We start from the raw sequence: 53,531 nt of genomic DNA on the forward strand, positions 1-53,531 counted from the left end.
TGGGAGGGAGACGATGATACTGGTGGCAATATGGCAGGGGTTTTATACGCCCACTGTGCTATTGTTCCGAATAACATGATATGACTCCCAATATCACGGGGGGGGGTTCATCCTCCTGTGTTAATGTTCCTTATATTCAGGGGGAGAGGATGATATTAATCCCAGTATTGCAGGGGTTGTACACACCTCCTGCGATATTGTTCCTAATATCCCGAAGGGGAGAGCATAATATTACTCTCAATATCTCAGCCGGTGTACACCTCCTTTGTAATATTTTTCTTTATATCCAAGATGGGAGAGGATGATAAGACTCTCAATATGGCAAGAAGTGTACAGCTGCCCGGGATGTAGTTCCTAACATCCAGGTGGGGAGAGGATGATATTACTGCCCATATCGCACGAGTTGTAAAACCCCTTCGATATTTTGCCTACAATCCTGAGGGGAGAGGATGATATTACTCCCAATATCGAAGAAAGTGTACACCCCCCTGGGACACGACCCCCAATATCCACGTTGGGAGACGATGACTATATGCCCAATATCGCAAGGGATGTACGCAAACCCTGGGATATTTTTTCTTATATCGAGAGTGAGAGAAGACGCTATTACTCCCAATAATGCAGGGGCTGTGGTTGTACACACACTTTGTGATGTTGTTCCTAGTATCCAAAGGTAGAGACGATGACATTACTGGCCATATCACAGGGGGTGTACACCCTTCTATGATATTATTTTTGACATTCAGTGGGGGAGAGGATAACATGAATCTCATTATCACGGAAGGTATACAGACCCCTGTGATGTAGTTCCTAATGTACAGGGGAAAGAGAAGAATATTGCTCTCGATATCGCAGGGGGTGTAACTACCCTGCCCCCTGTATATTGTTCCTAATATGCAGTGGGGTGGAGGCTGATAGTACTCCCAATATCCCAGAAGGTGCACACACACCTGTGATATAGTTCCTAATATCCAGCGGGAAAGAGGCTGATTTCACTTTCGATATCGCAGTGGGTGTACACTGCCCCCAACCCCGCGGTATCGTTCCTAATATCCAGGCGGGAAGAAGATGACATGGCTGACAATATCGAAGGGGGTGGACACCTCTTCAGTGATATGGTTCCTGATATCCAGGGGGTGAATGGATGATATTACTTCCGATAAAGTAGGAACTGTACAGCCACCCTGGGATTTTGTCTTTAATAAACACAGGGGAGTGGTGATATTACTACCAACATTGCAAGGGGTGTACACCCCTCCTGTGATATTGTTTCTTATATCCAGGAAAGGAGAAGATGTTATTACTACCAATATTGAAGAGAGATACAACCCCCATGGGATATTGTTCTAAAGATACAGGTTGAAAGAGGATGAGACTCCATCCAATATAACAAGGGGTGTACACCCCGCCTGTGATATGAATCATAAAACCTAGAAGAAGAGAGAATGACATTGCTTCACAAAAACACACAGGGTGTACACCCACACTGTGATATTGTTCCTGTCATCTAAAGGAAGAGATGATGATACTACTCCCAGTACCGGAGAAGGTACACACCCCCCTGTGATATTGTTCCTCATAACTTGTGGGGGAGAGCATGCTATTACTTCCAACATGACAGTGGCTTGACACCCAGTATGTGATATTGGTTCTGCACACCAACTCTGTGCCCCTCATTTCCCATGCATTCTCTCCACAGTTTTGGAACCTCGGGGGAGGCTTTGTCTTTGGTTACAGATGAAGAGAGGAAGGGTCTGAGAGGTAAAGCAAGTTTGTTACTGGAAAGGGGTTCCGATCCAGACCCTAAGAGAGGTTTCTTGGATCTCACAGAAGAAAGAATTCGGGGCGAGTCCATCAAGTGAAAGCAAGGTTATTAGAAAAGGAATAAAAGAATGGCTACTCTGGCCGGGCGCAGTGGCTCACTCCTGTAATCCTATAACTTTGGGATGCCGAGGCAGGTGGATCACCTGAGGTGAGAAGTTCGAGACCAGCCTGGTCCAACATGGCAAAACCCTGTCTCCACTAAAATACAAAAAAATTAACTTGGCGTGGTGGCAGGTGCCTGTAATCCCAGCTACTAGGAAGGCTGAGGCAGGAGAATCGCTTGAACCCTGGAGATGGAGGTTGTAGTGAACCAAGATCACGCCACTGCATTCCAGTTCTGCCAACAGAGCGAGACTCCATCTCAAAAAAAAAAAAGAAAAAAAAGAATGGCTGCTCCATAGGCACAGTGGCCCCAAAGGCTGCTGGTTGCCCATTTTTATGGTTACTTCTTGATCATACGCTAAACAAGGGTTGGACGATTCATGAGTGTTCCAGGAAAGGGGTGGGCAATTTCCAGAACTGAGAGTTTCTGCCCTCCCTTCTGAGACCATGTAGGGAACCTCCAGATGTTGCCATGGCACCTGTAAACTGTCTTGGCGCTGGCGGGAGTGTCTTGTAGCAGCTGATGCATTATAATTAGCATATAATGAGCCATGAGGACAATCACAGGTCACTCTCGTGGGCCATCTTGGGTTTGGTGGACTTGGCCCGGCTTCTTTACTGCAACCTGCTTTATCAACAAGGTCTTTATGAGCTGTATCTTGTGCCGACCTCCTATCTCATCCTGTGACTAAGAATGCCTAGCCTCCTGGGAATGTGGCCCAGCAGGTCTCAGCCTCCCTTTACCCAGCCCGCATTCAAGATGGAGTCGCTCTGGCTCACGTGCCTCTGACAAGTTGGCCTGGGTTGAGTGTTCCCTAGTGTGTGGTTGTTGGAGCTGTTCCTAGGAGTAAGAGGTATTGTCAGTAGGAAACAGGCCTCTGTTAGCCCTGGGGCTGGCTCTCTGCCCCAGTATGTCGGCCTCATTTTAGTGGTGACAAAACTGGGGCTCAGAGACATCAACTCCCAGACTGTGCGTGGTGGGCTGGGGTTTGAATGTGGGGCTTGAAGACCCATCATCTCCTCTGGTCCCCCAGTCTCTGCTGCCCAAGAGGAACAGGATCCCAGGATCCAGTCCCCTCATGGCACCAGCCAGGGTGGGTGGAGATGGGGAGGCACAGTTCCAAAGTCCCGCGGACTCTGAGGCAGTTCGGGGGCTGAGAGCAATCCAGACCTGCGGACCCCACCCCGAGAAGAGTGGCTGCATGCCCGGCCCAGCGGGCAGGAGATCTGTGTCCTCAGTAAACGTGACGGCGCTTCCCGCTCCTCCAGCCAGGCCGTACTATCTTCACGTTTCCAATCATGCGGGCTCCTCTCCAATTCCCAAGCCCAACCCACAGAGACAGTGATCTGGGGTCCACGTGAGGTTTGTCAGCAGCTCTGACCCGCTGCTTCCCGCCAGCCCCGCAGCCGGTTCTGGAAAGCTCTCTGCTGCCCCCTGGTGGGGAAGCTGGGCTCAGAGCTCTGGCTGCAAGCAAGGGGTCCCAGAACGTCGTGACTCTGTCACCTCTGTTGGGTGGAAAACCAACCCAGGACTGAACCAGTGACACCTGTGGCGCTCCCAGAACCTCCTGGCTCTGTCACCTCTGCTGGGTGGAAAACCAACCCAGGACTGAAGCAGCAGATGGGTGCCTGATTCCTTATTATCAGAGCTCCACCCACTGGCAAGTCTCTCTCTGGGCCTCAATTTCCCCTTCCATTAAACGAGGGGCTTGGGGGATACCAAGGAGGGGTAACAGCTTAGTGAGGATGGCAGGTTTCTTCTGGGGAGATGAATACGTTTTGAAACTAGATGGCGAGAGTGGTTGCACAGGACTGTGAGTGCACAAATGCCACCACATTATTCGCGTTGAAATAGTTAATTGCATTCGATGTGAAAGTCACCTCATTTAAAGTGTTTAAAAGAGGGGCCTGGGAGAGTGCAGTGTATGTGAGAATCACGTGGGACATTCACAGTCTCTGAACCTCGGTTTGCTTGCTGTACACTGGCAAAAAGACCGTGTGAGCTGTGTTCCCTGGGGCCAAGAGATTGTAGGGACTGGGATGAGGGCCGGGGGCCGGAAGGGGAGGGGGCCTGTGGGGACGGCATAGGGGGCAGCCCAGATAAGGCTTTCAATACTGGGTAGCAGCGTCTACACAGGCGGAGATCCCTGCATCTCACTTCCCACAGGGCTGACCAGTGGCCAGAGGTGGGACTGGCCAGACTCAGCCCAACCAAATCTGGGAGCAGAGGACACTGAGTGAGGGATCCCCGGGGCCACCCTCACTGGCCTGTGGCTCTCCTGACATCACAAGAGAGGTCCAGGAGCTGACCTTGGGTCCTGATGGGGGACACCTTCCTGGCAGCAAGCTGGCAGGGTGGTGTGGTGGTCAGTGTACTGGGCTCTGTGTCTCCGCCCCTACGTGCTGTGTGACGGTGGGTGAGACACCTAACCTCTCTGTGCCTCTGTTTCTTCAATGGCGAACGGGGGCACTAGTAGCTCCCACATGCGGGCACAGTGGCCTGAAGGATAAAGGCAAGGGCGGCACGAGACCTACAGCAAAAGCTCTGAGCAGGGAGAGCAGAGAGCTGCCCAGGGAGTTCTACCACCATCTCCCGTCTGGCCGCCAAGGAAACCGAGGCTCATGGTGACCTGGCCCGGGTCTGTTGGACTCAGGGTCCTTCTCATCCTCAAGAACAGAGGGTGGACACCAGGGAAGGAGCTGGCCCCTAGACACCGCCCAGGAAGCACACAGGGAAGGATGCCCTGGGGACTTCAGTATGTTATTGCAAAAAAACATTTATTGCTATTTGAACCCTGCTTTCATGCCTCCATTTCCCAGAAAATGAGCCATGGGAGACACCAGGACAGGCAGGAGACCATTCTCCTTGCACAAAACCCACTCCCTCGGATGCTGTCCTCAGCGAGGGTGGCTGGGGCCAATCAGGGGGCCCACCCGCAGAGTGGCAGAAGAGGCAGGTTGACCCTGCAGACATTGAGCACTGTGGCGAAGGTCCTGGCCTTCTGGTAGAAGAAGAGCGACTTCTCGCGGTCCAGGAGGAAGTTGTGGGAGATGGTGGCCGGCGGCGTGTAGGTCTTCAGCTGTGCCCTTCTTGTTGCCCAGGTCCACGGCGGCTGCCAGTGCCAGCTGGTAGTACCCGGCTGCATCAAACCGTTCCTGAAGGGGACAGGCCATGCTCAGCAAAGGGGGACTCGGAGCCCGTCTTCCCAGAGGCCGTTCCTGTCTCCAGGTCATTCCACAGGTCCAGCCAATGCTGGCTCACCCCATGAGCCCTGAAGCCTATGACACTGCTGTGGTCTCGGCTGCAGGAGTTGGGGACAACCCTGAAACCCCTGGAAGCCTTCCTGACTATCCCTATGCCCCACTCACCCGAAGCCTCCTGTCCCAGTCCCACCCTTTCTGCAGGCAGTGGCTGCTTTCCCCATGGGCTGAGGTCAGGGCAGATCCTGCCTGCTCTGAGCGTTCCATGCAGGACCCGTGGCTCCAAGCCACAGCAGGGGCACAGCATTGAGTGACCCAGGCTCCTCTCTGGCCCCCGTCCATGCTGACCATTTCCAGGCCCTCCACGGGCCAGGCCAGGTACAAAACCATCTCACAGGTGTCCTCCCTGGCAATGTTCCCTGAAATACTGACGGAGTGTGACTCCCCAGATATCCACTCCTATTTTCAATGCATCTTTGGCTCAAACTCACCATCCCTGGGTTGGGATGCTGCCTCCCAGACCTCCACCTTGACCTTCCCATCTCCCCTCCAGCTTCTGCCCAGGCGCCTCCTCCACATGGGGGACACCCAAGGAACCTCTCAAAGACCCAGGCCTGGCCTGTCCCTCTTTACCATCTCAAGATGGCTCCCAGGGCCAAGGACAAAGTCCAAGATGCAGCAGTCCATTCCCTCACTGCCCCGCCCCACACATGGAGCAGGGGCGTGAGAAGACCCCGAGTCACCGCCACTGCACATCCAATGCCCCCCGGCCCAGCCGAACACTGGACTCTGTGCTGGGTGCATGGCTGAGCCTAACATCCTTGCTCCCAGTCTGAGGGACCTGGGACTGAACACTGACCACAAAGGTGGCCCAGGCTGTGGCAGAGGGAAGCCCAGGAGCCTGTGGGGGGCCCAGGAGGCCCCGGACTCAGCTAGGGGTGGGAGGCAAGGGCATCCTGAAGGCGTGGCAGCATCCTAACTAAACAGGAAGGAGCCAGCCAAAGCATGTCTCTGTGTGTGCCTGTGCGTGGTTGTGTACCTGTGTATGTGGTTGTGTGTGTGCCTGTCTGCATTTGCGTGTGCATTTTCCATGTGCCTGTAGTGTGTGCAGCAGCTAGTGAGTGGCAGGCTGAGCCAGGACACACGTAATCCACCCTATTCCAGGGCTCACTCTCACGTGTAGACTAAAGGGGACCGCATTTTAGAGGCAATCGGCAAGGATGCCCATTTACCCCTGCCTCTCTGCCAGCCTTCAGGCGCCATCCAGCCCAGCTTTCTCTCCCACTTCTCTGGGCCCTCGGTCCAGAGCCTCCTATACAAGGAGGAGGGTGTGGCCTTAGAAAGACAGCCGCCCTTGGGGAATTCCGAGGGGGCCTCCCTGTGGGAAGCTGGCCTGGGCTGACAGCACCATCACGATGAGGCCCAGAGGGCTGTGCACGAGAAGGAGGTGAAGGAGGCCTCTGCCCCTCGACCCCAACCATGGACTTTGGCCTCTCAGGTACTACTTGGCCCTTTCAGTCCTCTTGGGCAGGCGGATGTGGGCGGCAGGCTTGACGAAGAGAGAGAAAGGCCCTCTTCTGGGAGGCCCGTCCCCTGGGTCCCAGGCGAGACCCCGAGCAGTGGGCAGCGTCCCTCTGGGCCTGACACCTGGCACCTCCCTGTCTGGCTAGGACTTGGGAGGCCACAGGGACCGCTTCTGACCACCAGGTGTTGCCAGCACTGGGCGGGGCCTCCCGGGCAGCCCCAGGCCTGTGGTGAGGGATACGGGGCGGGGTCTTAGGGCTGCCCCAGCTCCTCATGTTGTTCTAAGGCCCAGATCTCGGTCCCTGGACTGGAGCACCCTGGCCCCTCAGCCCATAAGCAGTACTGTCGTGGTGCCGGTGCGATGCTGAGGCGGGATGGGTGCCTGCTGGGGAGAGGGATGGAGACACCCCAGGTCTGAGTCTGCCAATCCCAGCTCTCCACCCCTGCAGGGCTGGGGGCAGAGGGAGCACAGCACCTTCCCTCAAGACAGACCTGACCCAGCAAGGTCTCAGCCTGGCTGGCTGGGGCCCCGCCCCACTGCACCTGCCGTCAACTGGGGTTCCCCTGTCTGTGAACCCGATGGTAAGACACTGGTCCCACCCCACCCTTCCTGGGTGATGTGAAGATTCCAGGTGTCTCAGGACTCCAGGAAGGAGTTGCTCAGTGCAGGCTGGCACCCTGGGCAGGCTCCCTAGAGGAGGCAGCAGGATTTGGGTTGGATCTTGCAATGTGGATTCAATGTGAGGATGATGCCGTCCTCCAAAATGTCCTTCTCCCGACCCTGTTTTCTTTGTTAAATGCAACTTGACTGTCAAGACTCAGTTTGGTGTCACCTCCTCCAGGAGGGTCCCCCTGACTACAATCCCCCTTCTTTACCCAGAGGCCACCATTGTCCGCTCATGTGTCAGCCTCCTTGGCTGAGACTGAGTTCTTGAGGGTGGGGCCTGGTCAGCTTGGGAGCTGGGTTGTATCTGCAAAACTTGCGGGCTCCTCCAGCCGCGTGCAGAGCTCCAGGGAGGCCACTGGGCCATTCCTAAGGAATGCTGGATCCCAGGCCCCTGGGGTCTGGGTGGAGATCCCACTCCAAGGGGGCTGGAAACACCCCGAGCCCTGCCCCTTCCCACCGACCTTCAGGTCGTATCAGATGTCACTGAGCACCAGGTACAGCCTCACGGAGTAGAGGGTCTCCTAGTAGAACTCCAGCAGCGAGATGCAGAGCTACAGGGCCTTGAGGTAGAAGTGCTCTGCCAGCTTGCCATGGCCCAGCAGGTGGTTCAGGGCGGCCAGTCGGTGGTAGGCCACGTGCTCATTCAGCCGGTCCCCTGGGGTGCAGGCATGCAGACCCTGGGCAGCACCTGGCTTGCCTCCAGGCACCTGTGGTCACTTGGGCAGCTCTGGCCAGTCCCTTCTGGGTTCCCAGACTCACTTTCCCATCTGCAAAGCAGAACTAATAAGACTTGCCCCTGTCTACTGTGAGGCTGTGGCAAAGTCGGACTTGGATGGCCCAGCTCTGTGCCTACACATAGCCACCTGCCTTTGTTCACTGGTTTTAACCAGGGAAGCCCAAAACCTGTGCAGTCCAGGTGCTTCCGGGCACCCCGGCTCCATGCAGCCCACATACTTGACATCCGACTCCTCCTGGGTGTGTCACGATCAGAGCCCCTTACCTTGGGGAGTCACTGCATGCCTGAGCTCCAGGTCCCCCCGACAGATGCACAAACCCACCTAGGCTGTCTCTGATGTCCTCCCATTTTCAGGGCGAGTGCTGTGGAGCCTGCATTCAATACATTCCCACACAGCTGCACACCTACTGTGTACTGGGCCCCAAGGCACAAGGCGTTGGGGCATGCGGCCCGCCCAGGGTTCCCTGTCTCTGGAGGAGGACAGATGACCTGGCACAGCACCAGGGGATGCCCGGCCTTAAGGGGCAGGCTGCTGGAGGGGGAACTGGGATTTCATCAGCCAGAGAGCCGTGTGGTTGATGAGGGTGGGAAGAGCACAAGACAAAGGGAATGTGCCACTCAGCCTGGCACATACAGGGACCGAGATGCCTGCCATGTCTGGAAGGCAGAGGGCGCACTGGGTGGCCCTTGTGGTCAGCAGTGGGAAGAGACAGAGGAAGCAGAGCTCAGCACTGCGTGAGAGACCTCGGGCTGTGCCGCACGGCCGGATGGGGAAGCCAGCTGGGCAGCTCTGCCTGCCTGGACAGGAGACCAGGAAAATCCAGCAGCTGTTTCAGCTCCTGCCCTACAGACCTGGAGGCTGGGTTCTGGGAAAGTGTGGATCCTGGCAGGACGGGGACTCAGGGGACTTATCCAGAGTGATGCTGAGTGCTAGGGCCATGTGGGCAACCTCCAAGCCCTCCTGGGGCTCCTCCAGCATGGCCAGCAGTGCCACCAGCTTTTTGCAGAGCTGCAGCTGCGGCTCCGCCTTGCGGTTGCCCATAGTCACTGCCAGGGGCAGGGCCTGGTCCTACCACACAGGCAGGTGGGGTCAGGTTTTCCATAGCACCCACCTTGCCCAGCGCCCTCCTCCGAGCTCAAACATGTGCTTGGAGCATCCCACACTCCAGTTACCCCTGCACGTCCACAGAGCTCTGTGCTCTGGGATAACGCACGGTTCAGACACCCAAGTTGGAGGCTGAAGAGTCATCTGAGGCCCATCTAGCTACACCTGGCAGCCTCCGACCAGCCTCTCCCGCCTGTGCACCGGGGGTCTGACTTGGAGGGAGCCAGCACTCCTCTCTGCTCTAAAAACAACACATTTATCTGTGCCCAGGGCTGAGCCACACCGTGAGCTCAGAGGGAGAAGCCGTCCCCACTTCGGGGTGCAGGCAGACTTGGGCCCTGGCCCTGGCCCTCCCACTGACATGCTGTGTGTCCTTTGACATGTCCCTGTGCCTCTCTGAGCCTCAGCTTCCTCATCTGGAAGATGGGGACGGGACTTCCTACTCATGGTTGCTTGAGATCATCAGGTGCAAGGGTAGAGCCACTGTCATGTCCAGACCCGAGCGTTTGTGCCGGGCAGGGGCACGGTCAATATCATGCCCGATGAGACAACTAGGCAAGGGTAGAGCCATTGCCACGTCCACAGCTCAGGCGTTTGTCCCGGGCAGGGGCACGGTCAATATCATTCCCGGTGAGACCACTGGGAAACGAAGCATGTGCATGGGTGGCCTTGCCTCCAGGTGGGAGGCCTCTGCCCTGCCACACCTGTGCCTCAGCCCTCCAGGTGCCCCCTTGAGGCCCACCCACAACGGCGCACAGGCCAGCTCACCCGATAGAAGGACATGGCTTTCTCCCGCTCCCAGGCCTCGTTGAAGAAGATGTCTCCAGCTGCCTTAAACGGCTCCAGCCCCCGGTTGGAGTCGCCTGTGTACAGGACCACATTCTGTGCCACCTGAAAGGAGGCAGAAGTTCCCTCAAGACCCACACCTGGCGAGGTGGCCACACCCACCTTCGCCAGCCTCCTTCCTGTCACACACTGCAGGTACACCTGAGCATTTTTCAGACCTGTGCATTAGGGCTGCCCCACCACTGGCATGAGGACAATGAACTGATGGACCTGAGTGCCAGGAGGTGACTGAGCAGCTGCAGCCCAGGAGCCCGACACCTGTGAATCCTACCACCAGGGATAGCCCTAGCCCACCCCCCACACTCAAACAGTCTCCGTGGCCCCCAGATTGCTGGGAGCCCATCACCTGGTTCCTTTCTGCGTTGCCACATCCCTGCCGCAGCTCAGGGCCGCACATCAACAGTGTTTGTGGGTGGGCCTGGTCCCCTCTTGGCCATGAGCTCTTGATCCTTCTCCTCATCTCAAGGAGGTATACAGCAGGTGCTCAATAATGAAAGCTTCACCAGGCTTGTGGGCTTCACAATTTGTTCCAGATCACACTGTGTTTGGGAAAGCCTCTGAAAACAGCCACTATGATAGATTCAGTTTGTAAGGAGATGTGCCACGTGTCGCTTGGAGCACGTTCTTCTGTGTGTTAACTGAGTGGTCACATTCTTTGAGCATGAGCTGTATACCAGCAGGTGCTAGGCACTGTGAGGGGCCACGCCTCTGCCCTCAGGGAGAAGATGGTGGCCACTGGGGGAGGATGTGAGGGAACCAGTTGGAGGGAGGGAAAAGGCACACAACAGGTACTCAGCAGTGGCTTAGGAATGAGTGGATGGATGGATGAATGGATGAGCAGATGTGTAGACACATGGATGGATGGGTGTGTGTATAGATGAATGCTTGAATGGATGGATGGATGGACGGATGGGTGGGTGGGTGGTTGGAATGATGTGTGTATGTCTGTATGTATGGGTGGGTAGAAAACGTATGTACATATGGATGGATAGATGGTGGATAGACCAATGTATGGATAAACAAATGGACAGATAGATGAATGGAGGGATAGATTAATAGGTAGATTGGTGGGTGGATGGATGAATGATGGATGGATATATGGATATATGGATGAATGATGGATGGAAGGAGGAACGGGTGGAGGAACGGGTGAATGGATGGATGAATGGACAGACGGATGGATGATAGATGGATAGATAAGTGGGTGGATGGAGAGATGGACGGACGGATGGATGGAAGGATGAATAGGAGGTCAGTGGATGGATGATGGAAGGATGGATGAATGAGTGGATGGACGGATGAATGATGGATGGATATATGGATATATGGATGAATGATGGATGGAAGGAGGAACGGGTGGAGGAACGGGTGAATGGATGGATGAATGGACAGACGGATGGATGATAGATGGATGGATAAGTGGGTGGATGGAGAGATGGACGGACGGATGGATGGAAGGATGAATAGGAGGTCAGTGGATGGATGATGGAAGGATGGATGAATGAGTGGATGGACGGATGAACAGGTGGATGCATGGTAGCTGAATGGATGCATGATAAAAGAATGGATGAATGATGGATGGATGAATGGAAGGATGCATAGGTGAATGGATGGATGATGGATGGATGGAAGGATGAGGAGGCGAGTGAATGAATGATGGAAGGATGAATGGATGATGGATGCATGGAAGAATAAACAGGTGAATGGATGGATGATGAAAGGATGGATGGAAGAATGGATGGAGGGAAGGATGAACAGGTGAATGGATGGATGGACGGGTGAATGGATGGATGATAAAAGGATGGATGGATGGACAGGTGAATGGATGGATCATGGATGGATGGAAGACGGTTGGATGGATAGAAGGATGAACAGCTGAATGGATGGACAAACAGGTGAATGGATGGATGAAGAGGTGACCAGATGAATGATGCATGGATGGATGGATGGATGATGGATGGATAGAAGGATGAACAGTTGGATGGATGATGGATAGATCGAAGGATGGATGGATGGATGAACAGGTGAATGGATGGATGATAAAAGGATGGATGGATGGGTGGAAAGACGAACAGGTGAATGGATGGATGGATGGATGGATGGATGGAAGGACCCACAGGTGTATGGGAAGATGATGGAAGAATGGATGGATGGATGAATGGATAATGAACGGATGGATGGAAGGATGAACAAGTAAACCGATAGATGATGGAAGGATGAATGGATGGGTGGATGGACAGGTGAATGGATGGATAGACGGGTGAATAGATGGATGATAAAAGGATGGATGAATGATGGATGGATGAAAGGACAGATGGATGGATGATGGATGGATGGATGATGGATAGATGGATGGAAGGATGAACAGGTAAATAGATGATGGAAGGATGAACGGATGGATGCATGGACAGAGAGTGAACAGCACAGGGGCCCTCCTGCATCGCTTGCCACTCACCTGGATGTACAGGTCCACCAGCTCGCTCTGCCGCAGGATGTAGTAGATCTTCCCTGCTTGCAGCCAGGCATGCGCCTCCTCTTTCTTCTGGAGGTCAATGAAAATCCCCAGACTTTGTTTGGTGTAGTCCAGAGTGGATCTGTAGGCCCTGAAATCAGACACAGGTGTCAGAACAAGGGCTCTCATCCTCCTAGAACCAGTCTGCCTCCTCCCGTGGGTCTGGTGACAGATGAATCTGGCATGTGAGGACTGGGAACGGCCCTCTTGTGTGTGCAGTGTTCTGCCCTTCCCAGGCTGCTGGGAGGGCCAGGGTGAACACACACGGCATGGAAAAGATAAAGATCATCCTCCTGAGGGAATCGAGCACCATGCTGCCCTGTGGCAGGAGGAGTGTGCTAGTCCATCTCCCCTGCCTCCCAGACATGGCCTGTGTCTTCTCCAGACGCACCAGGAGCCGTTAGTGTTCAGAGGCTATCTAGGCCGATGGTTCTCAAGGTGTGCAGGCATCACAGTCACTCGGAGGCCTGTCTGTATAGCTTGCCGGCCCTTGCCCCCAAAGCTTCCGGCTCCACAGGCTTGGGGCAGGCCCCAGAACTCTCACTTGCCACAAGCTCCTAGGTGACATGGATGCTGCTCTGCTGGTCCAGGGACTACACTTTGAGAAGCGTGGCTCTAGCACACTGGCCCATTTTCCTTCTGTGAACCTGAAGCCAAGACTGGAGCCAGTCTCCCGGGTCGCCATGGAATCTGGCTCCTTCCCCGCTCTCTCAGTAAGTCCGACACTCGAGGGGCTGTGACTGCAGCAATGTCATCAGGCCCTGTGGGTGGGGTGGCCAGGGCCATGGTTACCCCACCAGGTCAGGATGCTCGGGGGAAGCCGAGTGGGCCACATATGGGACGTGAGACCTTGAAACCCTGCCCCAGGGAAGCAGGTGACACAGTTGGCTCTGTCTTCTGTGGGAGAGAAGCCACAGGTGGCTGCTGTGGTCACATTTAAGGGGACAGATGAAGGCCAGGAGTGAAGACTTGGGGCAGGCAGAGGTCAGATGACAAAAGCCACCATAGTAGGAAGAACAGCCCAGAGTGCACATACTGCCTCTGCTGGGGTTGAGATGACCTTTGACCCAAAAAGCGAGTCACAAAAATACCTAGAGAGATTAGAGTCCAGCAGTGAGTCCTTGGTCCACTGGGGGCAGGGTCCCCGCATCCCCGCCCTCTGTGTCCCTGGTGCAGCTTGCCATGAGTCCTTGAGAATTATGTGCAATGAAAACCCGGGGCCTGGAGCACGTAGGAACTCTGGCACTATGGGGACAGAGAGAACACGCAGGCCCGTGGCCCGACTCTCCTACGAAATCACCCTCCTGTCCTGCTTTGTCGCCCACCTGACAGCATGGTTTGAGGAGACTATGTCAGCTCAGCGATCCCTCAGAGATGTCTTTCCCTTTAGAAAGAATCAAAGCCTTCTAACTGGACCCGTGTGTATGCAGCACTACAACTACAAATGTAACTTCTGTCAGTATATGGGCCCCCGGGGGGGTACAGGAATCCATGAAATCCTCAACAGCCAATCAGAGCTATTGATCAGCTCAAAAGCTGCTACGCAAAATTAGTAAAGCCACCGAAGGCACAGGACAGGGATGTTGTACCCAGGTACCAAGCTCCGTGCAGGGAAACGGACCATCCCTGCAGGAAGGATGGGAAAGCTTCCAGGCCCCTGTGGCCACCTTCACCTTGGATGATCTGAAAACCCGAAGCCCACAGTTCCTAAAGGGTTAACAAAGCCCAGACTGCTCAAGCAGTCCACTGGCACCTGCTGGCTTTGGTGGATTCCTAGCCAAAGCCCCCTCCCAGAGGTGAGCAAACGAGCGCATTTCCTGTTGGAAAACCTGGGATGAAAGGAGGCATTACAGGGAAGGAAAAAACTAGATTTAAACCGACTCTCTTTTTCAAGCTCACGTGTAAAAACTATTTTCAATACAAACTGTCTCCTTATTCATCTGTAAAGCCTTGGAATTAAAAAATTAATAAATATGATTTAGAGGCAAATGTCTGACTTGACTTCACTAGATTAGCTAAGAAATCTCCCCCACCCGGCAGAGGCACACAGCCCCTCCCAGCCACTACCCTGGTCTCTGGGGCAGCTGGAGAGCCACGTGCCTTTGCTCTAGGGACTTTGGCAGAGGGTGGAACCACCCCCTCCCCGAGGCTAAACCTACTACAGCCTTCCCTTCCCCACTGGCTTCCCAGGCCTCCTCTGGGACCTTGTGCCTGCATCCCAAATGTACTGGGATGGATCCCATTCCCAGGGAACTTCCAAGGGCCCTTGGTGTGTCCACATCACCAGGCTGTCCACATGCGGACCCTGTGTGAGGGGAAGAGACAGAGCCCCAGAGCGGAGACGGGAGGGCATCCCTGAATCAGCCCCTCAGAAAAGAGCAGACCCTTCACGGACCTCAGTTGAGGCCCCTGCAACCTAAGGCTCTGAATTCTGCTACCCGCTGAGGGCAGTGTGGCCTCCCATCTCTGAGGCAGAGCACAGGGCGAGCTGCAGCCTCTCCCCAGGTCATGAGAAAGGAACCCACAGCTCCATGTGGGCCCCAGCAGTGGAAAGGATGTCCCATCTCGGTCGGGGACCAGGCGGGGGCCAGCATGTTCATTGGAAGAAGTGTGAGACAGCACAGCCTCCAGTGTCAGAGTAGATGAGAGGTTCGGGCCCACCTCAGTCAACGTCCCCCAAGCCCCCAGCCCGCACCACAGAGGGGTGACAGCCGCATCCAATGCCCACCGTACTCAGCTCTGTCACCTCTCCCGGCGTTACCCCAAGGCCCAGCTCATAACCAGAGGAAGCCTGAGCCACCTGCAAAACCCACCTTGTTCCTGCGGCTTCTCAGTCTCAGCTTCCTCTACTGATTCTGGCAAGAGAGAAAAGAGAAGCAATGAACACCCCCAGCCAGCACCTCTGGTCCCACGTCAGGTTGAGCTGGGTGTCGGTGTTGCAGGGTGAGAGCATTGCAGGGTGCAGGGGTTGAAAGTCATATCATCCTCTTCCCTCCTGGATCATGGGAACAACATCACTGGGGGGTGTACACTTTGTGTGATATTGGGAGTAACATCGTCTTCTGTGCCTTGGAATATTAAGGACAATGTCACGGGGGGACGTGTACATCTTCTGCAATATTGGAATAATATTATCCCCTCTCCCCCTGCATACTAGGAAAGATATCACAGAGTGGGTGTTCACCTCCTGCGATATGGGGATTAATACCATCTTCTCCCCTTCCGGATATCAGGAAGAGTATCACATGGGGGTGTACAGTGTCTGCGATACCGGGAGTCATATCAACCTCTCAGCCTTGGAATATTAAGAAGAATATCACAGGGTGGATGTTCACCCCCTGCCATATTGGGAGTAATATCAGCCTCTCCTCTCCCTGGATATTAGGAACAATATCCCAGGCTGGATGTACGCCTCCTGCTCTATGGGGAGTCATATCCTTCCCAGGATACTCATAACAATATCACAGGGCGGATGAACACAGCCTGTGATACTGGAACTATTATCATCCTCTCCCCCTCTGGATACTCGGAACCACATCACAGAAGAGCTGTACCCTCCCTGTGATATTGGGAGTAATATCATACGCTTCTTCCATGAATATTAGGAGCAATATCACCGGGTGGCTGTCCGTTCATTGCTATGTTGGGAGTCATGTCATACTCTACCCCCTGGATATTAGGATCAGTGTCACAGCGTGAGTGTACACCTACTGCTATATTAAAACTAAGATCATGTCCTCTGTCCCTGGATATTAGGAACAACATCACAGGTAGGTGTACACCCCCTGCGGTGTTAGCAGCAATAATATGATTAATTAGTAAACATCAATGATCGATTTTAATAATTATCACGCCAGTCTCGAGCTCTTGACCTCAGGTGATCTGTCTGCCTCAGCCTCCCAAAGTGCTGGAATTACAGGCGTGAGCCACCGTGTCCGGCCAACACCTCTTAACATCTCTTTTTGGACCTGAAATTTAGCATGTCCAAAACGCACTTTTGATTCCCCCTGCTATAACCCACTCCTCCCATAATCTTCCCCATCCCAATAACAGCATCTCTAGTCTTCCAGTTACTCAGTCCAAAATCCTTGACATCATCCTTAAAACTTCTTTTTCTTGCTCTTGTCATCCAACCCATTTAAACTCTCCTTTCTTTTTTTTTTTTTTTTTTTTTGAGACGGAGTCTCGCTCTGTCACCCAGGCTGGAGTGCAGTGGCCAGATCTCAGCTCACTGCAAGCTCCGTCTCCCGGGTTCACGCCATTCTCCTGCCTCAGCCTCCCGAGTAGCTGGGACTACAGGCGCTGCCACCTTACCTGGCTAGTTTTTTGTATTTTTAGTAGAGACGGAGTTTCACCGTGTTAGCCAGGGTGGTCTCGATCTCCTGACCTCGTGACCCGCCCGTCTCGGCCTCCCAAAGTGCTGGGATTACAGGCTTGAGCCACCGCGCCCGGCCTAAACTCTCCTTTCAAAATATATGCCAGACCTAACCACATCTCACCTTCCTCATCATTTCCAACCAGGTCCAGCCCTCATCATAGCGCTCTGGGTTACTGCAAAAGCCTCCCAATCACCAGGCACAGTGGCTCATGCCTGTAAATCCCAAGCACTTTGGTAGGCCAAGGCAGGTGGATCATCAGACGTCAGGAGTTCAAGACCAGCCTGGCCAACGTGGTGAAACCCCTCTACTAAAAATACAAAAAATTAGCCGAGCATGGTGGTGGGTGCCTGTAATCCCAGCTATTCAGGAGGCTGAAGCAGGAGAATCACTTGAACTCAGAAGGCAGAGGTTACAGTGAGCCAAGATCATGCCATTGCACTGCAGCCTGGGTGACAAGAGCGAAACTCCATCTCAGAAGGTTAAAAAAAAAAAGCCTCCAAACCCACCTCTCTCCTTCTGCCTTTCACTCTGCCCTGCATTGTACCTTCCACTCTCAAACATTTCAGAAAAAAAAAATTCTATCTACAGAGAGAGAAAAAGAAAGTACAAATGGAGTGAAATGTTTGGGGAACCTGAGGGAAGACCATACGGGAATTCTCTGTACTATTTTTGCAACTTTTCCGTAAGTCTGGATTATTTTGAATTCAAGAGTTAAACAAAGGAGAAAAAAAAAAAATCTCTCTTTGTGAATCCATCCTGTCTTTCCCCTGGCAACTTAAGGACGCTCTCAACTAAGCACATCTATTTTTTCATGAACCCTAAAAGAACCCTTGCCTAGTTTTGACTTTCTGTGCTTGGCAGAAGTGTGTGTGTGTGTGTGTGTGTATGTATGTATGTATTTCATATATATGTGTGTGTATATATATGTGTGTGTGTGTAGTGTGTATATATAGAGAGGGAGAAATATATATGTGTGTATATGAATATATATTGTATATTTATAATGGTAATATATATATGTGTGTGTGTGTGTACATATATTACATACCCCATAGCCTGTCCTTAACCAGTTCTAAACTTAGTGGGGAAAATACATACCTAAACAGAGAATTTCAAAATAATATGATGAATAATTTGATACAGGAATGTGTTACTATGGAACACGCTGCTAAGACACAAAACCTCCTAGATAGGACAATGAATGAATGAAGTTTTGCACCTATAGTCACCCCCTCTGATATCCCCACAAACGTTTATAGTTATATGCATTTGCTTCCCCCAGGACCCTTGTTTCATAAGGGTTAGTCCTAGAGCCTTAGCAAGTTCCTACTACAGCTGGCACACATGTCATTCGAGAAACAGTGGCTGAGTGAATGACGAGTTAAGAACCATTGTCAGCCAGTGCTCAGTGACACAACATGCACTGGTATGCAAATTATATTTTTGTTGAAAGCAAGGGCAGGATCACAAACTATCCTTCCAGAGAAAGCAAACCTCAAAAGCTTCTTTACCCTACTAAAGCGCATTATAAGAAGCTCCCCTTATATAAAAGAAAACCACATTCGTTATCAATGGCATGTAAACCTAATAAGCCTCCACCCCTGATGACATCTCTTCCATCCCCAGGGCTAGATAAAGGAGGTTCTGGAAACCCTGGTAGTTGTGAAGGTGGCTCCCAGCTCTGACAGTCTTGAACCCTGCGGGCGCAGAGGTCACACAGCAGAAGAACAACCGAGGGAAGCATCATCAGGCTTCGAATATGTTTGAACAAGAGACAGCAAATAGGCTTCAACCAACTGAAGACAGCAGAGATTCATGGTGGCCACCTGAGGGGTTGTGCTCTTAAAAAACAAAACTTTAAATTAAAATTAAAAAATTAAAAAAGGAAGGGCTCAAGAATCCATCAGGTCTGACTGAGACGTGTATCAGTGACTAACACCCCATATGGCAAAAGTACTCCGGTGCGCTTTGGGTACTCACAGCTTCAGCAGTATTCAAAGGCGTGCGCTTCCCTAAGACTAAGCCATGGGAATAGCCCCAGCAACACTGCCAGGAGAAACGTCTAACATGGATTCGGCTAGAAATACAGTTGTCTTTAACAAATTAACACTGAATAAATCCTGACTTATTAGAGCCTGCGAGAATGACATTCTCAATGATAACGGTTATCACTACAATCTCCAAACATCTGCGATCCTGCGAGGAGGAACTGTGACAGTGCAGGCCACATGTCCAGAATGCTTCCCAGACTGCCTGTTACAGAATAAAAGAAATGAAATCCCCCTAAGAATGTCTTCACTCACATTTAGCCAGTTGTTCCTTTGTGTGCATCTCTGTGCTAAAATGGCCATTCTTCCCCACAGCCTGAAGTCATATGCTCAAATAAACGAGACTCACATGAAGCCAGAAACGTGCAGATGTGAGGAAACCAACACAGCCGAAATGGGCTGGAGAGTGTGGCCAGGAGGATGGTACTTCCCAGGAAGCAATTACTTCATCTCTGCCCATGAAGCAGGCAGTTGTCACTGTGCCCCAGGTCCACACCAGCCACTCAAAGTAGGTTCTAACCAAACTACCTCCAACAATCAACACAAATACACCCACACGATTGGCTTCTGAAAGGACACCTTGCAACCAACAAGAAACTGTAAGCACAACTTTGAAAAAGCGTGCAACTAAAAACCTTGGAAAGGGATAAACACTGCCACATTTTGACTCAAATACTGTTAGGTGGTAGCACCGCAATAATTCACTGAAACAAAAGAATGAATGAGGAATATGTTTATACAGGAATCAGAGGAAGCATGACTAATCATTTAAAGAAATAGATCAAGAAACTGTTAGGTTCAAATGCTGCCGTGAGACACTGTCACGGCCTTAGGCAAATTCACTTGTCTTGGTCCTGTTTCTAGGTTCATCAAAAACCAGCTTTGGACTAGGGAATGTGTTGCTTTCCAAAGCCTTCCTTCTGTGATTCCAGCCCAGATTTTAGGACTGCTCTCCCACTTGGTATATGAAAGCACTTTCTATGTATAATAGCAAGAGTACATTTCTGTGTTGAATGTGGTTTGGGACCTACTCTATGAGGCAGAATATCATCATGTAGCTTTAAGCATGACAACAAGGTGCACTCTAGATAAGAATAACACATAAAATGTGGCCATACACCTGTGCATGCCTGGCAGGGAGATGGGGAAGTCTCATTTAATGAAGCCAGGGTGCCTGTTGCACCTTAACATCCTCAGTCCACATCAAGTTCACAACGTCCTTCTGACATCAAACCACAGGTATCACATACTTTTCCGTACTTTCTACCCAAGATTAAAATATGCAGAGCACCGTGATAAAGACGCCCCATCCCCAGCATGTTGGCTTTCATTCTGTAGAATTACATACTTTTCATGCAAAATGATCACCAGGCTGCAGCATCAAGCAAGACTGGGCTCCTTGGAGACAGCACGCCCCGCAGCAGCCACCATTCCTGTCACCACAGTCTGATGCAGCTGCAGAGAAGCTGTGGGTGAGGCCATTCACTTTGTGAGAGAGCTGCACAGGAGGGAAAAGGTAGGGAAGGTAGGGAAGAGGGCAACGTCAGGCCTCTGAGCCCAATCCAAGCCATCCCATCCCCTGTGACTTGCACGTATATGCCCAGATGGCCAGAAGTAACTGAAGAATCACAAAAGAAGTGCAAATGCGCTGTCCCACCTTAACTGATGACATTCTACTACAAAAGAAGTGAAAATGGCCAGTCCTTGTCTTAAGCGATTATATTATCTTGTGAAATTCCTTTTCCTGGCTCATCCTGGCTCAAAAAGCTCCCCCAATGAGATTCTTGTGACCCCCCACTCCTGCCCACCAGAGAACAACCCCCCTTTGACTGTAATTTTCCTTTACCTACCCAAATCCTATAAAATGGCCCCACCCTTATCTCCCTTTGCTGACTCTCTTTTCAGACTCAGTCCGCCTGCACCCAGGTGATTAAAAAGCTTTATTGCTGACACAAAGCCTGTTTGGTGGTCTCTTCACAGGGACGCGTATGACAGGCAGGTGCAGAGCCAGGAAAGGACCTGTGATGAGAACAGAAAGGAATGCACCTCCCTGTACACACACTCGGATTTTATGACAATGTGGGCAGGGGGCTGAACTGCATGCCTGAGAACATTCCTCCAAGTTCTTTTGCTTATTTTCTAAATATTGGTGTAAAATCTGAACTCAGACAAAGTTTTTCAAAATCATTTCAATCAACATCTTTGTCTAGTGTTCACCATCATGTCTACATGATCATCTAGAAAACCAACTTCGGGGGGCCAGGCGCGGTGACTCAAGCCTGTAATCCCAGCACTTTGGGAGGCCGAGATGGGCGGATCACGAGGTCAGGAGATCGACACCATCCTGGCTAACACGGTGAAACCTCGTCTCTACCAAAAAATACAAAAAACTAGCTGGGCGAGGTGGCGGGCGCCTGTAGTCCCAGCTACTTGGGAGGCTGAGGCAGGAGAATGGCGTAAACCTGGGAGGCGGAGCTTGTAGTGAGCTGAGATCCGGCCACTGCACTCCAGCCTGGGCCACAGAGCGAGACTCCGTCTCAAAAAAAAAAAAAAAAAAAGAAAACCAACTTCGGTTCTAAGGCTCACATTTTTCCTATAAAGTCCCAGGGATTTCACAAGGGAATTCACCTCTCATTCGCATCAAGAACACACACAACTACCATTAAAGAAATGCCTAATTTGTTTTCATAATTTTTTAAACACCCAGATTTGAAATACAACAGAGAAGACAACTTTTTCATAGCTCTGCTTTCCAACTGCGAACTGTGGGTGGAGAAAATAACCTACCATGATTTCTAACCAGCCAACAACCTGTCTTCCCTGGCTGCAGTAGGAGCAATCTTTCTGAGCTCAGGATGAAAAAGATCCCAGCTGTTTAGGGGACAGATAATCATCAGTTCTCAGTGGGCTTCCCGGGTTCCAAATCCCCATGTGATACGCGGAAGTAAAAAGCTATCAATGACGAAGCATCTGAACGCTTATCCCACCTCGCCATCTGCTTCTCCTCCCATGCAAATTTAAAATTAATAAGCCTGCTTTTAGAGAACAGAGTTGGTGCAGCATCTCTCTTCCTAAAATTATGGAAAATTACCAGCCCACAATGGCTTCTAATCAGATTTGAGTGGTCCCTTAGACAGGAAGCTAAAGTGCCTCAGCCCTAAACTGAGAAGAAAACAGAAACTGGAGTGCTCTAGGTTTGATTTTTCCCCCCTTGTTCTAACGTTGCTGTTCCTGAATCTCCTTCTACTGTCTTGTTTATAAAATGTATGAGAAACAGGGACATTTAAAGACATGATAGAAATGGCCACTTGTTCTTGGTACAAACTTTGTGAACATTATTTTCAGCTGCTGGGTTTTTTCTCCACAAACTGTGAGCCTGGAGTACATTTTCTCCCTCATGGTTACACATTCAGAATCAGGGAAGGTGGCTTTAGCAGTAAAGAGGGGAGTGCAGTGAGAAGTGACCGGACACTGAGAAGGGCAGACAGGGACTCTACCTTGGTGGCCTGCAGCACTCCTGGGCCTCGGCCTTTACTGTTCTATCTGTACAAGGGATCTAAAGGCCCGTGATTCTAGGCCACGACAGCTCTTCATACACACATATGCAAATATCACACGCCTATGTGAAAAGCGGTGACACTTGGCTGATTTCCTGAAGAAGTTATCTTGTATCATTTCTACTCAAGTACTCCATCTCCTTCCAGACAAGTATCTGAGGATGATGGGGTATCCCACAGCAATGTGTGTAACCTCTCCTGCTTATGATCCCTGTTCACAAGCATTTTCCAAAAGCATTTGGTGTGAAGTGACAGAAGAAAGAAGAATAAGGTTCTTTCAGCCCATTCATTCATTCATTCATTCAACAAATGTTGACTAATTATCTACGTGCCAGGCACTGGTGATATAACAGGGAACATATATTTTTGTTTTAACATAACAAAAAGTATGTTAAAGAGTGATCAATGCTGTAGAGGAAAATACACCAGGAAACAGGAAAGAAGAATACCCCTAGTCACCCTACACTGGGGTGACGCTAGCGTTACAAAATGGAAACAGCGGCCGGGTGCTGTGGCTCTCACCTGTAATCTCAGCTCTTTGGGAGACTGAGGCAGGCAGATCACCTGAGTTCAGGAGTTCAAGACCACCCTGACCAACACGGTGAAACCCTGTCTCTACTAAAAACATAAAAATTAGCTGGACGTGGTGGCACACGCCTGTAATCCCAGTTACTCAGGAATTTGAGGCACAAGAATCCCTTGAACCTGGGAGGCAGAGGTTGGAGTGAGCCGAGATCACACCACTGCACTCCAGCCGGGTGACAGAGAAAGACTCTGTCTCCAAAGAATAAAAATAAAATGTAAACAGAGAATAAGACACCAAAAGAAAGAACATGAACCATAAATTATAACAAAAGCCTTTGTAAGCTGATACTGTCCTTCCTGGATCCTTGTCCCTTACAAATGGAAAAAAAGGGCGAGTAGGGGGTAGCATCAAAATGATGTTTTAAGATGGCTTCGGGTTTCAGATGTCTGACAGCCATACTCATGTACTTCAAGGAAAAAGCTCTAGCTCTATAAGCCATCTGGGCAATGGTTTAATGTCTTTTGTTTTTCTTCTTTTTTTTTTTTTTTGAGATGGAGTCTTGCTCTGTTGCCCTGGCTAGAGTGCAGTGGCCGGATCTCAGCTCACTGCAAGCTCCGCCTCCCGGGTTTACGCCATTCTCCTGCCTCAGCCTCCTGAGTAGCTGGGACTACAGGCGCCCGCCACCTCGCCCAGCTAGTTTTTTGTATTTTTAGTAGAGACGGGGTTTCACAGTGTTCGCCAGGATGGTCTCCATCTCCTGACCTCGTGATCCTTCCGTCTCGGCCTCCCAAAGTGCTGGGATTACAGGCTTGAGCCACCACGCCCAGCCTCTTTTCTTTTTTCTTTTGAGTTTTTCAAATATATGAAAACGTGTGTGTTCATTTGGCTGCTCTGTGTCTGTGCACGTGCAAACTGTGCTAACAGGTTTTTCCATGTTTTGCTGAATTTGCCAGCTTGCCATAAACAGGCTTCCATGTCTTAATTGTCTATAAAGAGCACAAACATGCAAAATCAAGACAAGCTGTCCCTTCAATTGCTGCTGCCATGATGACAGTGAGCGACAATTGCCCAAATCAATACGTGGAGACTGAAGCTGTCCGGCAGAGAGCACAGGGTCGACTGCTTTTCCCATAGCATTTAAAGAAACAAGCGGAAACGGCTCTCCATACAGGACAGACACGTCCTTTGTTCTTTGAATAAATACTGCCAATGTCCAAAATACTTTCTCCATCACACTATATGGAATTCAAGCTCCTTCCAATACCATGAGTAACGCCAGTGATAGACTCTGTTTATCCATAATGACCCATTAGCATTCTTTTTCCTCTAAAATGTTGAAATAATAACATTGAGTGCGCACTCACGACGTGCCAGGCTCTGAGTTTGATCTCGTTTGGTTCTCGTTGAAATCCTGTAAGATCAGTACCATATTCTCTCATTTTTCATAGATGAAGAAACTAAGGCAGAGAAAGGCTAAGTAAGTTGTCCATGGTCACATGTTATTTAGGAACTTTTCTCCAAACTTTCAAAAGTTAACAACTGCCACTATTACAAATGGGTTTTTGTTTGTTTGTGTGTTTTTTGAGACAAGGTCTTGCTCTGACCAGGCTGGAGTGCAGTGGTGTGATGATGGTTCACTGCAGCCTCGACTTCCCTGGCTCAAGTGATCCCCGCACCTCAGCCTCTCCACTAGCTGGGATTACAGGCATGAGCCACCACATCTGGCTAATTTTTTAATTTTTATTTTTTCTAGGGATGGGGTTTCACCATGTTGCCCAGACTGGTTCCAAACTCTGGGCTCAAGAGATCCTCCCAGGTCAGCCTCCCAAAGTCCTGGGATTACAGGTGTAAGTCACTGTGCACAGTCCTACAAAGGTGACTTATACAAAGTCAGAGAAGTGAGCAGGAAGAGAACAGAGACTTCAGCGAGTCTCCTGGCTGTTGCAACACCATATCCCTCCTCCATACTGTAATGTATCTACACACACCAAGCTCCTAGACGTTGAAGGCAGGCCGGCTCAGAGACGGAACAGCAGTAAAGAAAGAGAAGATGCAGACATGCATATTGATTTCAGCTCGAGCGTGCCTCTCTGCCCTGCAGCTGCACAGGCAGAAACCAGGGGCCGTGAGTCTGAGGCAGTGTGTTTGGTTCCTGGCAGGTAATCTTTTGGGAGACCATCCCATAAATTAGTGTTACATTTCTCAAAAAGGAAGTGTGACTTTTATAGAAAAATCTATTCCATTTGGGAGAAAAGCCTAATAAAACCACAAAAACAAATTCAATTCATCTGTCACAAACTGAAATCCCAAAGCTCTCTGGGCACACAGCTGCTTTTCTGAGCTGAAATTCAACTCCAGCTGAGAAACAGGTTAACTTTTCTAAAAAGATTTCTTTTTCACATTCCTTAAATAAAAATTCCTTTTCCTCACTTGTCATTTTCCAGATTTAATGGCTCTGCTGGCCTTCCTCTCATTTAGGCCATGAGCACTGACTGCATGTCTGCTACGGCCGGGACTCCAAGGGAGACACCCTAGGGAACACAGATGACCGCAGCACAGAGACACCCTCAAGGAGCACACACGGGGAAGGCAAGATGATACAATCGCAGTCTTCACACAGAAAAGAACTTGGCATCCATAGCCCGTCCCATTTCTAGAAAACAACGATGCTGAGTCAGTAACATTTACAGAACAGCCTGCAGTGTGGAGGCAGGCACGAGGGGGCTCCATGTGGGGAAGAGCACCTTCAGAAGGGGCATGTAAACAACGTGGAGGCAGGAGACGGCCCCACGCACAAGGGCCAGCCTAGGGGCCTGCAGAAATGCCCATGCATCTGGGAGGAGGGAGAGAGGACAAGATACTGAAATGCTTCAAAATGAATAGAAGCCTCCCAAGAACCTCCCCCGAAATGGGGCAGGGATTTACAAAAGACCAAACCGAGCATGTGCAGTTACCTGAGCATAGCGCCACCAGAGCGAGCTATTCGAGGAAGAAACAGGGTCCCTAGAAGCCTGAGCCTCTACTCCCAGCTCTGCGACTCATTCACCCTATGACCTTGGTGAAGGCTCTTAGCTTCTGTGAGCCACAAGAGAATCACAGGAAAACAGAAGATATGAAAACTGCTCTGCCTTTTTCACAGAACTGCTGAGGGAATAAAATCAGATAATGGATTTTAAAATTCTCTGTGAATTACGAAGCAAAATACAAACGTATGAAATCATTCTTACCATTCATAACACAGCATTTTCCACACCCTTACTCCCGAGAGAAATAGTGAGTCCAGCCGATGTATTTGGGCAACCCCAGTATCTAGGCTTCGAGAGCCTCAAACAGCTCGTGAACTCTGACAGTATCACTCCAGCCCAGTGCTCATTAAGTTCTCTAAGACAGCCAACTGACATAAAATACTACAGCTTTTTCAGCTGGGCTTGAAGCCCTCAAAGCTCACAGCACAGCTAAACAATGAAGAGGTTTTCTGTCACTAGACTCAAAAGCTGGCTTTTGTAGATTCCCATAGAAAGAACGTTCAAGGCCGGGCGTGGCGGCTCATGCCTATAATCCCAGCACTTTGGGAAGCCGGGGCAAGAGGATCACCTGAGGTGAGAAGTTCAAGAACAGAGGGGCGGGCGTGGTGGCTCAAGCCTGTAATCCCAGCACTTTGGGAGGTCGAGGCGGGCGGATGACGAGGTCAGGAGATCGAGACCATCCTGGCTAACATGGTGAAACCCCGTCTCTACTAAAAAAAAAATGCAAAAAACTAGCCAGGCGAGATGGCGGGTGCCTGTAGTCCCAGCTACTCGGGAGGCTGAGGCAGGAGAATGGCGTAAACCCGGGAGGCGGAGCTTGCAGTGACCTGAGACCCGGCCACTGCACTCCAGGCCGGGCGACAGAGGGAGACTCCGTCTAAAAAAGAAAAAAAGAACAGCCTGGCCAATATGGCGAAGCCCCGTCTGTACTAAAAATACAAAAATTAGCCGGGCATGCTGGCGGGCACCTGTAATCCCAGCTACTCAGGAGGCTGAGGCAGGAAAATCGCTTGAACTCTGGAGGCCGAGGTTACAGTGAGCTGAGATCATGACACTGCACTCCAGCCTGGGCAACAAAAGCGAAACTCCACCTCAAAGAAAAAGAAAAGAAAGAGCATTCTTTTTTGTTGATGTTAAATTTCTTGTGCTTAACACAGAGAAATCATACAACACTGAAATCCTGAAAAGCATATCATAAAAAGCATTTAGTGACTGAAAAGACATTCAATATAACCTGTAACAGTGAGTTCCCCTCCTCTGTCCTGCCAGCTCCACTCACGCTGTGACCCTTAACAATGCTTTCACTAAAACAGAGGAAAATTAAGAGGACCGCTTACCCCACTCAGCTGACAGCTAAACCAGTGCTTCTCCCCGGGCTCACTAAAGATGACCTTTACCCAAAACCAGGCTGCAACAACCCTGTAACTGTTGACTAACAATTTCAAAATTCCCATATTCTTTATTCACTCGTAAGGAAGATGAACTGAAGCCAGGTGTCTCCAAGTCAGAACTAACAGAAGCCTTAAACGGGGATAGATGGCCCATCCCCTTCTTTGACAACCGGGTGATCTAAAGCTGAGCTTATGGAAGAAAACAGCCTGTTTAGTAACAAAGTGAAAACCAAAGCCTAGTCACCTAACCACTGGTCCAGAACTCCTGCAACAATCCAACACCTATATAGGATGAGTCTCCCTAACCAGAAACTCCAAAATCCACAACTTTTTGAGTGCTGACGCGATGCTCAACAAAATGTTCATTGGAGCAGCTCAGATTCTGGACTTTTGAATTCAGGATGCTCAACCAGCAAGTATAATACAAATATTCAAAAATCCAAAAATATTTTTAAAAATCTGAGACACTTCTGGTTCCAAGCAGTTTGGATGAGGGATATTCAACCTGCATTTTTTCCCCCCTCTAATGAAGGAAATTAAAAACGAGGCCCAAGCAAAGTCATTCAATCCATACTAAAGTCATTCAATAGTTTAAAAAGTACCCATTTAAAGTTAAGTGCTACCCACAGATATTTAAAAGGGTGAACACATACATGCCTATAATATCAGAGTTTTGAAAGGCCGAGGCGGGAGGATCACCTGATGTCAGGAGTTCAAGAGCAGCCCGGCCAGCATGGTGAAACTCCATCTCTACTAAAAATGCAAAAATTAGCCGGGCGTGGTGGCGCACACCTGTTATCCCAGCTACTCGGGAGGCTGAGGCATGAGAATTGCTTCAAACTGGGGGGAGCACGTTGCAGTGAGCCAAGATCACATCACTGTACTCGAGCCTGGACAACACAGCAAGACTCTGTCTCAAAAAAAAAAAAGGAAAAAGAAAATGAATTTAAATTGTGTTTTCAAATGGAGCCCATGTTCCCAGAACACAAGCCCTGCTCTATGCCCCCAGGGCACACAGGGTGCCCCTTTATCTTAATACTCACCATATTCCATGGCAGCCATTGGCACGTGTCTATCCATCGCACTAGACTTCCTGCGCATGAGGCAGGAATTATATATTATTACCTTTCTGTTCCCACTGTCTGACCTAAAAGACACTCAGTAAATGATTACTGAACTAAGTCAGTTACTAAGACATGTTAAACTTGTATTAAGAAAATTGATTTAATAAGTTTGCCAATGCAGCATTCATACCACACAGCTTAAATCTCAACCCACAGATTTATCTTGTGTTCTGCTAGATTATCACCTATTCACATTCAGGAGGCACCTAGTATGTGTTAGGCATTACTAATTGCTGGGGACCTAGCAGTGACAAAACAACATTCCTTGTTCAAAGAGAAGTTCTAGTATAAAGAGGAATAGAAGGAACAGGCTAGATTGATGAGAGAGCTAAGAAAAGAACAGGCTGCCATGGGAAGCACCTGGTCTTGTCTGGATGGTACATAGTTAAGGAAGTCTGAGTGCCTCGTATAGCATAAGATCATCTCCTCCAAAGAAGCGAATGAAGCTTTGATTCCCCAGTACCAGAAGTCACCATAAAGGTGCGTACAGCCACATGCTTAGTGTAGGAAGTGAAACCAAACACAGCTCCAACTCCCAGAGGCAACGGTCTAATTATGAAATCCTCTGGCTACGTTCAATTGAAACTCAAGGTACTCAAGAGGCCAATATTTAAGTGATAAATTAACCCAACCACTTAAAACTAAAGTAGTCTTTGGTTCAAGGGGTAAGGGTATAGTACCTTTTGCAAATTTATTAACTCTTAATATTTACATTTAAATATGATGATGATGGTGTAATAATAACTTTACTGAGTAGTTGCTATGTGTTAGGCACCAAACTAAGCACTTTACACACACATTTGCACGATCCTGTGAGATGATAATGACCCCTTGTCATCCCATTTCATAGATGAAAGTCAGGTTTATATAAGCTTAAAAACTTGCCCCAAATGACACGGCTAGTTAGCAAAACCCAGGCAGCCTGACTCCATAGGCCTTGCTTAAAGAAGTAATATTTATAAATGGTCCAGCACAGAGGTGATACAAACAAAAGTTCAATAAATGCCTAAAGAGTACTTCATACCCAAAATCGTTTCCCGCCAATCAAACTAGACTTACTCTGGTTCTGCATAACCAACTGTTAAATTATTGTTCCGTGAAGAAACGGTGGAATGGGTAGAGATCAGAATAGAGTGAATAACTGATAAATATACTTCATGGCAGATAGTAACAGGATGTGGCATTTGGCTATTTCCACATTTGTTTGCATAACATGTTTTTCACAGTTCTAAAGCACAAGAACCATTCTAAGCTGGTGAAAGCACAGGGCACATCCATGATCCAGGCCTCCAATTCACTGTGGAGCAGTGGTTCTCAACCTTTACGGTATATCCGAAACACCTGGGGGTTTTTAACAGCACTATAGCTGCCCAGGCTCTATTCTTGCAGATTCTATTTCAACTGGTCTGGAGTAAGCACGCATGCTTTTTTCACAGCCCCCCAGATGCAGCTAGGTTTGCAAACCACTGTCCAAGATGCTCTCACACTTCCGCTCAATTCAACACACACTCAATGAGATTCTAAGCACTACGAATCGGGCTAAGTTAACAAGTCAGACTCCACTCCCTAATAATATTGGCAAAGAAACCAATATCAGAGATTTATTCCAGTCCAAATCAAATAAATTACCGGGTGAAAAAAATGCCCTGGCATAGTTTGCCATACAAAACAACTTCCTGTATCTTCCCGGTCAGTAGCCTAGAGACTGACTCTGAGGCATGAGAATTCAGAACCAGGGGAAAATGCCAGTCTGAGGCATCTGCCACACTCCTAGCACACCCCCAAAAGTGCCCAGCTACATTTCACATCCACTGTCCTAACAGGATAGTGTTGAAATAGGGAAGAGCAGTGCAATACAGAAAACAGAGCCTGCTGGGCATTAAAAGCCTGGGGAATTCCAGTCCTAGCCCTGCTATTAATCGGTCTGGTCACTTATCTCTGGTCCTGGTGTGGCCAACAGTTACGAGAGAGGGTGAGGTATAAAAACACAGAAGTCAGGCAAGCTCCAACATTCAAAATACATAGAAATTAAAAACCCTTAAGGTGATATCAAGGAATGTATGCCATCAACCAGAAAAGTCACTGAAGTATTCCTTTTTCCATTCTTAAGAAATCAAAAGTGGAAGCAGAAAATTGAGCAATCAGCCTACCAAGTTGACTGGGGCAACAGTATACACTCACGGATTCTGCTCACAACAGCGGGGGTGACAGACCAACAGGAGAACTGCAGAGCATCCCTCCCTCCTCTGTCCACCCATGCCACCAGCACGTGAGTGCGTCCACACGCAGCGCCCAGTCTCCTGTTCCACTGATGCCAGTGTCCACACACCACAAGCCTACTAAGTGCCACATGTGCTGTGATGCTCCCTCATCTCATCACCATAGACATCCCTGCTGGAGGTGAGTATGTGATAGACAAAACTCACAGAGACCTAGGGAGGTGGAGACCCGCATTCCCACTATCGTGAGGGCGTGCTTGAGAGGGTCCCCACGACTGGGCCCTCCATGCCGCTCTCCTCAGTCATCATTCCCAGACCAGAGCAGCAAGGGGGAATTTTCTTCCTCTCACTATTTTCAGCCCCTTGGCTGACCCAGCATTCCCCAGAAAGCTATGAAGTCCTGGCAGCTCTGAGGCCACAAAGCCATAAACGCACAGGACACACAGCCCATCTGTCTCTAATGGGTCTTTTACTTGTCATGCTGGTCATTTCTAAGAGCAGATGGCTTAAGAAAGACATGGCAAGTTACCATGAAATGACCCCTCCACTACTCCCTGGGGGAAGGCTGACTAGAGAGCAGTCAGGCCGGCTTTCTTCCCCCACTCCCTGTATTCTTGTCCCCAGGGAGCCACAGACAATCCCACCAAATATAGGCAGGAGACCGCCGCCTCCTTCCGACAGCTGGAGGGGGGAAGGGTCCTCTCGGCCTTTCTAACTGCATGAAAACCAGACTGTGAGCTGTACTGACTCGGGTCTTACCCATGTTGCAGGCATGTACAACACAGGTGCCCAGTGGTATCATCAGGCAGAACTACGAATGTGCTTTCCATCGTTTTCATACAATGATTCCAGAACCGCTATCCACACAGCTCCAGTTCTCACACATACGACGTGCTTCACGGATTACACAGCATGTTCACCACGTCCCTCATCCGCTCCTCCCAGCAGCCTTGTGTGATCCCTTGAGTATACTTCCTCATACTGAGGTTTGAAACCAAAACTTTCCCAAGAACATCCAGCTAGTGTTAGAACCAGGATATGAGGGCTTCTGATTCTAGAACCAGTATTTGTACCATTATTCCACATGGGCCCCTCCAGGGATTTCTGCCTGATCTTAAAATGCAGACAGCAAATCCGTCTCTCTACAGTCCTGGGGTTCCCTATAGACAAGAAGTAAAACTTCTAACAGAAAGCTTAGACTTATTTGGAAGGCTACCTGGGGTATTTCTTTTAAGTTAGTTTGTTCATGTTTTGGAAAGATTGTTCCAATGGCAATGCGGGGCATGAAGTGTGGAAAGGATTCCATGATGAGAAAGAGAAACAATTCGGTGGCCTTTACAACAGTTCAAATGACGCATGAGGCACAACCAGAAAGGACAGAGGGAAAATGCATTGGAGAGAAATGCAAAATGAAGTCCACTCAGACCCAGGATGGAGAAAAGGGGATTAAGGATGATAGTGGTTTCTAGTTTGAAAGACGGATGAACAAGGATGTCATGAACTACTGCAGAGTGGTATCTGGGGCCTGAGTGGACCAGTTTGTTTAACCATTTACCTGCTGAGCAGTCTCCGGGCTGTTTCCAGTTTCTGGCCTTTATAAATAATGCCGCTATGAACAGATACATAAAGGCTTTTGTGTGAACCTAAGTCTTCATTTCTCTAGGATAACTGCCCATGAATGTGAGTGCTGCTTCCTATGGCAATTGCACGTTTAGTTTTTTAAGAAACTGTCAAGCTGTTTTCCAGAATGGCTGTACCATCTTCCATTCTCACCAGCCAAGTGTGAGTGATCCCGTTTCCCCGCATCCTCACCAGCATTGGTCTAGTTACTACTTTTTATTTTAGGCATTCTGATAGGTGTATAGTCACGTGGCTTTAGTGTGCATTTTTTCTGACCGCTCATGATGTTGAACATCTTTTCATGTGCTTGTATGTTATCTGAAATGTCTCTTCAGGTCTTTTATTCATTTCAAAGTAGATGATTTGGTTTCACTGCTGAATTTTGATAGTTCTTAATATATTATAGATATGAGTCCTTTATCAGATATGTGATTTGCAAATAGTTTCTCCCAGTCTCCAGCTCCTCTCTTCATTTTCCATTTTCCATTTTAGTCCTTGATCCATTTTGAGTCAATTTTTGTACGAGGTATGAGGTTTAGATCAGAGTTCAGGTTTTTTTCCTATGAATAATCGGGTAGCCAGTAACTTTTTTTAAGAGACAAGGTCTCACTCGGTCACCCAGGCTGGAACGTAATGACAAGACCAGAGCTCACTGCAGCCTCAACTCCTGGGTTCAAGTTATCCTCCTGCCTCAGCCTCCTGGAGTAGCTGGACCACAGGAAGGTGTCACCATGACCAGTTAATGTTTTTAGATTTGTAGAGACAGGGTGTTTGGCTATGTTACTCAGGCTGGTGTGGAACTCCTAGGCTAAAGTCATCATCCCACTTATATGGGGCCAGGCAGTGGCACATGCCTGCAATCACAGCACTTTGGGAGGATGAAGCAGGAGAATCACTTGAACCCAGGAATTCCAGACCAGCCTGAGCAACAGAGGGAGGTCCTGTCTCTGCAAAAAATTTTAAACGTTAGCTGGGCGTCGTGTTGTACACCTGTGGTCCCAGCTACTTGGGAGGCTGAAGTGGGAGGATCTCTCGACCCTAAGAGGCTGAGGCTGCAGTGAGCCATGATCGCACCACTCACTCCAGCCTGGGAGAAAGTGAGACCCTGTCTCCAAAAAAAAAAGAAAAAAAAATGCTAGAGCATCATCCATATTAAAGACAGGTATTGTCTTTTTGAAAATTTAATTAGTTATATAATGGACATGTAAAATGTCCAGTTTGAAAGTTTGAAACATATATAACTCTAAGTATTCTTACCTTAAAATTCTGATTCTGCCTAAGATATCACATACTGTTTACATAAGTATCACAATGCCTGGACAACGACTAAAAATGTGTACGAGGGAGAAAAATGAGCATGTATTTTTTTTTTTTTTTTTGAGACGGAGTCTGGCTCTGTGGCCCAGGCTGGAGTGCAGTGGCCGGATCTCAGCTGACTGCAAGCTCCACCTCGCGGGTTTACGCCATTCTCCTGCCTCAGCCTCCGGAGTAGCTGGGACTACAGGCGCCTGCCACCTCGCCCAGCTAGTTTTTTGTATTTTTTAGTAGAGACGGGGTTTCACCGTGTTAGCCAGGATGGTCTCGATCTCCTGACGTCGTGATCCACCCGTCTCGGCCTCCCAAAGTGCTGGGATTACAGGCTTGAACCACCGCGCCCGGCCGCATGTATGCTTATTAATTAAGGTATATTTCCCCCTTATTACATAAAAAAGTCATCACGGCAAACCCCTGTGACTGTATCTAAAGCAAGCCTACAGTTTTATCTCTGTGTATTATAAAATGCAAGGCTAAAATTTAAATACTAAACATTTCCTGAAGCCAAGGGTAGTTTACTTAAAATAAATGCCTAGGGTCTCTATCGAAAATATGAAAAAGTTAGCTACTTCATAGCCATTCCAATCTAAGTTCAGCTTTTTCTTTTTTAATTGACACATAATTGTGTACTGTACATATGTATGGAGTACACATGGTGATGTTATAATACATGTAATGTATGTGATCAGCATAATTAGCATATCCGCCATCTGAAACATTGATCATTTCTTTGCATTGGTAACATTCAATACCCTTCCTCCAATTATCTGGAACTATCTATTCTTTTTTTTTTTTTTTTGAGACAAAGGCTTGCTCTGTTGCCCAGGCTAGAGTGCAGTGGTGTGATCTCAGCTCACTGCAACATCTGCTTCCCAGGTTCAAGCTATTTTCCTGCCTCGGCCTTCCTGGTAGCTGGGTTTACAGGCACCCACCACCATGCCTGGATAATTTTTGAATTTTTAGTAGAGACAGGGTTTCACCACGTGGGCCAAGCTGGTCTCAAACTCCTGACCTCAGGTGATCCACCCAACTCAGTCTCCCAAAGTGCTAGGATTACAGGCATGAGCCACCGGGCCCAGCCTGAAACTATATATTCTTGTTAACTATAGTCATCCTGTGTTATAGAACACTAGAACTTATTCCAATCCAGCTATAATTTTGTCTCCTTTAACAAATTTCTCCCTATCTCTCTCTTCCCCCACCCTTCTCACCCTCTAGGATCCTCTGTCTACTTTCAACTTCCATGAGATCCACTCTTTTTTGCCTTCCACGTAAGAGAACATGTGCTGTGTAACTTTCTGCCTGGCTTATTTCATAATATCTTCCAGTTCCATCCACGTGCTCAGAATAACAGGACTTTATCCTGTGTTATGGCTGAATAGTACTCCACTGTGTATCAAGACCACATTTTCTCTATCCATCATCTGCTGTTGGACACCAAGGCTGGTTCCATATCTTGGCTATGGTGAACAGTGCTGTAGGGAACACAGAGGTGCTGATGCCCCTCGGACACTGATTTCCTTTTCTTTGAGTATCTACACTGTAGTGGGACTGCTGGATCACACTGTAATTTCATTTGCAGTTTTCTGAGGAACCTCCATAATGTTTGCTATAGTGGGTGCCCTAGCTTACTCTTACTCTTTTTCTTTTTTCTCTTCAAGACAGAGTCTGTTGCGCAGGCTGGAGTACAGTGGTACAATCTCGGCTTGTCTACTGTAGCATCTGCCTCCCGGGTTTCAGCGGATCTCATGTCTTGGCCTCCCGAGTAGCTGGGATTACAGGCGCCCGCCTCTGCATCCGGAAAATTTTTGTATTTCTTAGTAGAGATGGGGTTTCACCACGTTGGCCAGGCTGGTCTTGAACTCCTAGCCTCAAGTGACCCACCCACCTCAGCCGCCCAACAGTGCTGGGATTACAGGTGTGATCCACCACTCCCAGCTAATTTTTGTGTTTTTAGTAGAGATGGGGTTTCACCATGTTGGCCAGGGTGGTTTCAAACTCCTGACATCAGGTGATCTGCCTGCCTCGGCCTCCCAAAGTGCTGGGATGTCAGTGTGCACCCCACGCCCAGCCAGCTGCTCTAGTGTACACCCCCCTACAGTGTGTAAGAGCTCCCTTTTCTCCATATCCTCGCCAACACTTGTTATTTTTTGTCTTTTTTATAATACTCATCCTAACAGGTGAGATGATACCTCACTGTGGTTTTGATTTGCATTTCTGATTATAAGTGATACTGAGCATTTTTTTCACATTTTTTTGGCCATTTGTATGTCTTCTTTCAAGAAATGTCTGTTCGATTGGGTTTGGTGACACAAACCTGTAAGCCCAGCACTCAGAACGCTAAGGCAGTAGGACAGCTTGAGCCTAGACCAGCCTAGGCAGCATAGCGAATCCCTAGCTCAAAAAAAAAGAAATGTCTGTATCTGTTCAGCTTTTTGACCTCCAAAAATTAAGAGCCCATTTTGGAATCAGACAACCTGCCTGATTCAGAGACAATCTGCGTTTGGTTTTACTCTGCTACTTCCAATGTGACCTTGGGAAGTTCCCTTAGCTATTTTGAGCTCAACTTCCTCAACATTAGCCAGGACTAAACACCATCTGCCTCTGCTGGTTAGCGCTGAGGACTCAAAGGAGAACCTCCACAACACCACTTCACAATGCCGCCTGGCGGAAGCCCCTCAATGCGGGGCTGGTAGGATCATCTGAAGCCAAGTACAACTTACTTTTCCACCGTCCCAGACTCACTCTGCATATGATTAGCAAGGAATAGCAAATAAAGGAAACCAAAATAATTGTTTAATTTTTAATAAGAAATTTTTAAAAAGTGGGGGTGGTGGCAAAATAGGAGGGAGAGGAGGGGAAGGCAAAACAGCCGGTCACAAGTTCTAGTCCAGGGCTCATCCCTGGCTGCCTCACTCAGGCAATCACCAGCCCCCACCTTCTCGGGAGGGGTACTTTCTCGGCTGGCTTCATCGATATGGAAGGCACTGCCACAGGTGTTCAGAAACCAGGAGCACCTTGAAATGGGCAATGTGCTTTGGGTAGGAGACCTACAATTTCCCCAAAGAAACCACGGCACAAAAGTGACCCACACAGAAGGCACCAACGGCTGTAAATACTTGGTGGCAAAAAGTGATGTAATACCTTCTGTACAGGAGACATACACCCAAATAAAACTTGCCAAAATAGCAGAGAAAAAAATACAGCAGACATCCAGTGCCATTCTGTTACAGAAATATTTATATCCCAAAGCCAGGGACCTCTCTGGAACACTGTGTTTATTTCCACGTTTCATGGAAGATGTTTGAGTGCACTCACGTGTGTCTCAACAAACTTCCAGTCCCTGCTCTAAACCCTGTGGCTCCTCAGCAAAACCCAAAAACAAGTATCAGTTTTCCTTCCAAATGGGAAATTTCCTGACCTAGCGAAACCAGCATCAAATCCACTTATTATGAGATAGCTGATTACAGGCGAAGCCCTCTAGTCCCAGGATGACTCCCCTCCTGCAGGAGCGAGAAGTATGTGCATAGCACTGGCCTAGAGACCACATCTCCAGGCAGTTTCAAACCATGGCTGCTCAGGTGAGCCATGATAAAAATCAAAACCAAGTATCTGAAAAGTATACATCTCAAGAACCAGACCTCAGATGAGACTCAGCAGAAATGGATGCTGCAAGGTTTGTTCAGAGACCTCCTCTCCGTGTCCTCTCTCTCAGGGACCTCCCTCCTTGCACTAGGGGCCCAGGGCCAATGGACCACTCCCTTACCTCTAGCCCAGTGCATTTTCAGGAACAGCTCCCAGACTGTACCAGACCCTGAAATGTATTCACTGAATGCACTATTTCTTGAAATGATCGTAAATCACCTGACTATAACAACAATTGTTTTAAAAGTGTTCTCTCTCTCGGGAATCGTGCCATGAGTTTCAGCAAGCAGCTTTGCTTCTCCCTACTGCAATTCTATCATTTGCAAAATGTTAAGAATTACTATGATCACCCATAGCATTGTTGTAAAAAGCCTTAAGACCCACTTCATGTAGCCTGCCTGGAGCACAGACCCTGTCACATGGTAAATGCCCACAGAAGGTGAGTTATCTGTAGCTATTATTACCTAGAACTCCAGTGAACAAAAGGAGTCAATCAGGTCTCATCGTATCACCATGAAAGGATGTCCATGTAGACTGCACAGTGGGAGTAGGGGGACTCAATGTTTATCAGGTACTATTTTGTTTTTTACAAAGTGTACATACATATTTGTAGGTACACTGGAAAAGATCTGGAAGGAAATATACCCAGTGTTAATAGTGACTACCCCAAAGACACATTCATCCAAACACACAACAGAGAAACACTCACTATCTTTCTGTCTTCTGTATCATTTGAACTATTTTCAATAAGCATCTATGGCTTTTGTAAAATTTTTGGATGGAATTTATTGCATTTTTTTCTGGAGAAACAAGCAGGAGCATGACAAAGGTGGAAACAGAAGGTAAAGTGGAATGGGACTCAATGGAATTGAGTCCAAGCCAGGCTCAGCAGGCACATGAACCACGCACCTCTCACTACAACTCAATACCAGCTCTCTCTTCTCTTGGTCCTATGGCCCAAGACTTAGAGATAAAATGTTTATTGTGATCACATCAATCACACCAAGGAGCTTGGAACCACTGTTTCAGACTCCTCTGGTTCTGTGTACCTGCCCGGGGCTGTTAGCTTTCCTCCTGTGTCTTTGGCTGGCCCGTAATCCCCTAGTGGTGGAAATGCACCCTGACACTTAGCCATCATCCCCACAATACTCAGCACCGCATAGAGGCCACGGCAGTGATGCCCACTCGGACTGTGATTCTACTTATAAAGCAAAGGACCAGGGGCCAGAGGTGACTTGTCTTTTGTAACTCACCAGCTGTTGCTTGAACCAGAACAAAGCCAGGTCTCCTGATGCCCAGAAAAGAGCTAGTGCCTGTCCCACTAGAAACGTGGTGAAAATGTTTTGCTTGCTGTGAAAAGATGCACTACTGGAGAAGATGGGTGCAACTTCTCATGGAGGCACTCAGCCCAGATCACCAGGAAACAGGGCTGCTGGATGAGACACTAGGCCCAGCTCACCAGGAAACAGGGCTGCCGGATGAGACACTCGGCCCAGGTCACCAGGAAACAGGTCTGCTGGATGAGACACTAAGCCCTTCTACCGGAAAGGAAATCTGGCTGGGCAGTGGAGGGAAATTCACACAGCCCAACGGCAGCAACAGCATGAACAAAATAAAAAATACCTGACTGGAAAGCCATAGCTTGGCTAGCAAATTCGAAACAGAGCCACAATCCTAGCAGCACACATCACTGCAACACAGAGCTTCAGTCAGTGTGCGCACACTTTAAGTAGAAATGGAGAATGTCCATGTTTTTGGAACAATAGGGCTATTTGTGTGTGTGTGATGTCAAAGAAAACAGCTGAGAAGAAACTGTTGGCAAGGAAATAGAAATAGGCGCCCTTACACATTGACAGTGAGATAACGGTATGGCCCTCACGGAAGGGAATCGAGCAACACCCATCAACATTTAAAATGAGCAGAACGCTGGATCCCACAATTCCGTTTCTAGCAATGTATCCTATGAACATATTCATGCAAATATGCAAGAATTACGTACAACTCAGCATTGATTAATCCAAACAGTTGGGAACAACCTAAATACTTACCAGTGGGGAACTGGTGGAGAACAGTGTTTATCTTATGCCAACATCTGTGTTTTTAAAAAGAAGATACATAGGCTGGCCGCAGTCGCTCACACGTGTAATCCCAGCACTTTGAGAGGCTGAGGCAGGTGGATCACGAGGCCAAGATATCCAGACCATCCTCGCCAACATGGTGAAACCCTGTCTCTACTAAAAATACAAAGATGATCTGGGCGTGGTGGCACACGCCTGTAGTCCCAGCTACTCAGGAAGTTGAGGCAGGAGAATCACTTGAACCCAGGAGGCGGAGGTTGCAGTTAGCTGAGATCATGCCAGCCTGGTGACAGAGCAAGACTCCATCTTGGAAAAACAAACAAACAAACAAAACTGGCAGCAGTGGTCACAGGCAGTGACTGGAGTAGGACTGCCTTTCACTCTCCAGGACCTTTTGAATGTCGCTTATATTACATATTCAAAATATATGACTACACAAATGTTTTCAAAGTAACTATGAAAAACTGGGGAAATAATAATATCTAACACACAGGACTGCTGCATAATTAAAGGATGAAAAACATTAAGCACTATCAGAGTTCAAATAAAAAAGATTAACTCTAGCTTGGATGTCAGAGCGGGGATCGTGTAAAGGAAGTGAGTATTTCAAGTCTTGAAGAATAGAGAAGATTTAAAGAGACAGAAGTGTGGAGATGATGTCCCAGATGGAAATAAGAACGTAGGCGAAGACGATGAAGAGATGAGAAGGTATAAATTCTAAGTGCAGCTCTCAGGCTGGGCTTCAGAACAGGGCATAGGCAACAAGCTGGAGTGCAAGGCTGATGGCGGGAATGGAGACACTGAAACCCAAACTTGCATATCACGCTCGGATCATGAGCCTTGAATGCCAAGCCAGGGAACCCGTCCTTGATCTTAACAATGAACAATCACTGGGCTGGGTGTGGTGGCTCATGCCTGTAATCCAGTGCTTTGAGAGGCTGAGGCGAGAGGACTGCTTGAGGCCAGGAGTTTGAAACCACCATGGACAACACAGCAAGACTCTGTCCTTACAAAATTTTAAAAATTAGCTAGGCAGGATAGCACACCTGTAGTCCCAGCTACTCAGGAGGCTGAGGTGGGAGGATCACTTCAGCCCAGGAATTTAGGGTTACAGTGAGCTGTGATGGCACACCTGCATTCCAACCAGAGCAACAGAGCAAGGGCATGTCTCAAAAATCAAATAAAATGAAATAAAATCACTAAAAGTTTGTATAGATATAAAGTATAAAATCATACCATATATGATTTAATCCAGATATATAATATAAATTAGAGGGGGAAAAGAGAAATTAGGAAGCTATTATAAGAAGACAAGAATCAACTAAGACGTGAGCAAAGGCCCTGGGTTCACAGCACTATCTTTATATAAAGGAATGAACTACCACATTTATTTTCATGGCATCACCAACTTAAACACAGGCTACAGTATTCTGGAACCATCTCTGTATCAGTCAAATCAGATGGCCATAATACCATAGGCAAATACCATAATAAACACCATAGGCTGTGTGGTTTAAACATTAGTTTATTTCTCACAGCTCTGGAGGCTGGAAGTCCAAGATCAAGGTGTCGGCCAACTCAGTTCCGGGACAGGGACCTCTTCCTGGCTTGCAGACAGCCACCTTTCTCTTGTTTCTCACACCAGGGCAGTGGGAGCTCTCTGCTTCTCTTTTTTTTTTTTTTTTTTTTTTGAGATGGAGTCTCACTCTGTCACCAGGCTGGAGTAAAGTGGCACAATCTCAGCTCACTGCAACCTGCGACTCCCTGGTTCAAGCAACTCTCCTGCCTCAGCCTTCCGAGTAGCTGGGATTACAGGCACGTGCCACCACACGCAACTAATTTTTGTATTTTTAGTAGAAACAGGGTTTCAGTATGGTCTCAATCTCCTGACCTCATGATCTGCCCACTCAGCCTCCCAAAGTGCTGGGATTACAGGTGTGAGCCACCACACCCGGCCTGGTTTCTCTTCTTCTAAAAGCACTAATCCTGTCAGACCAGGGCCCACGCTCATGGCCTCATCTAACGCTAATCACCTCCCAAAGGTCCTATCCCCCACTACCATCACACTGGCAGGTAGGGCTTCAGTACAAGATCCTGGGGGAGACATAAACATTCAGTTTATCACAATGTCTTTTCAATCCTGCTGAAAAAGCAACCAAATGAGTAGGAGACAAAGTACCTTCTATGTAAACAAGTCAGGACTTTTCATATTTCTGCTAACACATTAAAGTCAATTTAAAATATCTGATAACAAGAGTCAGAAGCAGAGATAAATGAAAGTTAGTTACTCTGCATTTTAGGCCCACATTGAGTTGTCTTCCAATGACATTGTGGCACAAAGAACACTGCTTTCTATTCCTGCTTTGGCCACCAAAGAAGCTGGAACACTTCCCTGTATTTCCGTTTATCTTGAAAGTCACTGGGCTGACCTGGCAGACCTCCAAGGTCCCTTCCATTCACAAATTCCACAAATAACTTCCTACCAACAGAGGCCACACAAATAAACTACACTGTCGAAGGAGAAAGCTAACACTAGCAAACAATGAGATGCACACAAGACAAGACGTATAGAGAAGTGGATCAACCACAAACTGGCGGACGATGAACCGGCGGTGGATAAAAACACATTTCCTAACGATGGACAGAGAGGCAATGGCGCTGAGGTAGTATCGTTGAAGATTTCCTATTTTAAATCTTCAAGATAAACGGCCCAATTGTTTATATTCATTCTGATTAAATGTGAACGTGAAAGCTTCCTCCAGGGGACACAGACATCTAAAAAGTTCCCAATGTATCCAATTTGTCATTTGATATTTTTACTGACAAGAAAAATGAGGGACTGAACGTACACACAGACCATGGCTGATCATATGTATAAAGACAGAACTCAGACCACAACCTGTAGCTGCCCACCCAGGAAACCAAACCCCTATCTACAGTAAACAGCCAGGAGGCCAGCCAGGCTAGTACATCAAACAGGAAGCCAGACTGCTCTCTCTCCACAACCCAGAAACTAAACCACAACTCTGTCCCACGTGGCCAGGACTTGACTCAAAACTGACAGCCACCCTAATTTTGGCCCCTATTTTCAGTTAGGATCATTCAGAGAAAGCCAAATGCACCCCTAACCAATCACATAGGACACCCCACTTCTGCACAGCCGCCTCCAGCCCCCACAACAGCCTCCACTGGGAGCCGTTCTTTTCCATCCTGAAGCTTCCCCACTCCTCATCCGCCACTCACTTGCATGTCAGTCTCTGCCACACGCAAGTGACGGTGCCGACTCCCTTGCCACAGCAGCTCTGAGAAAGTCGCCTCTGCCTGTCTCATGTGGGCAGCCTTCCTTTATTTCCCCCAAAGAATAAATCTTAAATGACGGGCTTCTCTCTATATGGCCAAGCTATACAATTCAGAAGCCCAGCATGGCAGATTCCAAGCCTGGAAAGACCATACACCCCTCAGGTCTTCTTTCCACAAAACACAGCTTCCTTGAATTCTTCAGTCACTCCGACCAACCTGGGAAGGAACCAGTGTTATGGAAAGATCAAAGGCCTTGAAGTCAAACTTCTGAGTTCATCAAGTACTTTTTCTTTCCACTTAAGAAATCACATGGCCTTGGCCAGGCGTGGTGGCTCACACCTCTAATCCCAGCACTTGGGGAGGCCGACTTGGGTGGATCACCCAAGGTTGGGAGTTCAAGACCAGCCTAACCAACATGGAAAAACCCCGCCCCTACTAAAAATACAAAATCAGACTGTCATCCCAGCTACTCGGGAGGCTGAGGCAGGAGAATCACTTGAACCTGGGAAACAGAGGTTGTGGTGAGCCGAGATCGCGCCATTGCACTGCAGCCTGGGCAAGAAGAGCAAAACTCTGTCTCGGAAAAAAAAAAAACAGCAACAACAACAAATGACATGACCTTGAACAATTTTCTTAACTTCTCTAAGCCTCTATCTTCATCTTCAATAAAATAATTTTACCTCCAAGATTGCATTAAATGGAATCCCACATGTGAAACAGCTGACAAATATTAGAGGCCCAACAGCTGTGCGCTCCTACTGCCGGCCCACTTTACCCCAAAGAAGAAGCGAAGACATCCAGAAAAAGCCTGTTGACCCCTACAGCTCAGCATCCTGTGTTCACACAAGGTGCAGTGGGATCCAGACTTACCGGGGTCACCCAAATACAAGACACGTTTTGATTTTTCAACTTAGGTACACATGGCTTCTAACGTTCACCATATATGATCCATAATTTAGAAGAGATTCTCCTACACTACCCCGTGGTTCTATTTTAGCAGATTTAGATGTGCTATAATAGCTCACTCTCTTAAGCCCTCTTCAGTATCAAAAACAAAACTTTAATCTGTAACACGGTTATCAGCAGTGAAAGTGGAAAAGGGACCTATGAGTCAAAATGACCCTCTGCCCCGCCCCGCCCCATCCTACAAAAAGCTGTTCAGGAGTATTTGGGCTGATTATGAGAATGCTGTCTGTATTCTCAGGGACAGACAAATGCCTACCCTGGTTAGAAGCTGCGCTGCTCAGCCTTCAGGGTAGAAAGCTCCCCACACCCTCTACTCAAGGAGAAGAGAAGCAAATGAGGTGGCCAGGATCCAGGACGTGGACTGTTTAGTGTGGTTTCTGCAGTCCAGGTCACCGCCATGGGTGAATCTTTTCCTTCCTTCTTTTCCACCCAAGTGCCCAAGGTCCTACGGCTGCAATAGGGCCTCTTCCCTAGGATGAGTCAGCGCAGCTATTCCCCTTCCCTCTTTTCTTTTCTTTTTTTTTTTTTTGAGACGGAGTCTCACTCTGTCACCTAAGTGGGAGTTCAGTGGTGCAATCTTAGCTCACTTCCACCTCTGCCTCCCGGGTTCAAACAATTCTCCTTCCTCAGCCTCCCAAGTACCTGAGATTACAGGCACCCACCACCATGCCCAGCTAATTTTTATATTTTTAGTAGAGACAGAGTTTCAACTTGTTGGCCAAGCTGCTCTCGAACTCCCGACCTGATCCACCTGCCTTGGCCTCCCAAAGTGCTGGGATTACAGGCATGAGCCTGTAATTACACCGCATCTGGCCGAGTCAGCCCAGAAATCCTGACTTTTTGTTCTGGCAAAATTACTGTCTTCCACGTCTACCTTCCAAGTAGCTACATCAGAGATCTGGCCTTGGGGCAGGCTTGAAGAATCCCTGTTTTTCGTCCTCAAGAGGTCCGACCAGGGTCTGGGACAATTCCAAGACTTGTGTCCTTAAATAGGAAAGAAACCTCACATACATGGCTCTCACAGAGCTCAGGCAGAGCTCAGGCAAGGCTTGGGAGGCGGCCCTAAGGTTTGGGTGTGTCATCTATGATAACAGCTAAGAGATCTGAAGCCAGCTGTCTGGGTTCAAACCTCAATTCCAACAGTACTGGCTGTGTGATGTTAGACAACGTCCCCAGCCTCTCTGTGGTTCAGTTTCCTCACTGTAAAAGGGCCACAATAATAGAGCCGCTCTAAAAATTAAGTAAATTAGTGCATAAAAGGTCTTTAGAACAATGCTTGGCACATGGGGGAGTTCAACAGACACGTATTGAACAGAGAAACTTAGCAATTAGTAAATATACTCATGCAGGCCAGGCGCGGTGGCTCACACCTGTAATTCCAAAACTTTGGGAGGCTGAGGGGAGAGGGTCACTTGAGCCCAGGAGTTTGAGACTAGCATGGGCAACACAGCACTATTCCATCTCTAAAAATAAAACATATATGTATATATACACTCATATATTAACAGTATATTTATAATATACAAAATAGCTGGAATACAGACAACTATTCACAATGGTTACTTCTAGAGAAGGGGGAATGCAAATTTCAGATTTTTACCCCACACATATATTCTTGTATTCTCTGAAATATTTAAGCCAATTGTATGTATAAATTTGCCCCAAAACACATAGCAGAACAATGTAGTTTTGACTCAAAAATCTTCAAATCATGATGGAATTGTCCTGTGGAAGTAAAGTTAGAGAGATGAAAAGTCTCCTTCCAGCCTAAATGCTCTTTCATATGACCTATATGACACAAACCAATGCAGACACCCCAATCCTTTCCCTACTGTCATAAGAAGTTTTCAGTGAACTGCATTCCCCTTTACAAACTAGATGATAGTTACAGTTACCAGGCAAGAACGTGGATCTAGTTCTGCTTCTTCAAAGGCCAATGTTCCTCACATAATAGCAGTGCATTCTTCAACCGGTCAACTGCCCACAACACCTGAGGTGACAGACGCAAAGTGCTTGGCACTTCCTTACTCTTACAGGTTTATTACAAAGAAGAGAACACAGGAACAGCCAAATGCAAGAGACGCACAGAGCACACCATGGGGCAGAGAGGTCGGGGCTCCCATGCCATCCCTGGAAGTGCCACTTCCCCAGCACCAAATGAGTTCACCAAAGCAGAAGCTCTCCAAACCCAATATTTAGAGGGATTTATGGAGTTTTCATAACAGACGTGATTAAGTCATTGGCCACTCGTGACTAGCTCAATCTCCAGCCTGTCTCATCTCCCCTCCCAGAGGTAGGGGTGAGGCTGATACATTCAACTCTTTAATCATGACTCATCTTTCTGGCAACCAGCCCTGATCCTGAACCTGTCCAGGGACCCAAAGCCACCTGTCATCTCATTATCATACAAAAGACACTCCTATCACCCCAGAGATTCCAGAAGTCTTAGAAGCTCTTGTGTCAGGTATTGAAACCTAAGACCAAATATTACAACCAATGATGTTCCTATCGCTCAGGAAGCTACAATGGTTTTAGAGGCTCCGGTCCAAAAACCAGGAAGAATACTAAATAGATACACTATTGTACTATGTATCCCACATCTTGATAATTTTTTTTTGAGACAGAGTCTACCTCTGTTGCCCAGTTTGGAGTGCAGTGGTGCGGTCTCAGCTCATGGTGCGATCTCAGCTCACTGCAACCTCCACCTCCCAGGTTCAAGCAATTCCTGTGCCTCACCCTCCTGAGTAGTTGGGACTACAGGTGTGCGACACTACAACTGACTAATTTTGGCATTTTTTGGTAGAGACAGGATTTCACTGTGTTGGCCAGGCTGGCCTTCAACTCCTGGCTTCAAGTGATCTGCCCGCCTCGGCCTCCCCAAAATCTGAGATAAGTCATGAGCCACCATGCCTGGCCTCACTATCACAATAATTATACTGAGAGGATGGGGGAGAAAAACGTGGGCAACAGGAGGAGCGGGGAGGGTAAGCAACCTGAATCCTTGTCTTCCACAGTAGGACATCTCCCCATCTTTCATACAATCTAGAAGAACAAGCTAAAACATAAACACAGTAACCTCCAAGGAGCAGGGATCAGAGTAGAGAAGGGTAAGGTAGGGGATTGCTGGGTTTTGTCCTAAGACTTGTTAATTTCTGACTCTTAGAGCTGTATGCCTGTACACTTTGCTAAAAATGAGTATTTACCTGTAATCCCAGCACTTTGGGAAGCCAAGGTGGGCAGATCACGAGGTCAGTAGATCAAGACCATCCTGGCTAACACGATGAAACCCCATCTCTAGTAAAAATACAAAATATTAGCCAGGCGTGGTGGCGGGCACCTGTAGTCCCAGCTACATAGGAGGCTGAGGAAGGAGAATGGTGTGAACCCAGGAGGCAGAGCTTGCAGTGAGCTGAGACCACGTCACTGCACTCCAGCCTGGGTGACAGAGCGAGACTCCGTCTCAAAAAAAAAAAAAAAAAAAAAAAGGTATTTAATTTCTAATCAAAACCTGATACTTGACCAACAAACAATAGTATACTAAGTGATACGGTTTTTTCTTTTTGTTTGAGAGAGGGTCTTCCTCTGTTGCCCAGACTGGAGTGCCGTGGTGCAATTCTAACTTACTACAGCCTCAAATTATTGGGATCAGCTGATCAACCTCCCGAGTAGCTAGAACCACAGGTGTGCACCACCACGTCCAGCATTTTTTTTTTTTTTGGTACAGTTGGAGGTCTCGCTATGTTGCTGGTCTTAAACTCCTGACCTCAGTGGATCCTACTGCCTCACCCTCCCTAAGTGCTGGGATTACAGGTGTGAGGCACCACACCAGGCCCAAGTGGTGTATTCTAAAATTTTTTGGAATTCAACCACTTTGAAAATGTATGGAGAGCTATAAATCATCTCCCCATAAACACATGGATGCATATACACAAAATTGTTGCACAGGATTTTGGGGACGTCATAAATTTCTGAGAGCTGGGTTAAGAACCTTAGAATTAGGATTCTGATTTCTTTTTTCTTTTTTTTTTTTTTTTTTTGAGACAAAGTCTCGCTTTTTCGTCCAGGCTGGAGTACACTGCGTGATCTCGGCTCACTGCAAGCTCTGCCTCCCGGGTTCACGCCATGCTCCTGCCTCAGCCTCCCGAGTAGCTGGGACTACAGGCGCCTGCCACCATGCCCGGCTGATTTTTGTATTTTTAGTAGAGGCAGGGTTTCACTATAGCCAGGTTGGTCTCAATATCCTGACCTCATGATCTGCCCTCCTCGGCCTCCCAAAGTCTGGGATTTCAGGTGTGCGACCACGCCGGCCCTAGATTCTGTTTATTAAAGGAAATGTATTTCAAGTCAGAGCTTGTCATTTATTGCACAGGAAAATAGAAACTTCATTTAAAAAATCAAAAACACCCACATGATAAAATGAGGTCCTGCTTGGTTTTAAACTACTTGGTGACCACCATCAGTTATTTCCTGACCACAGGATGCACCTAATTCCTAACTATGAAAAAAGGTACAAACATTGTTTATTGGGCTTTGGCTTGAGCCTTGAAACAATCGGATTCTCTCAAACTCAGGAATGTGAATCGCTGTTGGGTTGATGCAGCTGTTTCCATTCTAGAAATGGACCTGGAATCATGTCCTTTTCACCCATGGAGAGTCCTTTGTGTAAAACTTGAAAAGGCAAGGTCCCAAATTCCCCATATGGGTGTTTCTTCCAGTAGAGGAATTACTCTAATGACTTCTTAGCAAAACTTACATCATCAGGGCAGGCCATCAAAATACTCCAAAACACAAAGTTTAGCTCCATTTCTGACGGGCCTGTCTCCACTGCTATCAATCTCACCAACAGCCTCATATCAAGTCAGAGGAACGGTTTTTTCATTTAAGAAGGATCTTCACGGCTGGGTGCGGTGGCTCATGCCTGTAATCCTATCACTTTGGGAGGCCAAGGTGGGTAGATCACGAGGTCAGGAGTTTGTGACCAGTCTGGTCAACATACTGAAACCCCGTCTGTACTAAAAATACAAAAATTAGCTGGGCTTGGTGGCACGTGCCTGTAGTCCCAGCTACTCAGGAGGCTGAGGCAGGAGAACAGCTTGAACCCGGGAGGTGGAAGTTGTGGTGAGCCAAGATCGCACCACTGCTCTCCAGCCCGGGCAACAGAATGAGACTCCATCTCAAAAAAAAAAAAAAAAAAAAAAAAAAAAGAAGGATCTTCATGTTCCTGCCAATTTGCAAAAAAAAAAAAGGTATCTGTTAACCAGAGGCAATGAAAAGCACCTCCCAGGCTGCTGTAGTAAGTGGATCGGTAACTGTGGTGGGAGATTCCAACCCCGAGACCTGTGACTATGTCACGCAGCAAAAGCGCTTTGCCACAGGCCTTAGGAGAAGTATCCTGGGCTATCCAGGGAGGTCCAATCTAATCCCATGGGCCTCTAAAAGCATAGAACTATCCAGGCGAGGTGGCTCACGCCTGTAATCTCCGCACTTTGAGAGGCTAAGGCAGGTGGATCATGAGATCAAGAGATTGAGACCACCCTGGTTAAAATGGTGAAACCCCATTTCTACTAAAATTACAAAAATTAGTCAGGCATCGTGGCGGGCACCTGTAGTCACAGCCACTCAGGAGGCTGAAGCAGGAGAATCACTTGAACCCGGGAGGTAGAGGTTGCAGCGAGCTGAGATCACGCCACTGCACTCCAGCCTGGCCAACAGTGCAAGACTCCATCTCAAAAAATATTTTAAAATAGGGCATAGAACTTTCTCCGAGTGGAAGAAGAGAAATGCACACAGGGGAACTGGAGAGCCTGACCAGGTCCCTGGCCCAGCTAGTCCTGAGCTGATGGGACCACGTGCAAAGACCAGATAGAGGCCTCAGGAGCTGAGGCAGCCCCCAACAGATGGCCAGCAAGGGAACAGACACCTCAGTCCTGCAACCACAAGGAACTAGATTTGGCCAAAAGCGCTTGGAAACAATTCTCCAATGAGGAATGCAGCCCAGACCACATGGTGATTTTTGCTCAGTGACACCCACGTCAGACTTCTGCCCCACAGAACTGTGAGATGATACAATTTCAATTGTTTTAAGCCATGAAATACGTGGAAATGTGGCAAAGCAGTAACAGAAATGAAGACAGTGATTTACGTGGAAACCCCTAGAAGAGTGTCTGGCACGGTGTTGTCACCTGACAAGCATTTCCTGATTTCCTTACATCGCAAGGCAGGGCTGGCCACACTCCATCCAAAAGAGATGATAGACTTGCTCTGACAAAACAGATTCAGTGAATTACAAATGGCCCAGAACACCTACAAATTTCACGTTTCAGGTAAGTGATTGCCCTTCCTTTCACTTAGAAACCTCCCAATGCTCATCTTACTGATAAACTCTAAGGACCAGGTAGGAGACTAAGCACCAGACAAACCCAGCCCCAGATGCCCCGAGGGAGCCCATCCCAGCACTCACTCCGCTGCACTGAAATCATGTCCAGGTCAGTTTATCCCACTGGACCAAGAACTCCAGCTCTCCATGTGTGAGTCACCAGTGCTGCCTCTGCATCTCTGCTTCTACGACGGTGCTTCTGCACTTCACAGGAAATCTGTATCAATGTTTGTCAACACTATATATGACAGTATAACTTAATATCTGCACAGAAAATATAATTCTCTGAGGACCAGGGCCGGGTTATTAGCCTTTGTACTCCCACTGCCACTGTCTGGGACATCAGAGGCACTCGTAGAAGTTGGTGAAGAGAAAGAAAAGGCAGAGGAGAGACAGGAAAGCAGGACCAACACTGCAGACACAGATTCTGAGGTGGCTGGAGGAGAGGCAGGGCAGAGAAACTTCCTGGATGCTGGAATGGGGTTCACTGTGATACCTGCTGCTGGATTTCAATGTCAAAGGTGGCTTTGCTGACCTTGACCTCTGACTGCCCTTTAACTGTCCTTTAGCTTTCCCAACCTCAAGACAGGGCACTTAGAAACTGCAATGTCAAGAAATTATGCTTCATTAAAGCATGGGAATGTTATTTACATGGACGCTCATTACTTCATTTTTTACATGGGAATGTAAATAATTGAAGAGATTGTTAAAGACTAAATCATGCACATTCAATAACTTTGTGAAATATTAATGATAACTGAAACACAAATGTTGATGGTCCCCAAAAATGCTAAAATATAAAACAATACTGGCCAATTAAAGATAGAAAACAATCCTAATGAAGCTCCCCAACAGACACATTAAAACTTCTCTGTACATTAAACATTTGGGATTTCAAAGGAAAACCCAGATTCATTTCATTCTTAATACAGCGTTTAAAAAAAAAATCTTAGGAAATACAATATTTCATTTAAAATTTACAAAATTCCATTACATTCATGATTTCATTTCATCCTCAAAACAATCTCCTGAGTTAGGCAGAACAGGTATCACTAACAACTAACTCCATTTTACAGGTAAGGGAACTGAAGTTCACAAGTACTTGGACTTCACGAAAGCTTTAATAGGGCCACATATCGAAACCAATCCTCTGCTCAAAGAACTAGAATAAGTTATCTTTTACATATATTCATACTTATATCCTGTCAACATCCAAAATGCTTTGAGGTAGCCTGCATAATAGACACCTATCCAATAAAAACATTAAAATGAAAAACAGGTGGGAAAAAAAAACAGCAGGTGACATGGGAGACAGACAAAGGTAGATACCAAAGACTGAGACTTAGAATCTAAGAAAAGTTCATCTCTGACCTTCCAGTTCCAGGGAGATAATACTAAAGGAAACAAGATGGTTTATAGACTCATACACTGACAGAAGAGAGGTTGCATCAGTTCTTAACTCTGAAACACTCCTGGCAGCCACAGCAAATCTCTAGGACAACATACCAATGGCATCAAAGCAAGAGTATACTTCAGTGATAGAGTGAATTAAGTTCCCTGTTTGGGACCCAGGCCAGGGCTAGAGAAAAGAACTCTGAAATGTAGAGCTCAAAAATATAGCCTCTGTCGGCCAGGCACAGTGGCTCACACCTGTAATCCCCAGCACTCTGGAAGGCCGAGGCGGGCAGATCACGAAGTCAGGAGATGGAGTCCATCCTGGCTAGCACTGTGAAATCCTGTTTCTACTAAAAATACAAAAAATTAGCCAGGCGTGGTGGCAGGCGCCTATAATCCCAGCTGCTTGGAAGGCTGAGGTAGGAGAATGGAGTGAACCCAGGAGGCAGAGCTTGCAGTGAGCAGAGATCCTTCCACTGCGCTCCAGCCTGGGCAACAGAGCAAAACTCCGACTCCAAAAAAAATATATATATATATATATATATATATATACCCTGTGTCTTCTCCATACCCAAGTGTCCCCTTCTGTGAGAGACTTCCTTACACCATTGCGGGGAAGAGAATTTTTCTCTGCTATATTTGCTTGAAAGAATTAAAGGTGTAGGGCAACAATTCTTGGAAATTATGTCGTTTACGATCCTCAAAAGTGAGAAAAATGAAGCCCAGAAGAGAAGACCTTCCAGGAAAATTCCAGAGCCGGAGGTAGACCCAGTACACTGTTTCTGTTTTTGTTTTGAGAGGAAGTCTCACTCTATGGCCCAGGCTGGAGTGCAGTGGAGCCATTTCACTCACTGCAACCTCCGCCTCCTGGGTTCAAGCTATTCTCCTGCCTCAGTCTCCTGAGTAGCTGCGATTACAGGAGCCCACCACCACGCCCAACTATTTTTCTATTTTTAGTAGAGACAGGGTTTCACCATGTTGGCCAGGTTGGTCTCAAACTCCTGACCTCAAGTGATCCGCCTGCCTAGACCTCCCAAAGTCCTCGATTACAGGCGTGAGCCACCGCACCCAGCCGACCTGGTAAGTTGTAATCAAGTACTCTGAACTATGCAACAAACACTAGGAAGTAATAGAAAAAAAATTAATCTAAAGCCCTCTGGAGAGTCAAAGAATTGCAGATTTTAAATAGCATGAATACTTGGATTCATGGTATTGAAAAAGGACCTCGCACTTACCCACATGTACAAACTGCCTGCCCACCCTATCAGAGCATTTTTCAAGCTGTGCTGCAGTTAACTATGTACTGCCCAAAGCCAATCTGTCCCTGCAGATCATAAGCTCTTAAAGACCAGGACTTCAGGAGAACAAGCAAAACTTCAGAGAGAAGGGAGCCACCGAAACAGAGTTCACAGCAATGGGTCGGCAGGAGCTGATGACTCGAGGTGGGCTGTAGCCTTGGGGTCTGGGACAGCGGAGGGCAGAGAAGGCAAAAGGGCCTGCATGACATGCTACACGGCTAGGAACCACAGCTGCGGTGATTAGTTCAGTTTTGTCTCGTATGCCTGTTACTTATACACCATCTCTTGTTCAGAAAGAACTTCAGGTTGAGTATTTGGACTCCTTGAGCCTTCTGCTGTTTGTCTCTAGGACGTTTTACACTCTTAAAAGGGGAAAACTGTCCAGTTCGATTATGCTGCCTGGGACATTACAGGTTTTTCAAAAGTTTGATGAAAGCATTCACTAAGGAGTGATTCCACTTTCTCTGGTGGCTGAGAAATACGCGTCTGAGGGGCAGCATCAGGTCTCCCCATCAAGCTGAGGTCGGAGTCTCCCCACCTATGGACCTCACCCTGGCTCCCCCCTCATAAATCTGACCTCTAACTGTAACTGCCTTGGCCTCATTCCGTGGGTGTGGATGCTCCTGCATTTTCAGCCCGCCAAATTCTTGGGAGAGTTTCTTCCACTCTCCAGGCGCTGAGAGCTACAAAGTTCAATCCGGCTTTCCAAATTTTTCTTTTTCTTCCCATTACTAACGGAAGAAATCAAGAAG

At 48.1% G+C, this 53,531-nt stretch overlaps 1 protein-coding gene and 1 long non-coding RNA gene across 6 annotated transcripts; both read right to left on the bottom strand.

Moving 5' to 3' along the window:
- Nucleotides 1–4,668: 4,668 nt before the first annotated feature.
- Nucleotides 4,669–10,771, bottom strand: LOC117089702. Of its 5 annotated transcripts, XR_004439715.1 has the most exons (6): nucleotides 10,352–10,771; nucleotides 9,928–10,050; nucleotides 8,967–9,123; nucleotides 8,004–8,085; nucleotides 7,780–7,929; nucleotides 4,669–5,082 (listed from the first exon to the last, which is right to left on the bottom strand). XR_004439715.1 is itself a non-coding variant. In XM_033221197.1 (3 exons), exons 1-3 carry the CDS (start codon nucleotides 10,463–10,465, stop codon nucleotides 4,825–4,827), a joined length of 495 nt encoding a protein of 164 aa, XP_033077088.1. In that variant the 5' UTR covers nucleotides 10,466–10,771; the 3' UTR covers nucleotides 4,669–4,824. The 5 variants fall into 5 exon arrangements, 2 of the variants coding, with proteins under 2 accessions (XP_033077088.1, XP_033077103.1); XR_004439714.1 differs by having other exon boundaries at nucleotides 7,780–8,085; XR_004439716.1 differs by lacking the exon at nucleotides 8,967–9,123 and having other exon boundaries at nucleotides 7,780–8,085.
- A 1,489-nt stretch (nucleotides 10,772–12,260) lies between these two features.
- On the bottom strand, nucleotides 12,261–31,580 carry LOC117089711. The gene is made up of 3 exons (XR_004439717.1): nucleotides 31,571–31,580; nucleotides 17,403–17,406; nucleotides 12,261–12,608 (listed from the first exon to the last, which is right to left on the bottom strand). It is a non-coding gene; the product is annotated as an uncharacterized LOC117089711 (long non-coding RNA).
- Between the last annotated feature and the right edge of the window lie 21,951 nt (nucleotides 31,581–53,531).

Source organism: Trachypithecus francoisi, unplaced genomic scaffold (genome assembly GCF_009764315.1).
Source record: "Trachypithecus francoisi isolate TF-2019V2 unplaced genomic scaffold, Tfra_2.0 Contig00879, whole genome shotgun sequence".
NCBI classification, from domain to species: Eukaryota; Metazoa; Chordata; class Mammalia; order Primates; family Cercopithecidae; genus Trachypithecus; species Trachypithecus francoisi.

Excerpts from the sequence above, each read along its gene's own strand:
- LOC117089702 (XM_033221197.1), bottom strand. The coding sequence starts at position 10,465 with ATGAGGAGAAGGATCAAGAGCTCATGGCCAAGAGGGGACCAGGCCCAC. Across the intron at positions 10,051-10,351 it reads GCAACGCAGAAAGGAACCAG|GTGGCACAGAATGTGGTCCT; the intron begins GTGATGGGCTCC and ends GCCTCCTTTCAG. Across the intron at positions 5,083-9,927 it reads AAGCCATGTCCTTCTATCGG|GAACGGTTTGATGCAGCCGG; the intron begins GTGAGCTGGCCT and ends TGTCCCCTTCAG.